General features: G+C 38.1%; 3 protein-coding genes and 1 pseudogene across 3 annotated transcripts; 3 read left to right on the forward strand and 1 right to left on the reverse strand.

The window, feature by feature from the left end:
• The first annotated feature begins 13,016 nt into the window (after positions 1-13,016).
• Positions 13,017-21,450, forward strand: LOC121244180 (cucumisin-like). Its single transcript, XM_041142207.1, has 12 exons — positions 13,017-13,418; positions 13,693-14,092; positions 16,896-16,954; positions 17,039-17,127; positions 17,921-18,018; positions 18,141-18,281; positions 18,441-18,540; positions 18,770-19,283; positions 19,399-19,721; positions 19,811-19,922; positions 20,038-20,251; positions 20,713-21,450. Exons 1-12 carry the CDS (start codon positions 13,017-13,019, stop codon positions 21,294-21,296), a joined length of 3,036 nt encoding a protein of 1,011 aa, XP_040998141.1. The 3' UTR covers positions 21,297-21,450.
• Positions 21,451-22,122: 672 nt separating this feature from the next.
• LOC121244326 lies at positions 22,123-23,161 on the forward strand (annotated as a pseudogene).
• Positions 23,162-23,668: 507 nt separating this feature from the next.
• LOC121244181 lies at positions 23,669-35,044 on the reverse strand. Its single transcript, XM_041142208.1, has 9 exons — positions 34,036-35,044; positions 33,421-33,486; positions 33,254-33,322; positions 32,985-33,071; positions 32,817-32,884; positions 32,447-32,565; positions 26,208-26,413; positions 25,812-26,123; positions 23,669-24,574 (listed from the first exon to the last, which is right to left on the reverse strand). Exons 1-9 carry the CDS (start codon positions 34,717-34,719, stop codon positions 23,834-23,836), a joined length of 2,352 nt encoding a protein of 783 aa, XP_040998142.1. The 5' UTR covers positions 34,720-35,044; the 3' UTR covers positions 23,669-23,833.
• Positions 35,045-48,913: 13,869 nt separating this feature from the next.
• Positions 48,914-55,435, forward strand: LOC121244553 (lysine histidine transporter-like 8). Its single transcript, XM_041142677.1, has 5 exons — positions 48,914-49,781; positions 51,614-51,747; positions 52,352-52,779; positions 52,904-53,035; positions 54,652-55,435. The coding sequence occupies exons 1-5, from the start codon at positions 49,408-49,410 to the stop codon at positions 55,135-55,137; spliced, it is 1,554 nt and encodes a 517-aa protein (XP_040998611.1). The 5' UTR covers positions 48,914-49,407; the 3' UTR covers positions 55,138-55,435.
• The last annotated feature ends 16,654 nt before the right edge of the window (positions 55,436-72,089 follow it).

Here is a 72,089-nt window from a genome sequence, read left to right on the forward strand (position 1 = left end):
AACATAATCATGTAATTTAATTAAAAATAAATTTAATTTTATAAAAATTGACATTCAAAGTTTAAAGAGAGTCAATTTTTATAAATTTTTAATTAAATTATATGAATACATTAGTTGTTTGAATTTATTTTCTTTTAAATTATACAATAAGGTCATGTTATAAGATTTTAATCCAAATTCAAATAGCAAAAAGAAACAAAAAAAAAAGAAATAATATTTGCAGTCGTGGAGTGCGCAAACGTCGCGTAATTCTTTTGAAAAAGTGAGTAAATGCGAGACTCACACGAAAAAAAAAATTAATTTTTTAATAATAGACATAACTCCTTTTAAAAAGAATTGTACTGTAATTATGCATTTTATGACTATATGTAACATTATTAAAAAAAATAGTTGGATAGTAAATAAAGAAGTCATTTTGAGAAATATTACAATCACAAAATAATTTTATAAAAATATACCTACAAACTGACATGATTTTATATTATAAATTAATTTTTACAAAACATTTTTGTAATTAAAATATTTCTCTTTTTTTTTTAAATTTATTATTCATCATTTTACACACTACATTTTTGTATTTTCTTAATTTAATTTAATTTTACTTCCATTAAATTAATTGAATTATTATCTAATATCTATATATTATATATTTAACAAGGAAAAAAAAAAAAAGTAACAATCTGTATGATGTAGGGATGATTATTAGATATTTTTTTAATAGGATTTGTCAACGTGTCCAAAGGCACGCTAACGGGGCCAATTATTACTGGAAAAGATGGTTAGGAAGCTGGTTTTACCAACCTTCTGCCACGTTAATACGCATATTTGTTTTCTTCCTAAACTACTTTTTTTTTACTTTCTTTTCTCTTTTTTTTTTTCATATTTTATTAGTCACCTATAGATAAAAGTGAAATGAACTTGAAAAGAAAAAAAAAAAAAAAAAAAGAGAGAAAAAAACATGAAAAAAGTTATTGGTTTAAGCCTTTGGGAGCTTAGGTCTTGTTTAGAACTCATTTCATTACTATTCATGTTAATGCGTAAATTTGCACTATAGGTCAGAATGGAGGATAGAATTATCTCTGGTCCAAAACGATGATTTGGATTTCGATACAGTATTCTTCACGTTCATCTGTAAATAAATAATAAATAAGCAAATAAGAATAAATAAATAAAGATACGAAGATTTACATGGTTCGATATAATACCTACATCTACGGGTTGTTTGGGGGTGAAATCTATTATAATAAATGATTTTACAATCTCTCGTGACCTCACATATCTCACAATACAATTGAGGAATTTAGAATTTTAGGAAGTTAAAGATAATGTCTCCCTTGAGAGAAGATCCTTTGGAATTATTGTGTGTGGTGGAGTATATATGTAGAGAGCCCCTGTAAATTTGTGGAGATCTCAGCCTTAAATTGAGGTATATTTTCTTGGAGTGATTGAGTCCAACTTGCCTTATGAACCAATTTCCTTTTAAGAGTCCAAGTTTTTTTCCTTTCAGGAGTCTTAGTCAACTTGCCTTATCAATTCTTGGCTTGATTTTTGACTTTATCCTGGGGCTAAATTATAGGATGTTGATTTGATACCTCACATATGCCTGCGATTTTTAAGATCGATTTACTCACAATAAAAAAGCCTTGAGAATCTTTAAGTTAACAATCTGTAGAAAAAATAAACTTCGAAAATTGGTCCTAGATTTTATTTTTGTTTTGTGTTGAGATAGGCAGGAAATGTGCTTGATTGCGTTAGTGGCGAGTGTGAACCTTGACTTGGGCAGGAGATCTACTCGACCGCGTTTGGTGTGAGCGTGGAGCTTAGCTTGGATGGGAGATGTACTCGACCGCGTTAGGTGCGAGTGCGGAGCTTGGCTTATTGGTGTGAAGGCTGAGCTCGGCTTGGGTAACTTGGCTTATTGTTACGAGCGCAGAATATCAACTTTGGCGGGAGATGATAGACTCGATCACATTGAGGTTAGAGTTGAGCTCAATCGCTTTGTTGTGGTGGGAGGGAGACGGAGCATGAGGCTAGAGTTAAGCTCGATCGAGTTGAGTTCAACTGTGCTAATGGTGCAAGTGGAGACATTCGACTTGTGTTTGATGGGGAGATGCCTTGATCGCGCTAAGGGGGACACTTGGCTTATGTTTTGCTGGAAGGATACCTCAACCGCGCTTATGGTGCTAGTGGAGACATTCGGCTTTGAGAGTTAGGCTGGAGATGGACTCGACCGCCCTAGGCATCGGCTTTGAGTTTGTTTGTTTGTGTGAATGTTTGCCTAAGAGACTGTTTATTGTCGACGAAAAATGCATATTTTCATTATTGGTTTTGCTATTTGTTTTCCATGATTAGTTGCATGTGACCGTTTGCTGTCAATAAATAGTGTGCATTTTTGTGATTGGTTTTGCTATTGTTGGTAGTAGTGGTCTTTTTGCCCCTTGGTGTAAATTGTTGTTGGTGTTCTCATTTTGCTGTTGGTGTTTGTTGGTCGTAACCTGCACTAAGTGGTCAGAGAGCTTGTCGACCCCCTGCGTCCAACTTAGGCAATTGTCAAGCTTGTTGATTCATTTCGGAAGGTAATCTGCGCGAGGCGGTTGTGGAGCTTGGAGGCTTGTTCCTGAAGGTAACCCGTTGGCAGCGAGTGTAGCATGAGTGTAAACACTCGACTTTTATTGGAGAAGATGTTACGCTTGTATTACTGTCCAAGTGAGAGATGTCGGGCAGTTCAGAGATTTGCCCACTTGTTGGACGCCTTGGGAGTCGAGCGATCCTTGTCATTTATCACATGTTGACTTCCCGTCTGACTCGTTACGAGGGAGATCAGGTAGTCTGATGACTTGTCCTGCCTCTTGATCCTCACCGAGGTATGGGTAAGGTCTGGCAGTTCTTGATCTTTCCCTTCTATTGGCTTGTCACGAGGGAGGTTAGGCAGTCTAATGACTTGTCCGCCTCTTGATCCTCGACGAGAGATAAATAAGGTCGGGCGGTCCTTAACCTTACCCACTTGTTGACTCGTCATGAGGGAGGTCGGGCAGTCTGATGGCTTGTCTCGCCTCTCGTTCCTTGGCGATATATAAGTAAGGTTGGGCGGTCTTTGACTTTTCCCGCCTATTGACTCGTCATGTGGGAGGTCGGATAGTTTGATGACTTGTCCTGCCTCTTGATCCTCGGTGAGGAATGAGTAAAGTCGAGCGATCCTTGACTTTTCCCGCCTGTTGGCTCGTCACGGGGGAGGTCAAGCAGTTTGATGATTTTTGTCACCTCTTGATCCTCGACGAGGTACAAGTAAGGTCAGGTGGTTCTTGACCTTTCCTGCCTATTGGCTCTCGACGAGGTATGACTTGACTTTTGTTTGAAAGAGATGCTTGACCGTGCTAAAAATGCAAATCCGGTTAGTGTAGATAATTCAAATCACAAATGTGAGATTGGCAAACCTGAATCTATTTGCTAGAACGTCACGAAGGTTTGTGGTGCATAGGATTGTAAGAGGACTAGACCAAAAAAATCGATCGGACTAGACCAATAGTCTTATTGGTTGGTCTCAGGGTGTGGTTTTTTTGGGTTGGATTGGACCGAGACTACGAATGTGTGTATATATATATTTTTTAAATATTATATATAATATATTATTTTATATAGTAGTTCTATAAGTTAATTATGTAATTTTTATCCAAATGGATCACTACTGACCATATATACAATGAAATTATTTAATATTCATTAACCATATATAAAATATTAAAGAGATCACTTAATTTCATTAACCATATATATATATAATGCAAAAAATGTTCATGGACCAAATCAGACCTAATGGATCGACTGGATCAATAGCTAATGGTCCAGTCCTGGCAAAAATGACGTACCAAAATTTTTGGTCCATGACTCCCCTCAGATAGAACTGGATTGGACTAGACCGATTACACTCCTAGTGGCGCATTAGCAAGGCCCGCAAGCAATCATGCGTAAATAATGGAGGTCTGGGGTGCCCATGATACCAAGTAGTCTATTTTGATATAAACAGATTAAGAAGCCTACGCGGCGCTCGGGAAGGGCTTTGTTGCCGGTGTTCCGCATCACGCGTCACGCGGGCGATTTTCCACGAAATATATTCCCGAGTGTGTAGCCACTCAGATTCTTGTGGAACCTCGAGGATTTTTGATGGGGAAAATCTCCAAAATTCAAATTTATTAGTGAAAATAAAATTAAAATAACAAGTTTGAAAGAGATAAACCCGAGCGTTTAGCTGCTACTTTCAATTCTTCCTCAACTGAAATCGTTAGCGACAAAATGATTTTTGCACAGAAAAATTATCTGTCTTTGAGCTCTTTTGTAACGATGACAATTGTTTGTCCATCTCAGCATCTTTTTTTTAATATCAAATCTGAGTGAGCAGCTAAGTGCAGCTAAGTGCAGCTAAGGTTAGGTTTGGATAGTGAGTTGGGATGAGATGAGTTGAGATGAAAGTTGAATAAATATTATTAGAATATTATTTTTTTAATATTATTATTGTTTTGAAATTTGAAAAAGTTGAATTGTTTATTGTATTTTATGTAAAAATTTTGAAAGTTAAAATAATGAGATGAGATGAAATGGGTTGAGAGTGTTTCTCAATTCAAATTAAGCCTAAGTGTGCCGATGAAAATTAACTTTTTAGAATTGATTAATACTCTCAATATGAGTGGACATTCCCTATGTCCCAAAATCTGAAGTAGCATATCTCATTCCAGTTTTTCTCAAGCAAATGGAGAATCAATTTAACACTTGTGTTAAAATAGTTCAAAGTGATTGGAGTGGAGAGTTTGTCAATCAAGCTTTAAATACATGTTTTGAAAAAAATGGATTATCCATCGGTTGTCTTGCCCTGATACTCCTGAGCAAAATGGGTTGGCTGAGAGACGTCATTGGCAAATTGTTGAGATTGGTTTAACCTTATTGGCCCATGCCTCAATCCCATGACCACAACAATCCTTCTCATCAATCGACTTTCGACTCCAGCCCTCCGCAATAACTCCCAATTTGAACTAGTATTTGGATTGCCTCCTACATACAACTAGTTAAAGGTATTTGGTTGTGCTTGCTATCCTTACTTACAACCTTTTGGCCAAACTAAGTTGGAGTACACGTCTACATGATGTATTTTTCTTGGATATTCTGTACGTCATAAAGGTTACCGATATCACGACCCACAAGGTGAATTTACATTTCTAGACATGTTTTATTTGATGAACTAACATTTTTGCTTGCTCACCATCAAGATTTTATCTTCAAAAATTTGAAGTTGTTCAAAGTTCGCTATCTTCCCCGCCTGTTCAGCATGCTGGTCCTCCAAACCGTTCGTCTCACAATAACAATTATGTGCAACCAGAACAGATGGCACTTGCTTTGGACAAATCCTTGAACTCAGACCCTTCATCACATATCCAAACCTTAGTTCAAGTTGCATCTCAGACCATGGAATCTCAGGCACCAGTAAAACCTAAAACACCAATCCACACACATCCAATGATTACACATGCCCAAGATGGCACACGGCATCCCAAAGTGCTTCTCTCCACACATCATCCTCTACCTGCATGCTTCATTGCTGATCTTACAGCTCAGTCGCAAGAATCCAGGTCTTATAAACAAGAATTGCTTAATCCTAACTGGAAACAATACAAGCTGAACTTGATGCACTTCATGCAAATCGCACATGGACCTTGGTTCCTCGGCTTTCTGACATGAATGTAGTTACTAGCAAATGGGTGTTCAAAATTAAAACTAAAGTCGATGGATCAATTAAGCGCTACAAAGTTCCTCTGGCTGCTCGTAATTTCACTCAAATCCTGGCTACGACTATGATGGAACCTTTAGTTTGGTAGTCAAACCTGCCACTATCCATTTAATCTTAACCTTGGCACTATCTCAGGGGTAGTCTCTCAAACAATTGGATGCCAGTAACGCATTTCTTCATGATGACAAACAAGAGTAGTCTACCTCTCTCAACCACCAGGTTTTGAAGATCAATCTCATCCAACTAATGTTTGTCATCTTCACAATGCGTTGGTTATATATAGCGGATGAGTTTCCAATGTTGGCCATATGTGTAACACCCCGTATTTTAGTGTATTTTTATTGAAGTATTATTTTTATTTTATTCAAAAATTATTCTCTTGTTTTAAAATTATTGGATTTTAATTGGATTATTTTTAGGATTTTTTAATTGGTGAAAATTAATTTTTATGTGCTTTCTTAATATTTATTTATTGTTGTGCATTTAAATTATTTTTCATATTTAATTAATTACTGTGGGATTTAATTATTTCAATTTGAATTTACCATTACGTTTAAATTATTTTATTTAACTTGTGGTTTTAAAATCATCTCCGTTGGATCATTTTTGTGACCCAAGTTATGAGGATTGGACCTCATTTCTTTTCCTCCATTTTTCTTCCTCTCCTTTTCTTTTCTTCCTTTTCTTTTTTTTCTTTCTTTCTTCCTTATTTCTCCCCTCCCCGTGCGCGCGACCCAGCCCCCTCTCTCTCCCCGTGTCCATCGCCTTCCACGCCAGCGCCGTCGTGAGCCAGCGGTGGCCTTCATCGCCCACCCCATCGTGTTCCCCTGCCGCCGGCGACCTCACCCCACCAACCTCACCTCCATTCGCGTTGCCGTTAACCACCACCAGCCCTTTAAAGCTGCGGCCACCATTCGTTCCAGCGCCGTCGTCGCACCATCATTGGCCACCATCTTCACACCACTTCATCCTCGACCTCTTAGCAACCCATTGGACCCAACCCCAGCTCCAATCCGCCACCGGTGAAGCTCCACCATCTACATTTTCGATTTGGGCATTTTGGTCTTCTACCGCCCATTTCGCCGCCACCCACGGCAAACCACACCACCACTAGCTTCACCGACCTCCCTAGGCCCTACCCTATCAATCTTGGGTCTTCGTTTGCCTCCGTTTGAAAGTTGGTATTTGTGACCCACGGCCACAGTGTATTTTACAATGTGGTGTTGCTCAAACGTCGCCTTTTTCAACTTCGTGATCCTTCGGAAATTGTTATATTGCACTGTAAGTATTTCTCCAAAAAACTTTCGTAATTTAAATGTATTTTTGCACTAACCCATTTCACTGTATTTTTTGGCATGCCGGACTGAGTCCGAGGAGTTCGGGGGTCGGATGGATTTGTGATTGGAGTTGTTTGGTTGGATTTGATTGGATTGGTAATTGTTGGTTTGGATATTGTGTTGGTTCATGTACATTGCATTTGGCACGCATGATCATGTTTGTAAAAGAAAACTGGATTTTCGTGTATTGCATTCATGTTTATGTGTTTATGAAAACTGGGTTTTCATGTGAGAATGGATTTTTGGTGTGTGTGTATCACGACCCCAAGCCGAGATGGGGTATTAACTCGGTGGAGCTCCTCTGGTTACTCGGGAGCGGAATATACTGAGTAACGTCTCCTGGATTGTCGCTGAGCGACAATGGGATCGGACGAGATGGTCTCGTGCCGACTCCGTGGTCCTTCTGCTGGTGGGGACTAGAGGATGTCTGGCCACGTACGCGCTGGGCGCGGAACTGGGCATCGCTCGTTGCGTAGTGTGGGTGCTTGGCCATGTACGCGCTGGGCGCGGAACTGAGCACCGCTGCGAAGCCAGGACGTGCGGATGGTCCATAGGGGAGGCCATGGTGCATATGGAAATAATGCATGGTGCATTTGGAATTAATGCACTATTTTCTAGGAAAATAGTGCGAGTTGGTTTCTGGGTAAATCATTTTCTGGGAAAATATTTTACGGATATTTTGGACCAAAATGGGATTTTGGCGTGTGTTGGAAAATTATCATTTTCGGGGAAAATGATGTCTTGTGGAAAAATGCATATTTTTCATGTGCATGTATGTTAGTTGCATTTAATGCATTTTATATTACGTTGTTATTTTGGGTCATACTTACCTGCGATATCATTTTGTGGTAACGCAGATTTTGATACAGATGAGGAGGAGGAGGGCGAGCCTGAGGAGACGGCTCCGCCTGAGGAGTGATCTGGGATCACTCGTTTGTTTATCTGAAACTATTGTAATATATTTTATGGATGACTGTATAACTGCTATTTAAATCTTTACTGATGTTTGATTGTAAATAAATTCTGGTACTTAGTTGACTTTCCGCTGCGTTATTTTATTTGTACACTGTTGCATGTACACACACTGGCACTTCGTTGGGATGTGTGACCGTGTTGTCACCATCCTGGCGTCTCGATCCCTGTGTATTTATGTAAGGGGGATTGGGGGCGCCACAATATGATACCTCCTTATTTTGTCGTTGCATTAAGTCTACCATTTTTATACTTCTCATATATGTTGATGATATAATTCTCAAAGAAAGTTCTCCCACTCAAACCATCTTCTACAGCATCTCTCTACTGTCTTTCGCATGAAAGCCTTGGGTGATGTATACTATTTTTAGGACTCCAGGTTGTTCGAAATGAGTCTACCATGACTCAGACTCAAACTTGTTGATTTCGCTTCTCCAACGTTTTGGTTTTAATGGAGCAAAACTTGTTTCTACGCCTTTGGTGCATGGTGCTAAACTTTTGGCCTCAGCTAGAATTTCATTATCTGACCCTACACTCTACCAACAAATGGTTGGCACACTATAATATGTCACATTAACACGGCCGGATATTGCCTACGCTGTCCATTTCATTTTTCAGTTCATGTGGCAGCCAAATGATCTTCATCTTGTTGTTGTCAAGAGAATTTTCCAGTATCTTAAAGGGAGAGTTCATCCTTGTTTACATTTAAGCAAGCAGCTCCTCTCTACCCTATGTGGTTACTGTGATGTTGACTAGGCTAGATCCAGAGATGATTGACGCACTAAGATGGAGTTTGTTGTGTACTTGGGTGATAACATATTGTCATGGAGAGCTAAAAAGTAAACAATCGTCTCTCGCTCCACTGTCAAAGCAGAGTATCGAGCTCTGGCGACCACCACTGCTGAATTAATGTGGTTTATGCATCTTTTTCAGAACCTCGGATACCAATTACCTGTGCCTGCTCTGTATTGTGATAATCTCAACGCTATAAACATAACCAAGAATTCAATTTCGCTCCATTGTACCAAGCACATTAAGATAGATGTGCATTTTGTCATAGAACAAGTTGCTTATGGTATTATCTCTCTAGCTCATATTTCTGGTCATACTCAGGTCACTGATACCTTCACACAAAAGCTTTATTCTGTCCTCAGTTTGAACCTCACCTAAACATACTCTGTGATGGTCTTGTATTGCCTTGAGCTTGAGGGGGAATGAAGAGACAACAGCTCCATAACAACACTATCATTGTCGAGATCTCCTACACTAATTTAGCTTCGGTTGTAATATTTATGTATAACATATTTGCTTTCCATATAGAAATTATTTTCCATTTATAGCTTTGTTTTATTTGACATTCTAGCTTTAACTTGTAATTTGTGATCTCTATATAAGTAAATACAAAAGACCTTGCCTAAGATTAGGCCATTTCTTTACACACACACAATATATATATATATTTATTGTTTTCTTTTGTCACCTTCGTTTATGTTTTTTTTTTCAAAGTTTTGCACTTACCAAGGTGTTCAAAATTGTAAACATGATGTTCATACATCACAAGTGATGGCTATTAAACTGGAGAAGCTAATTTTCATCCTACATCTTGTTGTGATTCTCAATCACACATATTGATGTGGCATGTTTGAAGTGGTTGTTTTATCAGTCATTTAAATAGTAATCACTTGAAATGTATCATGCATTAAATGTAACTGAAGATGACAAAATTTAGGAAGAAGAATAGTATTACTCAATATAATTGAAGTACTATCCTCTTTCGAAAGAAGAAAATGTAAGAAAATAAAAGCAGCTACCCTTATGAAAGAAGTTAAGGGAATGATATTTTCACATTCTCTGTCTATTTATCTTCTAATTAAAGCAAGATTTTTTTTTTGTCACTATCGATCTTCATCACAACTCTCATGACTATATTAATATAATGATTAAACATGGTATAATAATAATGAGTTTTATATAAATTAGTTAAACACATTAGCATAGAGGGGTAAGCATTACTAAAGGGGGTTATTTCTAAAAGAATAATTATACGTGACCTCGTTTGGATAGTGAGATGAGATGAGATGGTTTTAGATAAAAGTTGAATAAAATATTGTTAGAATATTATTGTTTAATGTTATTATTGTTTTAAGATTTGAAAAAGTTAAATTTTTTATTATATTTTGTGTGGAAATTTGAGAATGTTGTAATGATGAGATGATATGAAACCGTTTTTGTATTTAAACAGGGTGAATCTCAATTGAGACAAAGTACAATGGCTTATTATTTTTTTTTTTTTTGAAAGAAGTACAGGGGTTATTAGTTATTAGCAAATTATCCATTATTATTAATCATAGATATAATGATACTTACATACCATGCTAACTAATAAGTTTACCCTTCTTTCATACAATATGGTACCATAAATTTTTCACGTGACAGTTTATAAGACTGTAATTTATTTTTTGTCAAATAGGGTGGACAAAATTTGTAACGAATTTAAATATTGTGATAGCATAAGGGATGATTGTTCCTATAAAAAGTTGCACATGGGCCGAATCTCAATCAAGGTAAAGCAAATGGGCTTATTATCCCATTATCCCTAATAATAATATTTTGGGTTGTTAAATCGTATGAAAAATATTATTTTCCTATCATATTATATATATAAAACAATCCATAAAACTATGATTTTCCTTATAAATTGGCATGTGAGTTTACCTTTATTTATTAATGTAAGGACCAACCAACTTATCAATTAGTGATCAAACATAATAAAGAAAAATAAAAGAAAAGAAAATGAAGTATGCAAAGTGGATAACAATTAATCAAGGAAGAAGTACAAAACTTACCATGCAACTAGATTAATATTTACCTAGCGTATCACGCACGTCAATTGAGAAAGCATAAATATTGCATATATCGATCACAAAAGAATGATTATATAACAACCCGATGAAGTGAAATCATTGATCATGACGACATAACAAAATTGTTTGTGCTTACAAGTCATACAATAAGAAAAATGATTATTTATGACGAGTGATTTGCTATCAGAATAGACTCATTTTGATAGGAACTGATAAGTTTCATCGCAAATAATTGGCTGATAAGAAATCCACAAAGTAGAATTAATTACTTGGGAAGAAATAGATGCTTTTAACTTTTTTTGTGATATGCAAAAGGTATTGTTGGCTAAGAACAAAATGTTCAACTTCTCTTAACATATTTTCTCTTTCTAATAAAAGTGTGAATAAAGAAAATTGTAATAAATGCTTTTAAAAAAAAAAGTAATGAATCCTTCGATCTCTAGCCAACACTAGTTAACTAGATCCTTATATATAAAAAAATACCACACTAATGTTATACTAATTCTGAAAATAAAAAATACCACACTAATGTTATACTAATTCTGAAAATATGCTTCTTAATTTGATATTGCCTTTTACTATTTTTAGTCAAGCAAGGTTGTACCTTACAAGCAAGGGACTTCACCATTAGTACTAGAGAGCTTTAAAAGAAAGTTTAACTACTATTCCCTCAGCTCGTACTTTTAAAATATTGCCCATTTATGATCTGTATAGACCATGCATTATACAGACACCATAAATGAGTAGTGTTAGATGTATTTACATTTTTATTTACAAGATTTATTTTATTAGTTTTCTTTTGAAATTCAAATTTCATGATAATTTTTAGTATATCAATGACTGACATATAGCGAAACAAGTTTTTTATAAGTTTTTCTTAAGTACATTTAGTATTTTTCAATTTAAATATATGATGCGTCAAAAATATTATATATATCTTGAAGTGTTTTTCAATACAAATATGTTTGGACCACAATCCACCTACGACTATTTTACAACTGCTTTACAATTCAATTTACAATTAGCTAATCCAATGCAATTAATTGTAAAATGAATTGTAAAACAGTTATAAAAAAAGTTGTAGGTGCATCATTATCCACTTAAAAGGAGCTGAGAAGGATACAAAATGTGAATTCAAAGTAGGGTTGAGTTGAGCTTGCATCAGCAATAACAGATGGGAAAGGATGACTAAGTTTAAAATTCTTGAATTATGATCCATTGGCTGAACATAGAGGATTTAAAACAATACACATGATTTGTATAAAGTAGTATCAATGTTGTTCTTAAATAACTTAAGTTGTTACTTGAGAAAAGTCCAACACATATATAATACCTAATTGTATAAAGAAATCTAGGAGGTAGAGTTATCTGAACTTGTCCATGTTAGTATTATTTAAATTAATGGACCTACATAGATTAATAATTTCACATTGTATAATTGTCTAATATAAAGTTTGAATAATATTTGTAAGGCCCAATAAATATGATCAATAAAGTAACATAATTGGGCCAACAAATCTCTTGAAGCCCATGATTTTGGTCAGGTCATGAGCATAAAGTGGTACAGGCCCAATTCATGTGTAGAGACTTATTAAGAACCTACGTAATTTCATTGTTTTATGATGGGCAAAACTGTAATTCTAGGTGTTATATAAGGTCATGGTCCCCACTCTAGATTCACTTTCTACTTTACACATCTCATCATTGTGAGTTTTTACTATAGAGTGAATATTGGACGCGAAGATCATACCGCTATGCTCTTCTATCCAATGATTACAAGTTTGCACTCTTTATTATATTTCTACATGAGTTTGACAAGAGATTTTTGGTATTTTTAGGATTTTATTTAAACTTCCAACAGAATCACTATGGGGAGAGGTCTTAAAGACCACAATTTACATTCTCAATCGAGTACCTAGTAAAGCAGTAGCTAAAATCCCTTATGAGTTATTGACTGGAAAGAGGCCTAGTATTAGGCATTTACATGTTTGAGGTCGTCCAGTTGAAGCCAGGCCCTATAAGCCAAATGAAAATAAACAAGACTCCAGAATAGTTAGCTGCTTCTTTATGGGATATTTTGAGAGATCGAGGGGTTTCAAGTTTTATTGCCCTTCAAGTAATACCATTATTGAGATAGATAATGCCAAATTCATTGAGGATATTCAGGATAGTGGGAGTTCACAACCCAAAAATATTGTATTTGAAGATGAACATATTGAAATACCTCTGAAAAATACTGATGGCGATGAGATGGTCACACCTGTCTTAGTACAGGATGCAGATGCGGATCATCAAATCATTTCTGAGTTGCCTTTAACTAATATGGAAGAACCTGAGCAGCCTCAACAAGAAGTGTCATTAAGGAGATCAAATAGGGAGAAAAGATCAGCAATTGTAAATGATTACAGTGTTTATCTCCAAGAGCATGAGTTTGATATAGGATTAGAAGATGTAGGCATCTCGCCAATGGTATCTAAAGTTTGATCGAGTAGTTTCCTCTTTTGGTTTTAAGGAAAATATTGTGGATCAATGTATTTATCATAAAATTAGTGAGAGCAAATTTATAATTTTGGTGCTATATGTCGATGACATTTTACTGGCAAGTAGTGATATAGGCCTGTTACAGTAAACCAAGAAATTTCTTTCGAAACACTTTGTAATGAAAGATCTTGGTGATGCATCTTTCGTGTTAGGCATTCAGATTCATCGTGATAGATGACGCGGTACAATTGGCCTATCCCAGAGGGCGTATGTCGAGAAAACACTTAGTAGGTTTGACATGCAAAATTGTGCATTTGAGGATGCACCCATTGCAAAAGGTGACAGGTTAAGTTTGCTCCATTGCTTAAAGAACAATATTGAAAAGAAACAAATGGAGGATATCCCTTATGCATCAGCTATAGGGAGCCTCATGTATGCTCAAGTTTGCACACACCCAGATATTGTATATACAGTTGGAATACTTGACAAATATTTGAGTAATCCAGGCATAGATCATTGGAAAGTTGCTAAAAGGGTAATGTGGTACTTGCAAAGAACAAAAGATTATATGCTCACATATGAGAGGTTAGAACATCTTGAGATCGTTGGATTCTCAGACTCCGATTTTGTTGGTTGCCTCGATAGTAGAGATCCACTTCAGGGTATGTTTTTATGTTGGCTGGAGGAGCTGTGTCATGGAAAAGTGTCAAACAGACGCTTATAACTTCTTCGACCATGGAAGTAGAATTTATTGCTTGTTATGAGGCATCCAATCAAGCAATATGGTTGCGAAATTTTATCACTGGTCTTCAATTCGTGGATTGTATTGAGAATCCACTAAAAAACTATTGTGATAATAATGCCGTTGAGTTATATTCTAAGAACAACAAGAGTTCATCAAATTCTAAACACATTGACATAAAGTTTTTTGTCGTGAAAGAAAGAGTTCAAAATCACGTGTCAATTGAGTACATTAGTACAAATCTCATGGTTGCGGATTCGCTCACTAAGGGCTTACCATCTAAAGTGTTTAAGGAGCATGTAGCTCGCATGAGAGTAGCTCTAGTGACATATTTTATTAAGTGGTAGTTTGTCTGTTATGTACTTGATTTATTTGATATTTATTATGACCGTGTTTTGGTTTATTGATGATTCTAAGATTGCATTTCTTTCAAATTGTGGCAATATGTAAGACTTGAAAGAATGATGCAGGGATCAGTTGGAAATAGGCATGATAAAGGATTACAATACATGAAATTTTCATGCTACACATTCGTACTTGATCTATGTTATTGATGATGTTGGTATTTGTGACCATGGATGGGTCCTGTCACGATAAATGTGACAATGACTGCCATGATCCTATACTAATATTATTCAATGAACCAGATTGTTTTGAGATGATATCCATAAAGTCTGGCAATTATAATTTGAGCTCATAAAGTTTACAATGTTTGATTTTTCAGAAATCTATATGGTCAAGTGGGAGATTGTTAGCATTATTTAAATTAATGGACCTACATAGATTAGGAATTTCACATTGTATAATTGCCTAATATAAAGTTTGGATAATGTTTGTAAGACTCAATAAATGTGATCAATAAAGTGATATAATTGGACCAACACATCTCTTGAAGCTTATGATTTTGGTTAGGTTATGAGTATGAAGTGGTACGAGCCAATTCATGTGTAGAGACTAATTAAGAACCTTGTAATTCTATTGTTTTATGATGGACAAAATTGGAATTCTGTGTTATATAAGGTCATGGTCCCCACTCGAGATGCACTTTCTACTTTACACATCCCATCATTGTTAATTTTTACTAGAAAGTGAATATTAGATGTGGAAGATCATACCGCTGCGCTCTTCTATCCAATGATTACAAGTATATACTCTTTATTATATTTCTACATGGGTTTGACAAGAGATTTTGATGTTTTTTGGATTTTATTTAAATTCCAACAGTCCAAGTATAATACTTACATAAAACCTCCTTGAAATCAAACTGGGTTTAACAATATTAGCAATTGAGAATTTCATCTAGTATGAAGCAAAATTGCCAGTGAACTACAGCTTGTAGTTTTTTTTAGGGGTGCTGTTATTTTAGTCTCCTCATATAGTCCCTCAAGGTAACCACTAATTCAAATTGTTTTTTGTGTTTTTTTATTTTTTAAATGTTTAAAAAATACAGAAATGCACTAGTTGTAAGATTCTTAATCATTTTAAAAAAATTGAAATGTACTAGCGATGAGTTAGAAGGGGCTAACTAGCATTATTCCTTTTTTTAATGGGCAAAAAGGGTAGGAAAGGACAATCGGAGGGTGTTTTTTTTTTTTTTTTTTACAGCTTATACTATTAGGTACGTGATTATAGTAAAATGCTGGACTCCTCAAGTTGGGATTTGAAACTCCATGCAATCGGATAAACTCGCAGTTTGCAATCTGGAAATTTGTTACATAGATGGTTTATCTGAGTATGGGATCATATATGTATATATATGGAGTGATCTTATGATTAAAAAAAAAAAAACAAACAGAAAAGAATTGCCATATAATGATGATTCCCTTGTTGATCCAGTACTATAAGGACGTCGATTGCTCTGTCATTGTCTGATTTTTTGTTGTATGATAAAATATGCATATTAATTAGAAGATTAGTCTCTATAAATAGCACCGAGCGCGGGAGGTTTTCATTCTGGAAAAACAACCATTAATGAGTGAGAAGCAAAGTCCTAATTCACCCATTATATTGGGTCAATGATGGAAGATCAATAAAGCTTATTCAAACATGATTAATGGTCTATATATAATCGTAATGAATCACGGTACAGATTCTGGATCCTTGAAGTTAATTGCATGCATGCATGCATTTGGTATTAATCAATTCATTTTGATCTTATTATTTTGAAATTTGAACATGATCGATGCTTGTTAATTCAGTACTGCATGCATGCATGAGCGCGCGCAATGTATCATGCCTACTTATTCCATCATAATTAAGTACTACGTACGTAGGTACTGCAATAAATTAGCTGCATGCATGCATGCTTAATCAACCTTCTATTTTCTCTTCGCCATGCATTATATGATTGATTCCCTAATTAATCCACTACAACTGTAGATCGTATGTATGTTAGAATATTTCTCTCTATAACCAGAGAGAATTAGCAATTAATTAAGTTCTTCGATCGTTTTGGGTCAAGCAAATTGGTTCTTTCCAAATTTGAGCAGTGCATGATGATCATATATATGCTTAATTCGTGAAGCCAGGCATCGATCTATGCGCAGGCTCCCTCGCCCTGTATATTTTTAACGTTTCTTAATTATATGAACACCTCGGAAAATTGTTTTCGCAAGTTATTAGCTTAACATTCTACAGTTGAGCAAGTTCAACACCATTGGTTATGGCGGCCAAGGTAGGTTTTCATGTTCTTCTCATGCACCCATTGTTGCTGCTGCTTACAGCTCTTCTGCAAAGCTGCCATGGCGGCCAGGAAAGAAAGGTAGATATCGTTCTTTGCCTAGTAATTGACATTTAAGTATATTTCTCAATACTCAACATGCATATATGGGATCTTTTTTAATTAAGGAATTTGTGTTATGTACAGGTCTACATTGTATACATGGGAGAGCGGCCTCAAGGAGACTTTTCTGTTGCATCAACGCACCATTCCATGCTCGAAGGAGTACTCGGAAGGTCTCCGGCCACTAAATTACGTTCTATTCTATTTTTGCGGAACCCTTTAGTCAACATGACCGTATATAAATAGTACATGCTAGGAGTTTATTTCTAATAGTTAGACCCATGGTCAGATCAGCCGCAGGTCATAAAACTCACATATCCACAGCGGCGACTGTGATCCTAGTCGCAGATGCCCACAGCCAAGTCGTGGTCATACTGTCATAGATTGTGGCTTAGCTGTGATGAGAGAGAAGAAAAAGAAGAAAGAAAGAAGAGGAAGGATGAATAAATCTAAAAATATTTTTCACATATATATCTTGTTTAGTATAATGGAGCTTATGCCTTGAAACCAGTAATGTTACTTTGAGGCTTATGTACAGGAACCATACGAGTGAATATCGAGACACAAGTGACATGAAAACAGCCATGTCGGATGATACGGAGAATTATTTGGAATTATTTCTAGAATGTGCTGCTAATTATAAGTGTTGGGAATACGAAATTTTTTTTTTAAAATACTTTAGCTACAAAGAAATTGTATAAAATTAAACTTACAAATTAATATGGTTTGATATAGTATGATAGATTGTAAAGTTATTTTTATAAAGTAGATCTAATGGATTCTATGAAACTGCATAATCAATTTGTAGGTTTACTTGTGTAATCTTTTTGTTTCTGTAACAATTTTTTTTTTTTTTTTTTTTTTTTAATGTTTTTTTTATTTTTTTAAACTTATATATATATATATATATATATATATATATATATATATATATATATATATATATATACCTCTTTCCAATTGCAGTACTTCATTGGCCAAAGAGTCGCTAATTTACAGTTATGGGAGGAGTTTCAACGGATTTGCTGCCAAGTTGACCGACGAAGAAGTTGGCAAGTTGTCAGGTGAGATTGTTGTCAAACAGGTGGCAAAGAATTATATATATATATATATATTGAAGCTTTGTTATAAGTACTCGTGTTTTGTACTAAAATTAAAGCTTTTTAACTGATGAAATGTGTTGCAGAAATGCAAGGTGTTGTTTCAGTACTTCCAAACCATAAATTAAAGCTTCACACTACAAGGTCATGGGATTTTGTGGGTCTCCCAATTAGAAGCAAAGTTGCAGGCCATCAAGGGGATATCATTATAGGGCTTCTTGATACAGGTTCATGTTATACGTCTATGTTACACAATTCTCTTTAAGCGAGACCCGGAAAATGATCAACTTACAATCAAGTGTCATGCTTGCGCACGCGCGCGCATTGGTTGATTGTAAAATAATTTTTAGGTGTATATGTTTCTCACGTGGTTGATCTGGGTGCAGGAATCTGGCCAGAGTCTGAAAGCTTTAATGATGAAGGGCTTAGCTCACCACCCAGAAAATGGAAGGGTATATGCCATGGTGCAAACTTCACCTGCAACAAGTGAGCTCTGATCTAATTCTCCCCAGTACTTTAGCATTTCCTTGGGTCCAAAAACCATTAGATCAAGAAACGAACTAATCAGCCACTATCTCATAGAACTCACTCGATCTGATGCTAATGTCTAGATTATCAGAACTTAAGACAACATAAAATGACATCATGTGCATTGTGTTTTTTAACCGTCAAGTACTTAGCGAGCAACTCAAAGATTTCTGTTTTTTAATCACAGAAAGATCATTGGAGGCCGTTTCTACAACATCGACCAGTCATTCGAGAGCACTGACTTCATATCTCCAAGAGATTCTGAGGGTCATGGAACCCATACTTCCTCCACAGCTGCAGGAAGGAAGATAGCAAGCGCAAGCTACTATGGGCTAGCAAATGGAACTGCGAGAGGTGGAGTTCCAAGTGCAAGGATCGCCATGTATAAAGTTTGCTGGTCAACCGGATGTTCCTCAGCAGATATCATGGCAGCATATGACGATGCAATAGCAGATGGAGTTGACATTATTTCAGTGTCCATTGGTTTTGACGAGGTCGTCCAATATTTTGAAGACCCAATTGCTATTGGGGCTTTCCACGCCATGAGAAAAGGGATTTTGACCTCTGCTTCTGCTGGAAACAAAGGGCCAACCCCATCAACCATCTCCAATTATGCACCTTGGATTCTCACTGTTGCAGCCAACACCATTGACAGAAAATTTGTTTCCCAAGTTGTGCTTGGCAACGGACAAGTATACACCGTGAGTTTCCCAAAATGAAGTTTTCCTTAATTAATTCAAAAGATAGCATTTCAAAAGATCAGTAATCATCAGTACTGATACCATTATTCTAATTCTTTGAACGATATAAATGAAGGGACTCTCCATCAATAGCTTTGATCTATATGGAAAATCATTTCCCTTGATTTGGGGTGGAGATGCTGCAAACTACTCTGCAGGTTTTGACCCGGAGATTTCAAAATCCTGCTCCCCAGGTTCTCTTAATTCATACAAAGTTGAAGGAAAGATTGTCTTGTGTCGAAACCCCCAGGGTGACACTGGCGTTCTGAGCGCTAATGGTGTGGGAATCATTATGACCGACTCATTCACCAACGATTTTGCCTTCAGTTACTCGTTACCAGCAACACGGATAAGCACAGACGATGGCCTCAAAATTCTGGACTACATTAGATCAACAGAGTAAATAAGTTTCTACCTATTTAAATCAATCACTTAAGAAATTTTCTGTTTTTACACAATACTAATGAAATGATGCAAATCATTGATAGAAACCCAATCGCAACTATTTTAGTTGGTGAGACTTGGAAGGACGTTGTGGCACCTTATATTGCATCCTTTTCTTCTAGAGGACCAAGCCTTATCACCCCAGACATTCTCAAGGTGATCTAAAGATCGAGTCTCCCTACTATATCTTATGCACCTTACCATGATTTAGTTTTAGACCACATGCATGCATGATATTATATGCCAACACTCTTGTTTGGATGGTATGCAGCCGGATCTCACCGCCCCCGGAGTGGACATTCTTGCTGCTTGGTCTCCTGTGGCACCACCTTCCAATGACTTTGAGGACACAAGGAGTGTTAAGTTCAATATAATTTCTGGCACATCTATGGCTTGCCCTCATGCTAGTGGTGCAGCTGCATATGTTAAGGCTGCCCATCCCAACTGGTCGCCTGCTGCCATTAAATCTGCACTCATGACCACAGGTGAAGTAACAAGTACTTGACTTCTTGAAACATGACACGGATTATTTCTTGGCCCGGACAGAACATCAAGGAAAACATATCTGCATACTGAGTTTCGAGTTTATGATAGACAGATTCAATAGACCTTTCTTTCCGGTACTCGTTTCTGGAACTACAGAAGTTTTATAACCTAATAACAAGATAAGCTGCATTGGTATGAGTGAGTTTAATGAGGCAGAGTTTATTATTGTGAAATCACCGTTTGTCTTGAAAATTTAAGCTCATCGGCATAGGTAAATTTAAATATTTACATTTTATATTAATACTATATTTTATTTGAACTCTCCCATAATAAATGGGCTCGACACGTGTAACATTTTAATTAAATAGGATGAAGTATAAAATTAGGTTCAAATTCGAAACTTCTATCAAGATATTATGCAAAAGAAATAGACTTAATTATTTATATTATATCTTAACAGTTCACAAGATGGACCCAGAGAAGCATGAAGACCTTGAATTTGCGTATGGATCAGGTCACATCAACCCATCAAAAGCCATAGACCCCGGGCTCGTCTATGATTCATCTGAGGCAGACTACATCGACTTCCTTTGCAAGCAGGGCTATAATAGCACCACAATAAGACTCATCACTGGAGACAACAGTAGTTTCTGCACCACCACTGTGCCTGAAAGAGGTTGGGGGCTTAACTATCCCTCATTCTCCCTACCTGTGGAAGATGGCTCACCAATTAAAGCTGTGTTCACTAGAACAGTCACCAACGTTGGCCCTCCAACCTCGACCTACACTCTCAGTTTTCACATGCCTCCATCTATTGCTGTTGTAGTGAAGCCATCTGTCCTGTCATTCTCTGCCATTGGAGAGAAGAAGAAGTTCAGAGTGAAGGTACATGGCCCAAAGATTGCACAACAGCCGGTCACATCAGGAGAGATCGTATGGACTGATGGAGTTCATGTGGTGAGAAGCCCACTTGTGGTTTACACAGTTCTCCCTGGTTCAACATTCTCCACCTTCCCATCTCAGAAAGAGCCAAATTTCAATTAAGATCCTTCCATGTATCATAAGAATATATATGGGATCCTTGTGCAAAAAATAAATCAACCCATATTTTCTTTCATATTAATTGTTTTTTATTTATTTATTTGAGACGGCTTCAGCTTCAGCTTTAATTGTATTGCCTTTACAAGGCTGAAATAAAGATGGATATGTTTTTAATTATCTTTAGTTTTTTTCCAAAAGTAATTTTTTAATGATTTTCAATACACGATGTTTTCAAGAATAATTTTTCAGTAGTGCTAAAAATTAAACCAGTATCCCATCATCAAGCCATTCTACTGCCGTTACAGTTAAAAGAAGGAAAATGCTAGTGGAGCCTCCAAAGTTATCGCTCAATTATTTTTATTTTTTTACTTAATGATTAAAAACATGATTATTAGTAAAATTATGTATTTTTTTTTAATGATTAAGGATATTAAAAAACAATTAAATTCAAAGGTTATTGTTAAAAGTTAATGCATTTTCTTAAATATTCGAGAACTAGTTTGTGAAGGCTGGTTCTAGAACGTGTCTACTTCTCCTATATATACCCAACATAGGGTGCTAATTTGTATGACAATCCAAAAAATAAAATAAACCAAATAAATATCGGTCCAGCTTTGGAAGAAATCAAACATAGAAGTCTTCCTAATTCCTCTAGCCTTTTCTCACAACTTATCCATTCAACTAAATTTCAAATTTTCATATCCAACAGTAGTAGTGTCAGAGCTCAAGTTCAATCAATTTTGATTGATTAGATGTTATTAATTTGTACACTTCCTAGGCACATCCCTCAAGCACACAGCCTCACATGTATTGGCAATTTTAAATTATTTCTGTTCTTAAAATTCAGGTATTTGTGGCTGCCATCCGAAACCGAAAACTTTCAATTCCAGAAAATGCAGAGGGCTTGCTGGAGCCTCGTGACAAAGAAAGGACAGATGATGAAATCCTAGAGAGAACAGAACAATTTAGGTATATAATAAAAAATCATCAAGGTTACTAGCAATATCTTTTGTAATTCCTTCAAACTGGAACTACTGAGAGAATGGAATGCACTGCAATATTATACAGATTTTTGGACCGGGCAGCAATCATTCAGAGGAACATGAATGATGCATGGACAGCAACCAGTTGGTGCCTGTGCACAGTGACATAAGTTGAAGAAACAAAGATCTTAATCCGCATGCTACCAATCATATTTAGCACAGTATTCATGAACACATGTTTGGCTCCACTTCAAAGTGCCTCCCCCCTAATCCCAGCCATCCCCCTCCTGTTCATGTTCGGTCTTATTCCATTATACGACCGGACTTTTGTCCCACTGGCTAGAAAAATCACAGGAGTACCCACCGGAATTCAACACCTCCAGAGAATCGGAATTGGGCAGGTGCTGTCCACTATTTCCATGGCGGTTGCCGGAGTCATAGAGACCCGCCGCAAGTCAATGGCTCTTGAACATAACATGGTGGATAGTGTTGAGCCTTTACCAATGAGTGTGTTTTGGTTGGGGTTCCAATATGCTATATTTGGAGCAGCAGATATGTTTTCCTTAGTAGGGCTCCTAGAGTTTTTCTATGCAAGAGAGCTCAGCTGGCATGAAGTCACTCGGCACAGCCATTTCATGGGGTTCAGTGTCATTTGGGTATTTCATGAGTACTGTGGTGGTGGAGGTTCTGAACAAGGTGAGTGGAGGGTGGTTGGCTAGCAATAATCTTAATAGAGACAAGCTAAACTACTTCTATTGGTTATTGTCAGTGATAAGCATGGTGAACTTTGTGGTTTATTTGGTGTGCGCATCTTGGTATAGATACAAAAAGGTGGAGAATAAGGAGGGTGATGCTGAGGGAAAGCTTGGAATGGCAAGAGCTTAGGGATGTTGGTGTTTAAATTTTCTTCCAAGGTTTTCTTAGCATGTTTTAGTAGCATCCATCATATTCCCTAGAATTCGTGCTCGAACTTTAAGCCTAGATTCTAGATAAACTTTACAGTATTTATTAAATATTTCTCAAAAAATCCATATATTATAGAGTTCACATACTTAATAATATATTTCTCTTTTCAAATCTAGACCTTAAAATTCAAATAAAACTCACCGTTAAAAATTTTTGGGTAAGTCCCTCTACTTTGACCAAATCCAAAAAAATTTAAGTCCACTACTTTTAAATTTTTAATAAATATCATAAAACTCAATTTTTTTTTAAATTTCTCAAAAGTTTTCGATGCAGGCTCCAAGTCTTGTTCATGTGGTGCTAGCTGCTGGTGATTATGACATTTACTAACAATGGACAACATGAATATATGCGTACGAGGAAATCCAAGTTTGACTAACAAAATATAAATAAATAAATAAATAACCATGCTACCAGAGCCATAACACATGGATAGAATCTAGTTTGCAAATTGAATTCATTTCCTCGTTTTCTTGGAAATTTATGTACATGAGAACCAATTAAAAGTGCGCTTGATACAGGTAGCTTGCACAATTCATCATCAAACAAGGCAGAAAATGACACAAATCACAACTATAATACAACAATTTCATCCTACCACTTCACATCCAGAGTTAGAGCCTCAGGAGGAACAAGGATGGACCCTAACTGTGTAAAGGACACATTCGCCATTAAATTGCTCCATGAAACTGTGTCTACTCCAATGAAAGGATTCACCTTCTCGATTGAAAGGGGCTTCAGCCTCTCTGCTTCAACTCTTGCCATTACCTCAAACCATATTCTTTGGATATTTGGCTTTGTTCTCCACTCTGCCAACTTAGCGTGGAGAGTGTCGTTGCTCCTGACATGTCTTTCCAGTTCTAGCTGAAAGCGGATGATAGCAGATGCCTTGATCTTAGTTTTGAGGAATCTCAAATGTTTTTGAAGAATTCTATCACCAAGAAAGCTCCGCAAAACTCTTTCCACCATGGCAATCCCCGAACTCAAGGAATCAATGGGGCAATCACGCTCCTTGAAGACTCTGTAACACTTCTCAGGCAACAATTCAATGGTGCCCTTAGAAACAAATTTAGTTTCAATGTATGCATCCCTATTTCGAGTCTTATATGCAACTAATGATGCAGCCCCTAGAACTTGTATAGGAAGTAATGGGATGCACATAGAATGCTGAAAGGCCCAGAATTCATTTTTCACCTTGTTATTCACAATACTTCTATTTACCAAAAAACCAAGATTGGATGAATGAAAGAGAGAGACTTCTTGCGCTCTTCTCACTTCCACCGTGATGCCTTCACCAACAAGAACTCGATTCAAGCCCTTAATAGAAGTGGTCATCTGGCAATAGATGTCAACATGTCCAGGCAGTTAGTGGTAGAATTAAAGAAACTCCCCTATGCAGCCAAAATAATCATAGCCATTTATGGGACTATAACAGATGCATCAATAATTAAACGTCAATCCTTGAGTATAACCAGACATTGTCAAACAAGCTGGTCAGCAAAGTATAAAAAGAAAGAAATGCTAGAAAAGCCTTTGTTGATTGAGGTTATCCATTCCAATATGTTGCCATCAAGGTGAACTCAACTGTCCAATACAAGATTGTTTCTGAAATTTTTAGTCTTGCTTTATCTACTTTTTCTAAGCAAAATTGTATCACAACAACTCATAAGCTTAACAGAAAATGAAGATATCCTCTGGAGATGTTTATGAGAGAAAACTATAGTCAACTGTCTCAGGAATGATTTTTAAAGTCTAAAACAGATCCAAAAAGCTCTAGCAACATTGATTACTGATCTATTCAACTCCCCATCCCTTCACAACCAAAAAGAAGTTCCCCCTTTTCTTCGGACCATCAAAATTTTATTGCTTGAGCAAAGATTATAGCCACTAAGAAAAAACAGCTTTAGAAACCAGAAACCAAAATCCAAAGGGACCATGAAAGGCTAATCTTGAATATTTTCAGTCTCTAGAACAATAGATATGAAAAAATCGTTTCCCTCTTTTAAGATTTCAAGTAATTACCTAAAGCATTTCAAAACCTGTTGGTGCCCCAACAGAATAATACTAAACATATATGCATCAGAGAATTATCCTAATGAATCGCAAAGAGAGGGAAAGAGAGAGGCAGAGCGCTAAAATACTAGAAGAAATTATCAACGAATTCACATATGATACAGAGAAGCAGAGATTTACTGAGAAATGCACTACGGACTGATAAGTGAAAAGTGACCAATAAGATGCAATTTTGAAGATAAGGATTCCCAAAGAGAGGTTAGAGTCCTACGCTTCCAGTTCCTAATCCATATAAAAATATAGCAATTATGCATGCAAAAACCACCATCTGCATAACGAAGAATCTGGTTCAGCCTTCCAACCAATACATTCTCAGATTCCCATTACCATTAAGTAAGAGCTAAAACCCAAAAAATAGCAACTTTTTAAGCTCAGCTTCAATAAGATATATATTATATCAGTCTCAATTCTATCCTAAAAATATATAAAGCCACCTGGGATGGAAATGGAATGAGATTTACAGTATATAACCTAACTCGTACAAAAATATAAAGCATACCGGCAACTGTAGCGAAACCTCGTCGCTACCACCGACCAGCAACTCAAACGGACCCTCCACTTTAAACGTATCAAGCACGCCCATAGAACCAACCTCGCCGACCAAAGACCCAAAATCGCTTTTTTCAGTCCCGAGCTTTTTCCATGAATCCACTCCATCCACATATTTCAACACCAGTCGATTCCTGCCAAACGCGACCCGATATTCGTACCGTTGAGCACTCCCAAACCGGACCTTCTTCAGATCCAACTTCGAAACCCTAACGTCATTCAAATCCCAACTCTGCCTCGCCGATATTTCCTTCAAAACATCCTAAATTTTCCACAAATTAGGATCCGGTGAGAGCGTTATTAATGGTTAAAGAAGATGAATCAAGATGAGATCCGAGGAACGTACCTGTATGTAGTTGTGGCTTGAGTTCGAGGTGTTTGAGGAAGGAATAAATGCTAGAATTAAGGTTGGGAATTGAACGTAGACGAGGAAGTGGAGGAGGAGAAGGGACATGGACACAGGGAAACGACTCGTTGTCATCAGTTGTTTCGTCAACAGTCGGACTCTGTTACTGTCCGTTTTCGGTCGTCGGCGATCGTAACTCGTACGGGCTTAGCCGCTTAGGGGCAGGTTTCAACCCAATTTAGGATCGTGAACTAGTAAAATGACGATAATGCCCAGAGAAGATGATAGGTGTAAAACGTTTACTGTGATTGTCGATGAGATAAGATAATTTTAGATGAAATTTAAAAAATTATTATTAAATTTGTTTTTTTAATATTATTATTATTTTAAAATTTAAAAAAAATAAATTAAGATTTGAAAAAATTAAATTATTTATTATATTTTATATAAATTTTTAAAAAAATTTTAATAATAAAATGATATGAGATGAAATAATTTTCGGATAAATATTAACAAAACTTCTTACAAAATAAGTTGATATTTTTATACGATAGATTAAATTTTTTTTATAATAAAAATATATTTATAATTTAATATATTAAATTAAATTACGTTAATTTATAAATTTATTTTTATAAAAAAATTTTATAATTAAAGATTTTTCATAAAAAAAAATATTTAATAAATAAAGAGAATTATTAATTCTACACCGATATCTCATATAAGCTTACGTAGCTCACGTAATTATTGGATCGACTCTACAAAAATATAGACCATATAATCTAACGTTTCATATTGCAACCCTACAAAATTGTAATAGAAAAATAAGAAAATGATTATGCGTGATACATTAAATTGTAATATTATTTTTATTGTAAAATAAATCTTTAAAATTGTATCAAGTCCTAAAAGTTTATAGGTTTTCTAAGATTGCATTTGGATGTTGAGATAATTTTATATGATTTGAATTTATCTGTGAATAGTAGTAATTTGTAGATCTCATTGAGATGTATTTAATATAAATAAATTAATATATGTGTTTAAATGTATAAAATAAGCTGAAATGTATTTAATTTTTTTTATGAAAAATTGAGTTGAAAAATTAGTGAGTTTCGTCAATGATTAATTTAAGATGATTGAGATTATTTCAACAACCTTGTTATTTTGAGATGAATCTAGTAACTCGATCAAATGTCAAGAGGTACATTTTAGGAGTTAAACTTCCGTTTGGGCAGATTCTCATTAGGATAAATACTATGGTTTGCATTTCTAACCGCATGAATAAGGTGAGAAAGTAAGTTTTGTTTGAACCCAACCTAGGCTGCTTCTTACAAGCATTCACTTTATTAACTATTCCTGCGCCTAGCGTCAAGAGTAAGTTTAACAACTCACTTTTTGACGCACCCAGCCTTCGCTTGAGATTGGACAGAAACTAAAATGTTGGGACATGCAATTCAATACTATATATTTCGTACATGACAGTTGAGGTGCAATGCACCTATTGTAATTCTAGTAGTATGCAATAAATTGTATTAGAAATTCATGTAAATCTAAGTATGATTTAGAGTAATTTTACAAAATATTATGGTACCATAAAAACCAAAAAGATTTTATTGTTTGAACATCCCAAAATACAAGAGGGTTCAAAGGATAACAACTCAAACCATTCCCTCTTATAACTACAAATTTTAGGATTCACCTCAAAATCCTACAAGGTCTTATCTACTTCGCATTATCCTTGTTGATTATATTCCTCAACTCCTCAAAGAGTTCTAGAGCTTCAATTATGAGTTGATCAACTGCTTCTAGCCTTTCCACTAAGGATGGCTCTGCCGAGTGCTCAGGGCTCTTCAAGGCCTCATTGACTATCAGGGGTGCTGGCCTCTTGCGTTTCCCCATATCCAGTCTCTTGTCTTGTAACAATTTTTATCATTCCAGATTGGGAATAGTAGTGGAAACTATAACGGTGAGATTTTGATAAATCTCATTAAGTAAACAAACAACATACCACGAATAATATAGGCATATAAAGGCAGACCATGAGATGAATGCATTGACATGTACTTGACACAAAACTTAGTTCATGTAGTTTAATTTTTCAAAAACATGTAACTTTGATCTTTTGACCTTTCAATAAAACATATTTTTCCTTAGCACATTTACAGTTATATATAACACATTTTTAACTCATTGCCTTGTACACTTTTTGTAACATGTAATTTGGATACCTCACGGCTCCTCTATGCACCGTTAGTTTCCCGCTAGATACCACATCACCTAACGGCCCACTTGACCGTGGCGACTAAGTCATAGTCCTTACTATGCGATAATTCGTTATTTCGCCTTCACTGCATATAACACATGTGACACCCACTAGTTTTAGGTGGTACCCCACTCCAATATCCTTTCCACAAGGATCCATTCGAGGCCTGCCGACGATCTAAAGTGGACAGAAGAATTCCACCAAGACATTCCCTTGTCTTAGCATTTGCGGTCGTGATAAAATATGTACAGACTATTTTCTTTAAAAACAGTACACAACCCAAATGCATGTGACATGAAACTTGTGACACTTCTCTTTTAATGCATCATGGGGACATGTAAATACCGAGAATCATATAACCATGTGATACAACATTGAACATTTCATGTTATGGCTTGAAAATATTAGAACATTCGAATACTCAGTTCACAAACATGGGCAATAGAATTCGAGACATACTAAAGTAAAAGAGCAATATCTTAAACCCGAATACATATGCATGGTCGAATCATTTGATGCTTACATAAACATGTTATAACAAGCAACTCGAGCTAATATCTCTAATCATACTTGAAACATCATGAACAAGTAGACATAGCAAGGCATCACATAGGAAGAGATTATAATCAATCAATTAGTTCATATAATAGCACATAAGAATGCAAAATTTACACAACATATACAAATATTATCCAAATTAGGTTGCGAGTCTACTTACAAAAGTCCAAAGCAATGAAATATGATCAAGCAAGCTGTAAAAAATGTTTGTTCAAAATATTAGAAACAATAAGACATAACCTAAATCCAACGTGGGTGGTCATGCTAGGGCTCTTTTTTTGCTCATGGTGACACTCCAAGCATTCGGCCTAGAGATCCTTGGTTAAGGGTGGTCGTGTTTTTCCCTTGACCTCGGCAAGGTCTTGGGCGTGTGTAGCATGGTGAGGTGCATGTTGTGCAAGGTAGTCGAGATTCCTAAGAAACGAGGTGTGAACCTCTTCTCCTAGTTTTGGCTTCACCTCTTGGAAAAATTCTAGTTTTCCCTCAAGAAATTCTCTCAAATAAAGGTTGAACACTTGGGCATGATGGTGGTGGTCTTCCTTGGATCCGAAACCCTAGTGACCTCATCACCCTTGTGTGTGTGTGTGTGTGTGTCTGTGACTTGTGAGTAGTGAGGGTTAGAGTGGTACTGTGCGACATATTCCTTGAGAATGTGGTTGTTACCTTTTTCCTTGCTCGTGCCTAAGAAGACAGAGTGAGAAATAGTGTTTGTTTGGAGAGAAAATAGAGAGAAAGTGGATTTAGGCATGTGAGAGGTGAAAAGATTGCATAGCATGAACAAATGGCATCCAAAAGGCCTTCTAACTGCCAGCCTCTATCCTTTTATATGCTCCCTTCGATTTCCTCTCACACTTCACTTTGGAAATGGATGAAATTCAAGCATGGGTGCCAAGTGGCATGCCCTCATCATTTGGTCGAATCTCCTGTTCATCTTCCCATATCTTTGTTTTCCTTGGGAACTCAAAGGTCTCTTGACATATGGTGTGTTGGGCTCCAAAAACCAAAACCCTAATGCCTTTTCGAGTCCTTCCTCTATGTCCAGGTTCAATAAACATTTGGGGCTCAAAAGTCTTTTCACTAAACCCTAATCATCCTTGGGAGAGTGGGCGTATGCATGCTTGCCACTTGGCAAAGGCGTGTGTGTGTGTGTTGGTTGGCTGCCCATCTTAATTTTCCATAAGACCTTTCCTCTTCTCTAGATACTTGGAGTGGCATGTGGTGAACATTTCTTAAGCATCATTCCCTCTTCGCCATGAACATCTTTTTAGAAATCTTGAGTGACATGTGGCGTGTATGAGGGAGAGTGGTGTAGTGGCTGAAACCTAGGGACTAGGGTTTTGTTTTATCCCATGAACCTCTTCCAATTCTAACCATATTCATCTTCTAGAAAGTCCCTTGCATGAACGATATTTGGCAAAAAAAGTTGTTGGAACCTCTTAGGTAGGCATGAACCCCTCTTTGGCTGAAATCCTAATCTCTAGGTGGAATGTGCTTGTCCCTTGAGCTCCCTCATGCACTTTCCCATGCAAATCTTCTTGGAACTCACTCACATGGCTTTGACAAGTGGCATGAAAAATCTGAGTTGTTGGTGAGTGAATGCATTGGCCGAGTGGCCCTTGTCTTCCCTAGACGCCTGATGATTGCTTTCTTGTAGAAAATCCTCCTACCCTTCTTCGTGTATGACAAGTGTCAAAATCTGGTGCTCATGTGTCATGGTTAGCGTGTTAGGGGTTTTAGGTTACCGAAACCCTAAGAGCTGGTTTAGATAGTGAGGTGAGATGAGATGAGATGATTTTAGATGAAAGTTAAAAATTGAATAAAATATTATTAGAATATTATTTTTTAATATTATTATTGTTTTGGAATTTGAAAAATTGAATTGTTTATTTTATTTTGTATGGAAATTTGAAAAAATTATAATGATGAAATGAGATGAGATGAGATAGTTTTTGTATCCAAACGGGGCCTACGTCTCACCCCTTCTTCCCACAATCTTGCCTAAATTTATTGGGCCTTGAATGTATGACAAGTGGCCTAAGGGTTTGGTGTGTTGGGCGTGTGCCGGTGCCCCTTGTTTCCCTAGGATTTTGAGCTTTAGCACAACAGGACTTGCCGAAATCCAAAGGCCTACTGGGCCTCTCTTATAGGCTTAGATGCTTAATGCACCAAACAAATAAATAATTAACTAAAGCCCAAGGTTTCTGAGTATTCTATGCTTTTTTTTGTTTTCACATATGAAATGAGTTGAGATTAAAGTTAAAAGTTAAATAAAATATTGTTAAAATATATATTTTTAATATATTTTTATTTAAAAATTTAAAAAAATTAAATTATTTATTTTATTTTACATAAAAATTTGATAAAATTATAATGATTAGATGAGATGAAATGAATTGAGAAGAGTTATGAAACAAAACGAGGCCTCCTCTTGCATGGCCCAAAATTAAATATAACAACGTGACAAAAGACAAGCAAGGACTTGGCTAAGTCCAGGTTGTCACACACTTAAATGGTAAAAACATGATACAATAAAACAAAACAAAAAAAGCGTTAAAGAGCAGCAAACAATGTGGAAGTTGATGAAATACATGAGCAAAAGTCGATACAAACAACCACCCAGAAATAGGTGTAATGGTCTGTTTTGGTATGCAGTTACCAACAGATGGTTTCCAAACAGAAATATAGACATTTATTACACACTTCTAACAATAATCACTCCGACTATTTGATCCACAACATGCATATAACAATGGGGAATTGAAGCTAGCTCTGAGAACCACCCACTTGCCATGAACATTTTTAAGATGAGATGGTTAGCTCGTCGACCAGAGATGCGATGCCGTATGATGGTATGGATAAATTCATGAGCAATCCAGCATGATAGTAGGGTACCCGCCAGACTTCATCACTTCACCCATTCATCATCATCAGGGAAACTTCAAAGACAACTTCTAAGAGAATCAGAACTTTTGCACCAAAGTCTAGTCGATGGCAGCACCGGACTTCATCGTAAACCATCACACCGCAGATATTTGAGCCATCCAAAGCCTGACTCCTTGACTACTGCAAGCTCATTTTAAGTCCTTGACTAGCAAAGTGCATTTTAACTCCCCCATGGATAATAACCATATAAATATAGGTATGAGATAAAGGAATGCTAAATATGTTTCCTACATTCCTCTCTTCCCACTTTTCATGCAGCACTGGCAGACAGCTTGGCCATCCGAAAAGAGACTGATAGACAAGGTATCCATCAAGAACCAATTGAAGTCAGCCAGGCACGTGATGGGAAAAGGGTTGAATGTTCACAACTGCTTAGTGATGAGGCAAAAGAGAGGATAAACAAGTTCTAGAATCATCATCCAGATGAATAGTCGTCACCAAAGATCATTATCATGCAAGCAGAGGGCAATATTTCAAGAAACTGCCACCGCTTTCCTCCCCACTTGTGGTTCATATATGGTGTCTGATACTTTGGATGGAGGCCAATAACGAAACACCGATCTCCCTATAATGTTTTCTATAGGAAGCGGACCCCTGATGACAAGGTAAACAAATCAACATGTCAGGAAATACATTAAAAAAAATTGGAAGTGTGTTTATTGGACCAGCATCAATTGATATTGACATTCTTCATACATTTTGTATATAAATTTCTGATGGGCTAGATTTTAACATAATCATATTTGAAATATCTGTAGAAGCCACCTGCTGAAAATGATTCTTTCCCACCTAATTCAACAGTCTCAAACCAAAAAGTCATCAGCAATAATAGATTCCAGAATTACCAGTTATGAGAATCAAAACTGTTGTTGCGATTGTCTCCCATCACAAAGACGGAACCTTCAGGAACAAGCTGCAAAATCAACAAGAAGAGTGGACAAGGTTCAAACATGCAAGGCATAGTGACAGATCAGTAATAGGAAAAGAAAGAAATGATGAACATGAGGCATTACCACAGGATCCATCTCATAAGCAAGTGGCTCTAAAATGAAATTTTCATCTCGAACAACACCATTCACATATAATTTTCCATCATGAACCTATCGCATGAAAAGGCAGGCAATATCTAAGGTGTTAGAGATAAACGTAAGGAAAAAACTTCCTTACATAAAAAAGATGAAAGGAAGAAGTGTATATAAAATTATCTTTTAGATACAAAAAAAAAAAAAAAAAAAATCAGACTGCAAGAAATAGATGGAATTAATTATATATGGATTCTAACTTCAACATAGTCTCCAGCCCCTGCCACAACTCTTTTGATGAACACATCGCCTGAACAAAAGCCATCTTCCTACAAGATGCAAACAATTCACAAAATCAGCAATTCCCACTTAAACCAAGAGATTTCTCCACGTAAGGCACTTCAAATTAGTTTCCATATCATAATACCTCTAATATTGGTGCCTTAAAAATTACTATATCTGAAACATCGGGCTTCCTGAAAAAGTATGAAACCTGTGGTACAAGAACAGAAGCAGAAATATCAGCTTACTGTCCAGAAAGAAAAAAGAAAACATTGACCAACTGTCTTATCTCTATAATTCTGAACCGTTCAATCAAATTTATCGACTAGCCTGTGAATCCACCATAAAATCAGACAACTTCCTACACAAATTATGATCCTAGATACCATTTAACAACGTAAGAAACATGCAAAATCTTCGGGAATCCATTGAGTGCACAAAAGGAATAAATCAAACTTTTACCGCGCTTATGGCAACTACAATATACGATAAAAACCATAACGAAAATTCGGGAAAAATGTTCACTCCTTTTAAGAATTGAGATTGTTGAATTAACAAAATAATCTGGAAGTAAGCACATCCCAAGCAACTGGGAAAAAGTCTATAAATTTAACACGAATTTTAATTACAAAAACTCGCTAATTGGTTAGATGTAAATCGCATCAAGTTCGATATGGAATCTATCCAGCCAGGCACATGCCCTTTCTCGGATTAGAATACAAAAAAATGGTTGTAAAATTAGAGAGTTCAGCTAATGTACCTTCTCGGCCAATACGCGGTCGCCGACATCCAGTGTAGGGTACATCGAAGACGACGGAATCGATCTCGGCTCCGCCAAAAACGACTGGGACATCAAGCTCACAGTCAGAGCAGTGAACACAGCCTTGGCATCCTCCGAACAGAAACTCAATATCTTCGATAACCACCCGCTATTCTCAAACGTCTTGTGTTTGAACTCTGAGCTCTCCTCACAACACTGTGTTCCCCCTTTATCCACAACCCCACTAGCCGACTCGTTACTAGAAGGAAGCCAGTTCGATCCCTGTAAGAAGGGAAAAATCAAAGAGGCCTTAATGGGCGAAACCCCGAAAACGCCGAGCGCCGTGGCCGACGTACCCGACGCGCAGGCCGTTGACTTCATAATCGAAATCAAGCCCAGCACAATCGGGCTTTTGCACTTATCCCCCAGAACCTCTCCGGCGAGAGTGGAGTACAAAGAAGCCGAATTTTTGCCCCAGTTATTCGGTTTAGGACGGTTCACATCGGATCGGTAATTGCGCACCGTGCCCGACGTATCGAGCTCGGGTTTCTCGTTCGGACCGAAGGTCCGAGGACGGAACCAGCACTCGTGAGCGGTGCGGCAATGGCCGGCCCGAAGGCCGGCCGAGGATGCTAGGTTTTTGGCGACAAAGCCAGAGAAGCTGAAGGTGACCCGGATAGCCATGTTTAGGATTTTGATAAGCAAGATGAAGAACTGGTACAGTGTGACTTCGGTAGCTAGCAAATTCGATTCGGGAAACCCTAGAATCCGAAAAACGCCATTTCCACAGAAGACGACAGAAACTCGGAGACGGGTGGGTGGAATCGGAACTGGAAGCTACCGCCGGGAAAAGAAATCGAACACGATTGGGAAATTAGGGAATCGAAATCCTTTTGGTTTGGCGTTCGAGACGGGGATTGCTTGGAACTCCAGAGCAGCGAGGGAGCGAGCTGGACTCTGGGGCCGGAAGGAATTGAGACGTGAAAGTATATCAGCAATGGCTAGATTAGACAGATTTCGGATTTATTACACGGCGGCTATGTCTTGATAATGAAACTGGACTCGTTCTTCGTTATTATTACGATTCTACCCCTTACCATGTTTTATTTAGGAAATAAACTTGGGAAAAATCAATGTTTATAGCGGTCACTTTGTACATCTTATGTGGCATCATTCCAACCATCTATCTAGAGAAAAGAAATTAATAGATTATAGTGTGTGCATTGTATGCACCACTACAATGAAAGCTATATAGTACTACTCTTTATTTAGTAGGTAGCAACCGGAGAAAAAAATGTCATAGCTTTGCGTTTTATTTATGGCCTTTATTTTAAGAAGAATTTTGCTACACAACCTCCATCACACTCCATATTTTTTAAAATTTTTTAATTTGTTTTTAAAATTTTTTTGAGTTTATTTTTTTTAAATTATTTCAAATTTTCTATTCATTATTCATATAATAAATATTTGATAAAAGAAAAAATTATAAAAGTTAAAAAAAAAAAAGTGGAGTGTGAAGTGTGAGGAGGTTGTAAAGATTTATTCTTTTAAGAAAAACTATACTTATCATTTATTGTACCAATACCAACATATGATTTCTCATTATTTAACACCATGAAAAAAAATTCCACTATTGCCTTAGAGAGAGAACATTCACCTTCTCTCTAAAAAACTTTTCCAAGCCACAACTCGCTTGAGGGGGTGGGAGTTTGGCTCCTGACCCTCACTTCCTTTCTTATTTTCCAATTTGTTTTTGTGCGTTATTTTTCATTTTTTTTGTTTTATTAGGTCTAATAAAGGAGGTGATTCCAATCCTTTGTTTATCGTATTTCCTCTATTTTGTCCCTCACAAATCCACAAATCCTCTGTAGTTGTGCGGTGTGCGATGGTGCTCGTGCAATGGTGCGATGGTCATCGATGGTGATAGTGCGATGGTCGTGCGGTGGTGCTCGTGCGGTTTGCGATGGTCGAGATGGTCGTGCTTTGTACGATGGGTGCCAGTGCTCGTGATGGATGTGCAGCCTGGTGGAGTCGCTTGGGTGGCTGTTATGGTCATCGATGAGTGGCTGTGTGATGGCCATCATGTGGCCATGCGAAGGTCGAGCTCGTGAGTGCCACCTGGTGCGATGGTCATCGAGGGGCTGGCAGGTGTTCATGAGGTCGAAGGAAAACGTAAGGGAAGGGGTCACGGGCATAACAGGAGGTAGAAGGGTAAAAACAAGAATGAAAAAAAAAAAGAATGAAAAGAAAAAATATAAGAGAGAAGATAGAGGAGGGGTGGCGGTGCAGAAGAAATTCTGAAGCCCTAGGGTTTCTAGTCATCTACTCGAGCTCTTCAAGTCTAATAAATGAGTTTTTTCTTTTTTTTCCTGAGATCTGTGTTCTTAACTTTCCGGATAATCCTTTATTTTTCATCTTTTCTTTTTATCTCGAGTGAGGTGTCGAGCCGTGTGGAATGGACGCAACATGGGGCAAGAGATGGTCGAGAGTGGTGAGAGATGTTATGGCCGGTGGTCGCTGCAGCGGTGCCCGAGCATAGGAGGGTCTTCTGCACAGTGGAGTCAGGTGTCCGTGTGAGCTGGGTGCTCGTGTCGTCTGGGCTTTGGAAGCTGATGCTTGCGGTGGGCACACCGTCTGGGTTCATGCTAGTGCTCATGGTGGGCGGCGATAGCAGAGAGAGGGTCGGGCTAAGGAGAGAGCGACAGAGGGGGGCAACGGATCAAAGAAGCGTAGGAAAGAGAAGAAGTAGAAAGTAAAAGGAAAAGAAAAAGCAAATAGAATAAAGAAAGTAGAAGGGGGCAGCGGGCAGCGGGCTAAGAAGAAATGAAATCCTAAGCCCCCACTTGCAATTTTTTATGTGTTTAGTATTTTTATTGTGTTTTCTTTTTGCAGTTTTTTGTTTTTAGTAATTAATAAAAAAGAAATAGGCTATTGAACTTAGTGTTCATAGCAGCAGAGTCCCGTACTCCTTCCCTTGAGAGGACGGAGGGGGCCAGTGCTTCTCTTCTTTGGAAGATGGGTCGTTTAATTCTGTTTTTACAGAGCATTCTCTCTGTTAAGAGAGAGTTTTATAGTCCAAATTTTTCCTGTATTGATAAGTCACGGTTGTAACTTCGATTCATTGAATGAAATAAAGTTTGTTTCCATAAAAAGAAAAAAATATATGATTTGTCATTTTTATCTTTTTATCTAAATGCACATATTGATATGTAAATATATATATGTAAATAAAATGACAAAAATGACAAATCACGTATTGGTGTATAGTGTGAAGATGATAAATAACATTTCTCTATCTTGTATTTAGTTTATATTTCTTATTTTAAATCTCGCAATTCTCATCACAGGTGATGATATATCATATTTCAAGTAATTTATTTTATTATTTACTTAAGCATTATCCACTTATATGATACATGAACATGTGTACTCATTGTAAGGAGATTTTTCCCTTCTATTGGTTCGTATATGGAGCCCATGAGGGGTCTCAAGGGGAGGGGGAGAGAGCCCAATCAAACCCAATGATCCTCCTCTAAAAGGAATCAATGGGCTTCTACAAAGTATTCGGTCCATAAGCAAAACCCACCCAAGAAGCAACTCTCGCGTGGGAAAATTGGACAATAGGGACAAATAGGACTCACTTCCCTGACACCCTTTGATGGCACACAACCCTCAGAAACCTACGCAAGTAGGTGGACGAGAGATACAGAAAACCCTCAATCTCCTGATAGTAGGAATGAAGAGGCTGGATGGTTTGAATTCAGAGATGAGTTGAGATAGTTTGTGAATAGTAAAATAAAATATTGTTATAATATTATTTTTTAATATTATTATTGTTTTAAAATTTGAAAAAGTTGAATTATTTATTATATTTTATGTGAAAATTTGATAAAATTGTAATAATGAGATAAGATGAGTTGAGGTAAGTTTTGAATCCAAACCACCCCTTTAGGGAGTCAAGGAGTAAAGTAACATGAACTCCCTGACTTAAAATGAGTTGAGGTGTGTGTTAACAATGAACATTCGCGGAATAAAGTAAGTTAATGAGTCATGCCACATTAATGAAGCCGCTTCCCAGACTTAACGCCGCATTAAAGGATTCTGACTAGATGAAGAGTTAAAGTGACATGAACTCCTTGAGACAAGGTACTAAGAACTCTCTGATTCCTCTAAGCCGACCCCCAGGTACGAAGACCTAGTACCTAGCATGTCCCCACCCAAAAACCTAATAAAGAAGCCAACTCCAGGTACGAAGAACTCTATCTGATTCGTCTAAGCTCTCTTGCACAAACTATTAAGGAGATCTACTGACTTAAATATCGGAGACTTCTCGGTTTCCACCAAGGCCCCCTAATCTCTGTGTTTTTTTTGAGTGTGCAGATGAAAGTTTCAATACCCGAGTTACTAGAACACGGTCGAAAGGTATACGAAACACGACGTTAACACTGATGATTGCAGAAATTAAAACCAAGAAAAGTATTATTATTTAAATTATTTTTTACATACAATCATACTATCAAAATTATCTATTTTTTTACATACTATCAAACTATTAAAATTACCAGTTTTTTACATAATATCAAAATTATCATTTTGACACCTAAATTAACACCATTTTCTGTAATTGTCCATTATTTAAATTTTACTCATTAAAATTGCTGTCACACTCCGTATTTTTCATACATCTTAAAATTTAATCACAATAAGAGGTTAAAGTGCAACGGACATTTCAAGGCATTAGCTTGACAAGAACAAAGTTCAAGCAGCTAAAAATTGCCAGCTATCAATTTTAGTGCACTAGTATTGGGTGCTTTTAAACATTTAATAAGAATATATATAAAAAGTGGGTAAAATTAGGCTGAATTGAAATAGTTAAAAATATAGTTAAAGATAAGTGATATTTATAGTTTTAGACTGTGCAAGCATTATGCATTCATTTTTAAAAAAAATAAATAAATCTCAAACACACATGAAAAATTATTTATTTTAATTGTAAACACCACTTTTTTTTTTCGAATGGAGCACGCCAGACACACACCCTAATTGTAATACCTCACTCCTCATGGTTAATAATAGTCATTTTTTTAAAAATTTCCTGAAATATGGAGTGCTACTACTGGACTTGAGTTAAACATATTTTCTTGTATTCTAAAGGAAACGTCAGGTGTAAAACTTTTATAAATAAAATTATTTTTTATTAAAATATTGAGATCATAAATGAGAAAGTATACGGAAAAATTTATTAAAATTTCTCAAAGTTCGTACTATAAAAATCATAATTTAAAATTTTTGTACATGATCTAGGCCACTATCACGCTTCTCTGGACTAAGTCTCGTCCTACAATTCTACATTCATAAATATTCTGACCTCGGGTGATTTAAAAACAAAAAAATAAACTAAAATGAATAATTTAGTAAAAAACTCATCATAACGTAAACATACTTAATATAAGGTTTTCATAAAATATTTTACGCTAAGCTTTAAATCATGACTGATCATACTGATACTTATGTTATACATGATTGATTTATTTGAATTAATTGACTGATCTGATTTATCTGACTGACCAACACACTTAATCCTATATGCGAGGTTGTGCCCCGACCCTACATCTCACGGTCGTAAGGGGAGCCGCTAATAGTATTCTAGCATACTATGGTGGACCACGCTTGAGTCTGTGACTTGCACATCCACCTTGAAACTACATTGGTAACTATTCTGAGTTTACTTTACACTTGATCTTATGAAAGTTTACGTATTTTTATGTAACATGAGATGCAAGAGATACATAATACATACATAACTATAATATGCAAAATAAAGCATGATAAATGATGTGTTCGCAAATATCATGATATGCGTAGTACATTAACAGTGACTTCGAAAGAACTGGCTTTAATAATAATATATATAAATAGCTAATGTATGTTATTTCTAATTATGATCAAGATACTTACCTCGCAACGTTAATCTAATATTTTCGGCATAAAATCAATCACGTGAACTAGAAGAAGAGAGAGAATGTGAGCGATGTTGTGAGAGGAACAACGCAATCGGCTATTTGCATGGTGAACGTGGGATACGCACGGTGCTGGATTAGGTATCTTGGGTTTAGCCGCTACACTTACCGAAGTTTATGATTTTTTTCAAATAACACACAAAATGAAGATATTTATAGAGAGATTTGGGAGAGGGTGCCAATGAGTTCGAGTTGGACTCTGTTGCGATCATTCAAGAAGAGAGTTTGTTACGTTTGGGTAGTGAAATGATCTTAGATATTCTGTGAATAGTAATGAAAAAATAATGATAAAATATTAAATAGTTGTAAATAGTAGTAAAAAGTAGTGAAAAGTTAATGAATAGTAATGATAAAATAATGAATAGTAGTGGAGTATTCTCATAACACTCCACTACCCAAAGAGAATCTAAAAATATAATCTAGTAGTTCATTCAATGTAAGATTGGCAGTGACTGAGACTGCGTAGGAAATTTCAATCAATGATGATTTTAAATTGAAATAAATTTCTAATGGCCAATCTTTAAATTCTAAAAGAGTCTAACTCGTTCGATAAATAATAAATAAGATTTAATCTAGTTATTGAGCCTAATTAAAATTCATAATCAACATCAATAATTTATCGCTCATAGGCTTATTTAATATGACCCATTAAATATAATTTAGGCTTAATAAAAATTATCAATATTCCGACCTTAAAATTACTGAACTGGGTCTTTATACTAATACTGTATTTAGCGTTACTAATAGTTAAATTAGCTGGAGTCACTGTACACCAATAAATTTATTGGATATGGTAACCTATCTATCACATAAACTAATGTTATTGATGATCCAAATTTGTAGATAATTTGGATACATAGGAACTAAATTATGAAAACTATTTAAGATGCCTTTTCTATCTAAATTTTAACCAGAAAATTATAAAATCGGATGCCAATGCTCTTAGGAGCCAAATTATCAATTCTATTTATGTGGTAGTTGTATTACAAAATGAATGATAATTTAGAGGTAAAATATTATTTTCTATCACTTTCTTCTATTGAATGAATACAATAAATAAGACCTTTGGTAAACAAATTTAGATATTGATTTTTTCTGTTATTATTAAAATGTCTCATTTTTCAATAAGAGATCTTTGAAATAAGAAAAGAAAACATTAACATTACACAAGTTGAATTATAATAATAATTTATCTCAATTGAAAGATAAAGAACAAATGATAAACCAACATTTGAAGAAAAATTATAATTAAGAACTCCCCGAGAATGCATGATGTAGTAGTATTCATATCCTATTATAGTATATCATGTAATTAAAGGTGCTTATATAAGCATCAATTTTAATTAATATAACATCTTATGATAAGGTGAAAGTATCGATCACATGTCCATATTCCGAAAGTGCCTAATTGTTACTCACATTTTATGGTTCGACACTTCCGAAAGTGCCTAATTTTACTCACATTTTATAATTAATATAACATTTTATGGTTCGACACAGGGCCTATATCCACAGGTCGTTTGGAGGGCAAGTCTACTATGATCTCTCATTTCTCTCTGTATAATGGAAGTCAGAGACCTTTTTATGTGAAGAATATGATATTCCGGAGCTCTTATTCTGAGGTTGAAGATGACCTCTATGTTCCTGTCCTCTTCCCTTAGTCGTTCGGAAGAAGTTCTTTTTATTTTGGCACCTATCAGTAGTAGGTGAGGAAGTAAGTTTTATCCTACTTCTCTTTGTGTGTCTGATTTACTTTCTTTTTTTTCTTCTTATTCTCTCTTTTCCGCCACCATCTTCTTTTCTCTCCAACACTTACTTTTATTTATTCCCCTCCTTTATCTTTTTCCTCTTATTTCTTTATGGTGGCCCTTTGGGTTGGCCTAGGATTCATTTTGGGTCATGAGAATTTTATCCCCTAATAAATGGTATAATTTAATTTATAAGATTCAGATTTTAAAATTTATTTTTTAAATCAAATTATATGGTATTATTTAAATAATATGTTGTATAAAAACTTTTAATTATTCTTTAACAAGATTCCTTCTTTTTTTTTTTTTTAAACAAGATTCCCTCTTAGCTAAACTACAAGGATAACAATTTGGTCATTCGACAGAGACGTTGGTCATTGGGCTAGTTTGGATATTTGGTGGAAAGTCGAGGGTACTTGTTAGCTCTGCACTGCTATTCTTTACTTTGTTTGACTTTGACAGGAATGGTTTTTCGCATCACGTTCCTGCGACTTTCCTACTCCCTCGAAAATCCCGACCACGCGTGGAAAATTCGTGCCACCAAAAAGACTATATTAGCCCCCGTTCATATTTATACAACGCTCCACTCAGCATAGTTTTTTAGTAATTCTATTTATAGTTATTCATACAATAATATATTTGAGTTCGGCTATGTATGTATATGTCTGGATGTCCAGTGCCCAGGGCATATTGCTGACGTGGCAGGTCAAATAAATTCAACAACTTTATAAACTAGATAATGGTTCGTCAACACTAAACTAGTAAGGAAGAAACTCGCCATTTTCAGACATCATTTTCGTTGACAGCCATTTCCAATGTTAGGTACATCGTAGAATTTACAAGTGTAGCATAATTATTTTAAAAAATAGTAAAATTTATTATTAAAAAATTATTATTTTTTATTATGAATTTTATATTTATTAATTTTTTAAAGAGATTGCGTGACGTTTATGTACTCCACGACTGTAAATATAATTTCTCTTTAAGATCAAACCTACTATTTTCCACCATTGACTCTAACAAATTCATTTTTTTATTTTATTTAATTTGAAATTCTCTTTCGATTAATCTTCAAATTCTAGTTCTTACCAAACTCTCAAATTTTAGAAGAAAAGACCCCTAAAGCTCCGAAACCCACCACCATTTTGAGGTGCTCTTTGCAAGTGCTAAAGAAAATGAGAGATAAGTCAAATGGGTTTAAATAATTTTTGGCAAAATAGAAAAGGAGAGAAGGGAGAGAAGCAACCAAGTGGACAAGGAAGATATGGATAATTTCGTAGTGGCATTTTGGGAGAGGGTTTGACATAGGGACAAGATAGATGTGCAAATATTTTTTTTTTTTTTTTTCGGGATGGGGGTTTCAAACTTCAGACCCTCATTTTAGAGGCTGGAAATTATGCTGACTATGCCACATGCCTTTGGTAATATATGTGCAAATTTTGTATAACCAACAAGGCATTGAAATTGAAGTTAGACAGGAGAGGACGGGATGGGATCATCGCCCCATTATATTATTTGTAGTAGTAAGAGGAGGAAAAAATAAATTACAAATAAAGGGGCAATGAACAATAGGTTTTGGATCCATGTTTATCGGCTCTTTCAAAGAAGGGATCTTTGATCCAACGAGTGGATCAATCGGTTATGACTTAAAAGGCCCAATTGAGAAAGAGACCTTAGAATCGTCTGGTTTGGTGCATTCCTAGGAGACCTATTCTTCTACGTCCTTTATCTTATAATTTGAGAAAAACATAAATATGAGAGAGAAGAGGTTTTAGAGAGAAGATATGTGCAAACTTTGAAAGCAACCAGGTGGGCAAGGAAGACATGGATTTAAGAGAGGGTTATGGCATGGGACTGGGATTGGAAAAATGATCAAAGCTGTAATTTGATGGTGGGTTTTGCACATGAGAGTTTTGTAGGTGCGGGATAAGCTTGGAACATAAATGAGATGGACTTTCTAATAAATGACGTAATGTTATATACTACACTTTTATTATATTTTTATTCTATTATGTAAGATGTATCACATTTATCACATAAAATTATCTAATAAAAATAAATATACCACATCTTATATAGTGAGATGGAAGTAATATGATAGTGTAGTGTTGTATAGAAATTTTCAATTGAATAATACGTAGAGTTAGAAGGATGAATGGTTAATATTATATAGTTGGATAAATGAAATGAGAAATGATATTTACGATTTTAGTGTGTGTAAGACCCAGTGCACTCTATTTGAAAAAAAATATGCAAATTTGAAATTCAAATGAAAAAATTACTGTAGTTGGTTTTTCTTTTTCCTAAGCATACAAGTAGGTTCATATTCGTATATTTATATCTTTTTAATATTATGCTTACTGTGTAGTTTTTCAATTTTTAGAAGATAACTGTATAAATATTACGTGTGTGTTATATACAGATTGACTATAAGATGACAACTATATATGAGACCAACAGTTTCTATCACCAAACAAATGAAATTACGATAGAAATACCTATCAGAAACAAGAAATCTCCGAGTTTCATAAGCACATGCCTAAAAAGGGCCCACAACATCCATTTTGAGCAACTCTGACAACTAAACCTGGATTAGGTGCTTTTAAAGCTGCGTTTGGAGGGATGCCTTTCGTACATTTTAGAAAGAGAAACTCTCTTCTTTTTAGAAAATTCAAATCTCTTCGAATGTTTTTGTTGGTGAGGATGTAGAGAAAACTCACCCTCCTCTTTGTTCCTTTTTCGATACCGTTTTGTATATATACTTTGACTTTCATGGTAGTGTTTTTATTCTCTACCCTCCATCAGTTTGGTTTTGGTCAAATCTACTACACTCCGATAATCAACAGTCGACACGCACCCCACCACGCAACCCTATAGCCGTCGATCTATTGGGACGACGCGGAATTGCAGCAAAAATCCTTGCAAGTGACCCTCATGCGTGGCTTGCTTTGGCATGTGACATTCACGCGCTGCTGCACCTCGACAAGCCCACTAGCTACAAGCACTGCACCAACAGATCCCCCACCTTAAGATCTTTCACATCTGCTCCACCTCACTGCCCAACCATCGGCGCATGGTCTCCACGCACCATCACAGGTACGCAGGAAAACAGATGCTCTGCCACAGATCAGTTCATTCGATACCGTGTTTTCTACTATGTTATCGCTTTCTCTAACCGATGACCTTGAAAAAGAGAATACGGATCTTTCCAAAAAATATCTCAAGACAATAAACTGCAGTGCACTCACAATTTTCACCGCTTTCAATAGTGGTTCCACAGTTTGCATGGCTATGCAAACTATTAAAAACTGTCTTTTAAGACAACACCCTCTTTGTAGGGCATGGGTGGGGACCAAGAAATTGGTCTCAAAACTCATTTTTTCTTTTCTTTTTTTCCTCTACATTTGCACTGTGATTATTGTACTGGAACATTTGTTGGGGAACCTCACCCCCTCCACATGTATTATTTTTTCCTTATCTAAATGAAAATTTATTTGTTTAGAAAAGAAGTTGCGTTTGGATGCTAAGATTATTTTAGATGATTTGAATTGATTTGTGATTAATAGTATTTTATGAATCTTATTAAGATGTATTTGAATGTAAATAAATTTAGATATGTAGAGGGGTGGCAATATGTGATACGACCCGTTAATCCAATACGAACACAACACGATAAAAGCGGGTTAGGGTTTAACCTTAACGGGTTCAGGTCAAAAGGGTTGACCCGTTAAGACACGATTGCTTAACGGGTCACTAATGAGTCAACCCGTTATGACCCGTTAAGAAAATAAAAATTACCGTTTTACCCTTAGACCTAAACTCAAAATACCCTAACTACACTTAATCCACGCCGCACGGGCACCCCCTCCTTCTCCCCAGTTCTCTTCTCCCATTCCCTCTCTGAGTCTCCATTCTCCAGTTCTCTTCTCCCACTCCGAGTCTCCGGTTCTCTTCTCCCCCTCCCTCTCCGAGTCTCCAAGTACTGCTAAGTTGTTAACCCACGCCGGCCCCCCTCCAGCAGTTAGCTTCACTGTGACTCGCAGCCTCGCCACCCCTCTTGGCCTCGACTTCGACCCACGCCGCCCTGAGTCCTGAGTCTCCAAGTGCTAACCCACGCTGATCCCCCCTCCAGCAATTCTCTTCACAGTGAATCGCGGCCTCGCTGCCCCTCTTGGCCTCGACTTCAACCCAGTAGACAGTAACTGAAATTCACGCTGCCCGTCACCCACTGTAAGTCAATCCAACCAAGATTTTTATGTATTGTTTGTGTATTTTTTTCCTTAGCATTTAGATCTCGTTGGTCTATATTGTTTGGTTGCCGAAAAAAAAAAAAGATGGGAATTTCCTTGGATTAAAAATAGATGGAAAACCATTGGTATGTGAGTGTGACTTTGTGACTCTGTATTGTTTGGTTGCCTAGAGTATATATTGATTAAATGGCCGTATGTCTGAGTCTATCTAGTTAGAATCTACTTCATCGGCCATGGCTTTAATCACTGAGATGGATCCCGACTACAAATCACAAAATTATAAATTAACCTGGTTAATTAGTACATGATCATCAGCTGTTATAAATTGTTTAATACTCAATACATAGCTTGGTTCTAAACAACTAGCAAAACTTGAAGGTTAAACAACTAACAACTATATTGGACAATATCTTGACAAATTAAGAATGAAGTTAATCGATATTTAGTATGGATTATAAATTTATAAGCAGTTTCATGATGTTGTAAAATATATATATTTATATATATATATATATTGCTGTGTGGTTATCATCCTTGTTAATTAAAAAAAGAAAAAATAATTAAAAAAAAAAAAAAAAAAAAAAACAGTTGGGGGAAATTAACATTCTAGTTTCTCCACTACACACACATACAGATATATATATATATATATATATATATATATATATATATATATATAATCTAAACTATACAACTCATGTTAAAAGAAAAGCCAAGTAGATACCTTAAAACTAGTATAATTAAATCTCACTATCTAATATATAAAATTAATAAAGAAATTCCACGTAATATCAAATAATATTTTTAATTGAATGATTTGTATTATATTATTGTTTCATATCACATATTGGTTTGAAAATTTTTTATTTATTTTTTGTGTACAAGAGTTTGATTCATTTAGACCTGATGATTTTTCTATCCATATGAAAAAAAGTCAATTGGATCTTTATTTGGAGAACAACAAAGGCAAGGACTCAGAGGACGCTCCACCTCCTTCTTCAAGCTCTAAATTTGCTTAGATTTATGTTTTTGTTATATTTGGGATTATAACATTAATATATTTACCATGTGTGTTTTGTTTATTATATTTGAGATGTAATTTTAATATATTATTACAATGTATGTGGATCATATATATTTGGATTGTAATTTTAGACTTGTAGTTAATTTTTAATTTTTTATAGATATTATTTATATTTAAATATTTATATAAATCAATCAGGTCAAACAGGTCGGGTTGTGTCGTGTCTGTTCAATCCATTATCGTAAACGGGTTAAAACGGAACGGGTCGGGTCTTGTCGTGTCAACCCATTATCGTACCATGTCGTGTTCGTGTTTGAAATTTTGATACGAAACCCTTAATGAGTCGTATTCGTGTTGACCCATTAACTATAATGTACATACTTCGACACGACACGAACACGACCCGTTAACACGATTTGACACCCTTAAATATGTGTTTAAATATATGAAATAGATTTATATGTATTTAACTTTTTTATAAAAAATTAAAAAAATAATAAGTCTTATCAATAATTGATTCGAGATAGATTGAAGTGAGCTTGTATACCAAACATAGCCATCTCGCTTCTAGACAGGAAATTATTCTATTTCTCAAATCCTTCGTCCTAATTCCATTTCAGGGACTAGTTAGAAACTTTTTAAATTACAAGTAACAGTATATAAAAAGGTCCAAATCTCATGAACTTTTTTTTTAGAATCAAATGATACTTCATTCATTATGAAGAAACAAAGTGTATCACAATACATGAATACAAACACACTTAATAAATACATTAAGCCCATAGGCAACTTTCAACTTCTACTTCCAAGTTAGCTTGAATAAAGTCAGAAGGATGAAACTATCATTGAAGAGTATCTCCACAACCCTTGCATGCCTAGCTAGTTTATGTGCCGTCTCATTTCCCTGCAGTCCAACATGTAAAACGTCAAAACATTGTAAATAAGATAACAAAAACTGAATCTCCCTAATAATAGGGCTGAAACTAAACTCTTAAACAGTTGTTGATTGAATAGCTTCAATTATAATAAGTGAATCTCCTTCCGAGATCAAGTGAGGAATTCACAAATCTCATGAACTTAGAGTAACTTACTCGAATGTTTTTATGACATTGTGATAGGATGTGTTAAACTTATAAACAAATTTATAAAATGACTTTTATTAGTCCCCCATCACTTTTATCAACTCATCGACGATATTAATAGATATAAAGACTACACTCAAATTTCAGATTCAAGATTTTAAAATTCTCCATCTTAAATTCAATAGAATGTTAAAGATAATATCAAATTCAATTCAATTTTCATAATTATCAATTCAAGAGACTTGATTTTCATAATGGTAAAGAGATTTACGCTTATTTTATCCGTCGTAAATCTCCTACAAATAAGAATATATACTTTGTATTTAATCACAATAATAAAGGAAATCTTCAAATTCTTCATTTCTTTCTCCTCTCCTCCCCTCCTTTTTTTTTTTTTTTTATATATATTTTATATTTTCTATCTCATAGAACAAGCTTGCAATAGCAAAATTTATTGAAGGAGTAGATATAATACTTCAAAATTTATAATTTAAGGTTATGTTTGGTCAGTAAAATGATCTGAAATTACTTCAAATTATTTTATTATTATTTATTATTTTCTTACTATTATTTATTATCTTTTTATTATTATTATTATTAATAAATCGATTTCAACATGCAAATGCGAACGTAACCTTTTATAACTTATTATATCAACTCAAGTTGATTTTGTAAAATAATTTTTTTTTATAATTCTAAACACTAATATCTTCTACAGTGAAGAGACCGATGAACTACAGGCACGCTCCAATCAGTCTGCCCACAAATCGAAATGATACTCCAACGAAAAAGCCGAACTACAAAATCCATCAAAAATCAAAGCAATCAACTTCACGTTGAATCTCGAGGGTTCTGTCTTCATCGCCGTCCAAAACAATGGATCCCACTCGCCAACGGTTAAGATCAAAAACGTTGCAAACTTTCATGCTGCTCTTGTACGAAGACCCCACGCTCGGATTTCAAACTGACACTTCTTCCGACACTGAAAAAGCATTGAAATAATTGAAGTGAGGTTGGAAAACGAAGGAAGGAAAGAAAGAAAGAAAGAAAGAAAGAAAGAGACGGGAGAAATCTCCATTATTGCTTCTCTTGATCACGTGTAGATAATAGATATACACCTGTAACTAGGAGTGGAGTTGCAGAGTTGGAGCTAGAGGTAAAGCTAGATATAGACCGGCATTGGTTTCAGCGGCAAAGCTGCAGAAGGACGGAGAGTTTTGGGTTTTGGGTGCTGGGAGGTTAGGGAGAATGGAGGAAAGGCCAGAGACGGAGCTAATATCCATACCGGCTACGCCGAGGGCGGCTACGCCGGAGATACAGACCCCATCGGGGCAGAGGTCTCCGAGGCTGCAGGGGAAGTCGTCGACGGCGTGGACACCGACGTCTTTTATATCGCCTCGGTTTCTGAGCCCGATCGGGACGCCGATGAAGAGGGTGCTGATCAACATGAAGGGCTACTTGGAGGAAGTCGGCCACCTTACGAAGCTCAACCCTCAGGACGCTTGGCTACCCATCACCGAGTCCCGCAATGGGAATGCTCACTATGCTGCGTTTCACAACCTCAATGCCGGAATCGGTTTCCAGGCTCTGGTTTTGCCCGTTGCCTTCTCTTTTCTCGGCTGGTATATATATTTTTATAGCTGTTTAATTTCATTTACATGTTTTCATCGTTCTGAGTTAGACAGTGTGTGGATTTAGAGGTTTAGGTATCTTTGTAGCACTGATTTCATGCAAATTTATGAACTCTGAACTGCCTGCCTGCCCGGACATGTTTGACTGAAGAGAGAGAGACAACTTTTACTTCAATTCTAATGTTATTTCTTTATCCTAAGCTTCATGCAATTAATTTCAAAAGAGGGAATCTTTCAATTAATTTTCACTATTTGTACCATATGTATAAGTTCTTCTCGAATGAACCGTCTCTTTCCTCTAACTTGAGTCTCTTTCTCTTCTCTCTCTCTCTCTCTCTCTCTGTGCATCCCACATGCTAGTCACTGACTCACTAGAATTTTGACTAAAAGGTACAGGGAAAGCCTTTTTTTTTTTCTTTTTTTAAAGTTATGGATAGACTTTCTTTGATAAAAGAAGAATTAAACATCCTTAATGCAAGCTATTTGGGTCCTTTATCTTTTGCTTTTCAAGCAAACTTATTCTAGAGAGAAAAAGCCACCTCTCGTACTGGGGCCACTCATAATTCTGTCAACAGTTCTTGCGATTATGCCAGATGGCCCTTTATACTTTGTTTTTGCTTGTTTGGCCTTACCCTTGATTCCTTATCTTAATATTCATGTCATATCACTGAAAATACTTAACCTATAACACTTTGCTAAAGCATATTGTGCAGCCATTATTAGTATGCTCTTTTTCCTTGTGTTTCTTCAAATTGAATTGATCTGTTTGGTAAGTTACTCTATCACTGTACAACACTATATAATATGAAAATAAGAACAGCAAATTCAGGTCAATTTTCCATCTACATTCTCTTTGATTTCCTTGGTGTGGTGAAAAAGTGAGGTTGCTCTTTCTACACATATTTGCGGCTTAGGTATTGTTTTAAGTTGCAGACTAGTGATTCTGGAGAATGTAAGAAATTTCAAAAATATATTTTTACCCTACTGGTTAATATGCAATATCAGACTATCCTCATGTTGATAACTCTTGAAATAAGGTTGCTGCCATGTTTGGCACCCAAAGTATGCTCGTATTTGATTTGCAAACTTGGCATATGAATTTCTCATGGATATCCACATGAGCATCACAAATAAGAAGACCTAAACGGCATGAGTGATCCATATTTGATCCATCCAGGATAATTAAATAGAAAAACTAACCTCGTGTTAGTGTTAAGGACCTTATGAAATGGGACAGGTGGGTGTAGATTTTCCAGGGAAGCAGAGTGCAAGTTGCTCACAACCGTCATTTTTGGTGTGAGAAGCCATGGCTCTAATGAATTGCATCATTTACCTCATGTATTCATTATTCTGTGGCTTTGGTTTTATGCGTCTCGATCTCCCAATCCTTTACAAATTAACAAGTCACACCCAATTTCACATTATTATTGCTGTTGTCCGTTCATATTAGTAAAAGATAAAAATGGATTTCTTATATTTTCATATGGTTGTGGACCCCGTGTACATTGGTGAGGCTAAAAGTAGTGAAAAACTTTACTGTCCACAGCATTGCTTCTTTTCAGCCAAATCCTGGCAAGCTCCCCCAGTTTGATTACTATTCTTGATTTGACCTATTATTATAAAAACTGCTTGCTATCAAAATGAAAGACAGGAATATAGAGAAGAAAGGGACTACAAAGTGAGAATATGAATTGGGGAGAAAATGCTTGCTGTTGCCTATCTTATACATTGTTTGAAAATCTGTCAATAATCATTTATCTTGGTGCTTAAAGGAATAAACATATATTGATCGACGTGGTTTCCCTTCTTTACTTTTTCTATAGGAGCTGGGGAATACTTTCTTTAACCATAGCCTACTGTTGGCAACTCTATACTTTGTGGATTCTAGTTCAGCTACATGAGGCAGTTCCGGGAAAGCGGTACAACAGATATGTGGAGCTTGCAGAAGCAGCCTTTGGTGAGAATGCATTTCAACATAAACTTTTGTTAGATGACATTTTAAATGTTCCCTCTTTCTTGAAGATGATTACCATAAACAACTTATAAATTAAAAAGCACACAAGACAGATTGTGAATGCTCATTAAACAGGGCTGATTATTTACATTTATTCCTGACCTGCTCATATAACATTGACCATTCCATTTATCACAATAGTCAGATGATTGCATACATACTAATTTAATATTTTGACAAATGGTCAAGTAAAATACTGTCATATGAAAACTTGTTCATCCCATCTTTTGTTCTTTGCTTCCTAAAATTTAGCATTTGCAACAATTATAGTAGGACTATTGTAGATGTCTAATTCTGAAGTACTTATTGATTACTTCTATATTGGACCCCTTCGAGTGCACAAGAAACTAAACCTTAACGGGGAGCTGGCGAAGCATGATTCCTTCACTGATTTCATTGTAAATTAGAATTACATGAAAGCACAATCTTACTATATTTCCTAAAGCATTTAATATTAGTAGTGAATATGAGAACCATGGTTGATATTCAAGTGGTTTACTAGTTATTTTCGTATATGTATCTGCTGATGATATTCTTTGTTTTGCAGGGGAAAGATTGGGTCTCTGGCTTGCTCTCTTCCCAACTATTTATTTATCAGCGGGAACTGCAACGGCTTTGATTCTTATAGGAGGGGAGACCATGAAACTCTTTTTCCAGATAGTTTGTGGGCCCCACTGTTCATCTAATCCCCTTACAACAATAGAGTGGTATCTGGTGTTTACTTCTCTATGCATTGTTCTATCTCAGCTCCCGAACCTCAATTCAATTGCTGGACTTTCACTAATAGGGGCTGTGACAGCAATCACTTATTGCACCATGGTGTGGGTCCTCTCTGTAAGCCAACAAAGGCCACCAGCAATATCATATGAACCCCTTTCATTGCCATCCTTTGCCTCTTCTGCCTTTTCAGTCATGAATGCACTTGGAATTATTGCTTTTGCTTTCAGAGGACACAATTTAGCGTTGGAGATCCAGGTATGCACTCTGTGAGGGATGGAGAGATAAAATTTACTAATACCCTTGCAGCAACATCCAAAGTCATCATTAGTTGAATTTGTGCATCTTGATCATCTAATGAAGCTCATTTGGCTTCTGTCAGGCAACTATGCCATCAACATTTAAGCACCCAGCTCATGTGCCTATGTGGAAAGGAGCCAAAGTTGCTTATTTATTCATTGCCATGTGCTTGTTCCCTGTTGCCATTGGAGGCTTTTGGGCTTATGGAAACCTCGTAAGTATCTAATTAAACTACTCTTGAAATTTATTAATCAATAATCTCATGGTAGTTTACTAGTATCAGAAGCAAAATTTCTTCAAAACTATGCATACGATAGAGGTGAATGCTTTTCAGTCTGTCCATAGAAGATTCCAGCATGTCAACAGATTTTGTACAAAAGAATTAGATAGTTTGTAACTTATCAAATCAGAATTAGATATAATCTTAGAATTATATTTAAATTATGTATTAAAATAACCGTTGTGTGTTAATTTGGCTTTCAGTACAAGTGATGGTTTTTCATTGTATCAAACTAGGTGGTTTGAGTTTAAACCTTGTCTCTACTCTATATCTTCAATTTAAATTGGAAATTTCACATGTGATCCCAACTAGTTGGTGGAGAAGAAGAGTTTGAACTTACATGTGAAAATGAGATCTGCAATGATTAAATGATGAATTCACCTTGGGCTTTGCCTATTCTATTAATACAATCGTTTACTTAAAAATAAAGATGATGAATTCACCATTTTCCCATCAAGTTGTAGGCTTTTTGGACCCATGGTCATTTAGCTTCAGTGACGACTTTGAATGGAACAATTGTGGGTGACATGCTAAATGAAATAGCTTTTAAGCAGTTTGTGTAAATTCAAGATTGATGTTCTAACATCCTTCTTTCATAGAACAACCTGATTTAGGAAGGTGAGTTAACTTGTATTTAATTACTCCCATATGGTTAGTGGTAGGGATGCAGCCCATGTGGCCAATGCTTGCATGCACTTTTTTGTCTTCTGTAAGTGTACTTGTTTAAATATAATGTAAATAATTAAATTTTTCGCGTCCTATCAACATAAACTTTTAGAACAAGTGATGATTTAATAACATGATATCAAAGCATAGGTCTTGAGTTCAAACCTTGACTTTACATTTCACCAGATCTAATTAAAATATTCCACATGCTTGGCCCACTTGTAAAAGGAGAGTATGACCCACACATGAGAGAGAGTGTTAAGATATAATTTAAATTCCCATTAGCTTATGCTTTTTGGACAAGTGGTGATTTAACAGTACTTTATTGTGGAGTGTATCATTGGCATTATATAAACTTTGTCAAATTACTTCAGACTTGACTTGCGTCTCCTGTTTTATCAAAATACTCTAGTTTTCAGAATGTCGATGATAAAGTTCTTGGTGACTTCATGAAATATTCCCCAATCAGGATGAAACTGTCAATGTCCAGTGCCCTGTTCATTTTCCTTCACTTGCTTGGCCTCCATATTGGATTTTTGGTCTTCACTCTTTTGTTTACTTGGTTCATGGAAGCTTTTTATTTTGGTCCCTCTTTGCCCCCAGTATTTGACAACTCGTGAAGGCAATACTGTGGTGTTCATGCTTACATACTTCAAAATCAATCATAAAATAATGACATTTCAGTAAGAATGAAAGTGCTATTTATTTTTTTTTTTTTATGATAATGATGAAAATGCTAATTCACCAGAACACTAATAGATGATTTTATCCAAGATGGTCTTCCTTCCCCAATACTTATAGTTCTACGGTTATTAATATATGCAACCAAATTATGGATTAGTCTTTTATAAGATTCTCAAATATATGCCATGTTCTTCTTGCAGATGCCTTCAGGAGGAATTCTTAATGCCTTGTTTGCCTTTCATAGTCATGACATCCCGAGAGGACTTCTTGCAATAACTTTTCTGCTAGTTGTGTTCAACTGTTTGAGCAGTTTCCAGATATACTCCATGCCTGTTTTTGACAGTTTTGAAGCCAGCTACACCAGCCGAACCAACCGCCCTTGCTCAATCTGGGTCAGATCTGGTTTTCGTGTGTTCTATGGATTTATAAACTTCTTCCTAGGGATTGCACTCCCTTTTCTCTCCAGTATTGCTGGTCTGTTAGGAGGACTCACTCTTCCTGTCACATTTGCTTACCCTTGCTTTATGTGGGTTCTTATAAAAAAGCCTACAAAATACAGCTTCAGTTGGTACTTCAATTGGATCCTTGGTTGGCTAGGGATTGCTTTTAGCTTGGCCTTTTCCATCGGAGGTGTTTGGAGCATGGTGAACAGTGGACTCAAATTGAAATTCTTCAAGCCCATTTGAGATTTGGACAAAGAAAGCTAAAAATGCCATCTGAGTTCTGCAGAACTGATACTGAAACTATAATATGTTGTTATGTATACCCCAGGTGTCATGTAAGAACCTCTTCCCCCTGGACTTATAGCAGCAAACTGGTGTTGTGTTCAAATTCGTTTTCTAGTTCAACTTTCCATGTAATGTTAGTCTTGAGATTGTAATTTGGCTCCTCCCTCAGCTCCATGCTATCCTCTTGTATTGAAATAATGAAGAATTGGATCACCATATGTTGGGTTGTTATGAAGAGATGCAGAGAGATTGTGTAGATTTTAGATTTTCTTCTCTTTTTTTCTGTAATCACTGCATAAATATGGGACGTGCTACGTAGAAGTCCCACACTCCAGCATACCATTTAAAAATATGTGATTTTACTTTTTTATCCTCATACTTCATATTTTATATTTCACATGTAAAGAAATATGAGGGTAAAAAAAATAAAATCATATATTTTTAAGTGGTGCAGGAGTGAGGTTTATGTCTAGAATTTTTTCATAAGAAAAACGCTACTCTGTTGCCCCAAACGTACTGCTCGGTGATTTTTTTTTTTTTGTACCGAATGATGATAGAAGTGATTTAAGTGTATTGGTATATTTTTTTTTTATTTTTTTAAATATTTAAATACATTAAAAAAATATGAATAGAAAAATAAAAAAAAAATTATTTTTTCAATTAGAGGTAACACTGAGCGGTGCTACTCGGATAGTAGAGTTGAACCGCTCCTTTCCATAAATATATTCATACTAAATAATCGAGGAGGTTCAAATATATGGTCAGCAGATTGGATCTAATTAGGAGGTAACTAGGCTATAGGTATTCCACCTACAATGTTAGAAACAGCGGCCCATTTTGCCTAGTTATGCGCCAGAAAATACTACCAAGGCCATGCCTACTGTCATTTACTAGTGGAGAAATCAACCAATTTGTTGAAAGATTTTGGTTGTAAAGTGAAAGTATCAGATGTAGAGAATCTCCTTTCGACAATGACATGGTGAAATCCCTGAGCTTTGGCTTCAATCACTACTAATGATGCATCATAAGCTTCAGCCATTGTAGGATTGATGGTATTTTAGACTTTCAGTGTGCAAAAGAAGAGCATATATCACATTGAGTTCTACTGAGCCATAGATAGGCTTGGAAATTTGGAATGCCTTAAGTTTTGTCGTCTCAAGCCAGGCTTTCTCTTGGTAAGTACTCAACTGACACTCCCATGATAGCAATTACAATACATACAAAGAAAATAAAATGAAAAATAGAACTAACAAGTTGGTCGGATCTCATGTTTTCTTCATCAGTGTGAAGACAATTTTTGAAGCAGTCAAATTGATGGATTGTAGTTGCAATGGTTTGAGTTCACATAAAAAGGTGTATTGAGATCTACTGGTGAGGCAGCCGATGACCAATTCCACATTTTGTTTCCCGGGTAAATGTGGTATGATCTTTTTTTTTTTTTTTTTGGATACATGGGGGAGGGGGGATTCGATCACTAGTTCTTTTAGTCAGAAATTAAGGTATTGCCAATTAATCCAAAAGATCTTGACAAATGTGGTATGATCTACTTCTCATGAAATGGATTGAAAGAGCCAGATGGCCATTGGATGAATCATGTGCGCTTGTGATGACATTGTTAGGGACTCCGGTCTTGTCCCTAACACTAAGGTCCACGAGCTTGCCTTGGTGAAAATGATGACTGAGTGATCTTGCTATCTTGCTTAGCTTTCACCAAAGGAATGGTGTTTGAGTAATGGAATGATGAAGATGATGCACTTGGGTAGGCTAAGGTAAATCAATGTGGGTGGCTAGACTTGTTCTTGAGTGAGGTGCCAAGATGATGGAGGCGAGGGTTGAATGGAAGAGATGAGGTTAGGGTTTGTTATTGGAGAGTGGCGCCAAGTTGATGGAGTGGGAGTGTTCTAAGAGTTGATTAGGGTTGTTTGATGCAATGGGGATGACTTGGGGGTTGCCCTGGATGTTTGGGTCACTTGGATGGTGATTAGGGTTGGTAAGGTGAAGTGTAGCTAGGGTTTTGTCAGGTGGCTAGGGTGGATTTCGAGATTTGGAAGAGTTGGCTTAAGGTTGGAGTTTAGGATGATGCTAGGGTTTGGGAATGAGATGGAAGAGTGAGGCTAGAGTTTGGTGGCTAAGGTGGACAGATTGAGATTGACTTGGTCTTAGGAAGATTGGCTAGATTTGGTTGGTTTATGAGTAGATATGGGAAGTTTGTAAGATGGAAGGAATCTTTGAGTGAGAAGGGAAATTTGAATTTGAATTAAGATGACAAGTCAATAGTTGACTTAGAGAGATTGTAGGAGGAGTGATTTAAGGAATTGAAGAGGATTTGCAATTCCTTAAATTAAGGGATTTGGGTTGGGATTTGAATTTGAATTTGAATATGGTAAGAGGATGGAGAGATTTTAGGGATGTGATTGGAATGAATCAACTTTCCTAAAATTAAGGAAGTTGACTCAAGAGGGACTCTTAAGGGATGGATGACGATGACTTTAGGATGGCCGAATTTGGTAAGTGGATGGTAGGGCTAGGGTCTTATGATGAGCGACTTTGGTATGGTTGAATATGGTAAGTGGGCATTATGGAAGTTGGTAGGAAATATGGGATTGGCTAGGTCAATGGATATGAGGGATGAATGGCAATTATGAGAATGTGAACTATTATGAAAAGTAGGGCAACACTAGGGTTGGTCGAGTAAGGTAAGTGGGGAATATGGTTAGGGTTTGATGGAAGATGGTGGCTAGGTATTTCGACTAGGACAAGTTGGATGGTGGGAAGGCTTTATATAAAGTGTGTCAATTTATGGAAAGGATGACAAACAAAGTGGTGGTCGAGTATGTGGTATGGAGTGGATCAAATGGATGAATGCGTGAATGAAAGCAATGAAGAGTGGATGAACACTATGAATTCTCAAGAACAACTCAAGAACAATTCAAGAACAATCCACATAAAATAATAAGATCAAAGGATAGAAAATGGAAGACAAGAGATGGAATGGAAAATACTCATAAGATTAATGGATCCTTAGGGATTCACGAATTGCACCCTAAAGATAAAAAGAACAAGATCGATAGATTGAACCACACCTATTCACAAATTGCAAGGTGTGATCCTCTCTTAGGGGATTCACGTATTGCACCCCAAAGAACCCAAGTGCCTTAGCACCGAATGGTGATCTCAAGAACAAAATAGTCTACCTACTAGGAAATTTGCCAAAAGATGTAAATGCAAAGCCTAAGGGTCCTATTTATAAAGATTACAACTTGAAAACCCCCAATAGGTCCCTTGGAAAATAAATAATTAAATAAAAATAAAAAATAACATAGCTGGCATGGGCCAAGTTGACCCATGGTATGCATGAGTCCATGGGTGGGCTAGGCTGGCCCATGGCATGGGCCATGGGCATGGCTGACATGGTTGGCATGGTTGTAGGCATGTGGTTGACAGGGCCCTGGCATGGTCTGGGCGCTGGCATGGCTGGCATGGCCCAGGCAGGGGCCTGGGCGCTGAGGCTGCATGCTGAGGTTGCTGCCAGGGCGAGCTGGCATAGCCCAGGCAGGGGTGCTGGCTTGTGCGCGCGCTGGGCGTGCGCTTGGGCGCTGGGCTGCGCGTAGGACGTGCGTGCACGTTGCGTGCGCGCGGCATGCACGCTGGGTTGCGCGCGCGCGCTAGGCATTCTGGGCATGCTGCACGGGTTGGTCTGGTCACCAGCCTTGCTGGGCATCCTGGGCATGTCTTGGCAGGCCCCATGGCATGCCCATGAGGTTGCTGTGAGGCTGTCCAGCCTTGTCTTGACATGACTATTGGCTTGGCTATGGGCCACAAAATATGGGATCCTACCAGGCATGTAGTCCTCACGCCAATGGTGATGATGATTGGTGGGCGGAGCTTGGTTGATCAAAGAGGGCATGTGTGGTTGTGGTGGATGGATGATTATAAATCTAGATTTCCACATCCAAAAAAACTTGAGGTTATAAAGAAAATTTTGAGGAAAAAAAGAGGGGAGGAAGAGGTAGAGAAGAGGTGGGAAGGACAGGAACTCTACAATGAGATTTCATACCAAAAGTGTAAAATTTTTTTGTTATCTACCTAAATAAGCAGTATAGGGTAAATTAACATATGTGGAAATGAGATTCTGGCTTGTTCTGTTTTTACTTTGTCTCCATAATTTTGAAAGCAAAATAAAAAGGTTGGGAATAACTGGAGCCTGAAGTGATACCATTTTAATTGTGCATGCAACTGCACATAGACCAAGGTCTAGTGGGGCAAGTGCAACCCCTAGTAAATTTCAAGGATGGCTCAGAAATAGTTTCACTGCTCTATGTAAACTTGAATTAATTTGGATCTTCTAGAGTTCATGGGTTTACTTCTTATGTTTCTCTCTCTTATGCACTAGACTTTAGGCCCAGTTTAGATTGCAAGATAGTCTCATCTAATCTCAACATCTTAACATCACAAACACAATAGTTTTCAATTTTAAATTTCAACTAATCAGTATCTAATTATTATAATTTTTGCAAATTTCTATTTAAAACACAAAAAATAATTTAACTTTTTCAAATCATAAAATAAAAATTATATTAAAAAATTATATTCTAACAATATTTTAACTTTATAATATTTTTATTCAACTTTTTCTCTTTTCTTTTCTAAAATCTCATAAAATATCTTAACTCAAACATTTTTATTACTATTAACAAATTATTTCATTATTATTCATAAATTTTTTATCTAATCTCATCTCGTCATCTAAACAATACCTAAGAGTTCATGGGTCAACAAGGTGGGGGCAGCATTGATAATGGGATGCTTGGTGGAAGGCCGGGAGAGGTATTAATTAGCAGCATGCGCTGGGGGGATCTATTGATTCAGTGAACAGAGTATGAGTGCGTGTTTTGTGGTGAGGGCCCTCCATAAATGATGCCTTCACGTTTGTATGGAACATAAATATGATGAGCTTTTGGCAACATGAGTATGGCGGCTAGACTGTGTTTCTTCTGTAGGTCAACGTTCTTTCATGGGAGTCAGCAGCTCTCTATCTGTAGCACATCAATGTTCATCACCAACTTATAAGGATGCAATCTTGTGCAGATATGGTTATGAGACCATCAAAATGAACCTGCATGCAGACGTGAGAGCTAAAAACAAGAAAATGAATTAATTACAGCAATCAACAATACTACACAAAATGGAAACAGCAAAGAACAATGAGGATGGAACTCCAGTATCAATTTAGTCACAACTGAGCAACAAGCTGACTTTAGGAGTGAGAATGATTCAGTAGTGATCGAGTAGCCATTAATAATGCTGCAACAGATAGCTAGCACAAACTTGGAGTAGCAATGGCTGAGTCCTTGATGAAAGGTTGCCTTTGGCTAGACAAACTCCTTGCATATTTGCTTCTTTTATGTCTTCTTTTCTTTTTTTAATCTAATTTTTTTTTAATATGAAAGTTAATAAAATTAGAAGTACGTCTCTTTCCCAAAAAAAGATGCTTTTTGAAAGAGTAGATAAGTCTTACTTTTTATTTTCCTCAGCGTTTTCTTCCATTATCCTTTTTTTTCCTTCCCTTTTCTATATTCTTCATACAAGAAAGGAAGTAATGGTTGATTTCAAAAAATCTCAAGGATCGGTAATTTTGTTAAGCCTGTGTTATTTATTGGGTTTTGTAAAAATAGATAGTAAAACTTGATTACTTTTTTTTTAAAAAAAATATGTTTTATATATTTGTAAAAGTAAATAGAGTTAAAAAGTAGTTTCGTTTTTATGTTTGCGTTCTTTTACTTTCCATAACAATCTAAGCAAATATTGGACGAAAAGTTGGAATACAATTTTTTTTAATTGAAAGATGTTTGACTTAACTTGATTTATTTATTTATTTTAAGAAGAAAATTTAACAAAACATGGATAGACTTTTTCTTCAAAAATATAGCATATGAGGATTATTTATAATTTTATGTTTTAAATATTTTCTAAAACTAGAAAAAAAAAAAGCAAATTATATACATTTCTTAATATTTAACCGTGAGTGAAAAATCACCACTTGTACAATAATGGGTTAGACTCTCCTTCAATGAGTGAGTTTAACACGTAGAATATTTAATTAAATGGGATAAAGTATAAAATTATGATTCGAACTCAAAACTTATGTTTAAATACCATGTAAAATCATCACCTATCTAAAAAACTAAAACTAATGAAAACTGTGAGGGGATTTTCCCCACTTCACAAGCCATTGGCCTTAGCCCGATACCCGACCCCAGGGTCTAAGCTTACCCATAAAGCAAGCCGCCTACATAGAAAATAATCAGGTGGCTGATGGACGAACATGCCTGACATCGCCGGCCACGCTCTGATCATGGAGACTTGTACAAGGCAGAACGGGAAAGATGGAGAACTCTCGATCCTCTGACATGGGAACATCAACGGACCTGCCACATTATTGACGTCATCACAAAGCCACGCTGCATTAAAGGGCCCTGACAAAATGAACAGTACGAAGAATATAGTTTCCATAAGGGCAGACATGATTTGTCCCCCTCCCAGGCTCCCTGTATAAATAGCAACTCCCAGGTACGAGTAACGCTCTCTGATCCCTAGGCTATCTCACTTTATTTACAAACTTCCAAAAGACGATACTGACTTCGGCATCGAAGACTCTCGACCCCAAGACTGCCCACTTCTAGCTACTTTCTTCTCTATTTCCGCAGGCCCAGTTTCGAAGACCGGAGTTGCTAGAATCTAATCCAAAGGCCTATGAAACATTATGTTAACAGTGACGTCATCTATAGGATCTTAGTAGATCTTACGTGTACTTCATTTGCCCATGACAACCCGTTCCAAACAACTCGGAAACTCACCAATGGTGCCAATGAACGTGCAAGCTGACCAACGAGAAAGCCAAACTCCTAGGATTGGAAGAGACACCATGGAAGAGAGGTGGGAACGTACCCAGGAAAGGATGTCTCCAAATGGCGGGGTGGGCACGACGTGCCTACGGTGGATGACCACACCCTGCCACCGCCTCCCGTCTGTACTCTAGCTGAAGGTGAAAATCGAGATGAACAGAGGCTCAGAAAGGTGGAACCAAATGAGCCGTTAGAGTTCATTCCCTAAACTCAGACTGATTAGAAGCCATAGCAAGAATCTACAGCGAAATGACACCTGAGGCGCGGAGTGCCATGCAGCAACTCCTCACCGAGCACCAGGACGTATTCACTTGGAGCCACGAGGACATGGCTGGGATAGCTCCTGAAATCATACAACACAACCTTCTTGTAGACCCAAAGACCAAATGAGTGAGGCAAAAATGTCGAAGTGTCAGTGCAGAAAAGAATATCGCCATAGCTGAGGAAGTGGACTGCCTGTTAGCCATTGGATTCATGCAAGAAGCCCGCTATACAGAAAGGCTGTCCAACGTGGTGCTCGTAAAAAAGCCGAACGGCAAGTGGAGAATGTGCATCGACTTTACCGACCTCAACAAGGCCTGCCCGAAAGACATTTTCCCGCTTCCTCGCATTGATTTGATCGTTAACTCCACGGTAAACCATCATATGCTTAGCTTCATGGATGCTTACTCTGGGTATAACCAAATTCGGATGAACCTGGAGGACGAGGAGAAGACCTCTTTCATCACCGACCGAGGCCTGTACTGTTACACGGCGATGCCTTTTGGGCTAAAGAGCTCGGGAGCTACCTACCAGCGGCTAGTCAACTATATGTTCAAAAATCAAGTAGGAAGAAACATGGAGGTCTACTAAGGCAGTACCAGGACAACACTTAAACGACCTGAGGGAGGCTTTCGCAATACTGAGGCAATACCAGATGAAGCTGAACCCGGTGAAGTGTGCCTTTGGTGTAGGATCAGGAAAATTCTTGGGATTCATGGTGTTGGAACGTGGAATCAAAGCTAACCCTGAAAAGGTGGAGGCCATCCTCAACATGGCCCCACCCTGAAGCATAAACGAGGTGCAAAGGCTAGTCGGGTGAGTGGCAGCCCTTAATAGGTTCGTGTCAAGATCCATCGACAAGTGTTTGCCTTTATTCAAGGTTCTATGAAAGGCATAGGTATGAGATGCCGAGTGCGACCTGACGTTCGAGTTTCTCAAGAAGTACCTCACGAGCCCACCGTTCCTTAGCCAACCCAGGTGTGGGGAGACGCTAACCCTTTACCTGGCAGTCTCCCCCTATGCAATCTCTTCAGCGTTAGTGCGCGAAGAGGAAGAAGTCCAAAGGCCAGTCTACTACACCAGCCGAGCAAAATCATGGAGGCGAAGCTAGATACCGCCACGTAGAGCAACTAGCCTTCGCGATGGTGGTAACCACGTGCAAGCTGCGCCCTTACTTCCAAGCTCACCCAGTAAGGGTCCTTACAAAAACCCCCTCTGGACCAGTAAGCTCGCAAGAAGACTCCCACTTGCTAGAGCAGATGGTGATCCAAACCGTTAAAGTACCTGCCGTCAATGTTTTGAATACCGTACCGGACGCCGTACCGGTCAAGGCACTGAAACGAAATATTTCGGTACCGGTACCGTTTCAGGATAGCATTTCGGGATAACGTTTCGGGATAGTCGATATATGAATAAATTATATATATAAATCTATATAAAAATTATATTCCAAAATAATAGTCTATATATAAATACACATATATATATAAATTATAAATAGTCTAGTCTGAATTGGGGGCTAAAAAATAAGCTTGTAGTTTGAAAAAATGAAAAAAAAAAAAAACACAGGCCGAAATATAGGCCGGTACAGGCCGAAATTCAGGCCGGTATTTTGGCCGGTACGGAATAGATATAGTACATGTACCAGCCGGACAGCCGAAACGAAATACGGTACAAAATTTAAAACACTGCCTGCCGTAGGGATCAAGGTAATGGAGATATGGCTCGAGGCCTCAGATTGGGCGGGAGACATACTCAAGTACTTGGATGCCAATGAGGTGCCTAAGGACAAGCAAAAGGCCAGAAAGATTAGAAACCGAGCAGCACGCTACACTCTGATCGAGAAAATTTTATATTGGAGGGGCCACTCGACGCATCTCTTGAAGTGCATTTCCCTAGAAGAAGCGCAGTACGTGTTGGCAAAAGTATATGAAGGAATCTGCGGCAGCAACTTGGGAGGAAAGGCGCTAGCCAGAAAGGTGTTGAGGGAAGTGTATTACTGGCCCCGTACCCTGCAAGATGCCAAGGAGTATGCGTGGAAATGCCAAAAATGCTAGGAGTACGCCAAAATGCCCCACTGTCCACTAGAGGAATTAACGTCGATCACCTCACCTTGGCTCTTCGCCCAATGAGAGATTGACCTTTTCGGCCCACTCCCCTTGGTAAGGGAGGAGTAAAGTTTGTGGTAGTAGTTGTGGACTACTTCACCAAGTGGGTTGAGGCCGAAACCCTAGCAACCATCACGGCGAACAACATCATGCGATTCCTATGGAAGATGGTGGTTTGCAAGTTTGGCGTCCCGCGCACTATCATATCGGATAATGAGAGACAATTTGATTCCGAACACTACCGTAATTGGTGTTAGGAGTTGGGGATTGAGTTCAGGTACTCATCCCCGAGCCATCCCTAATCTAACGAGCAAATAGAGACGACTAACAAGACACTGATGGGAATGCTAAAAAAGCGACTCGATGACATAAAGGGCGTGTGTACAGAAGAACTCCACGTCATCCTATGGGCCTACCGGGTCACTGTAAAGACACCGACAAGGAGAACTCCTTTCACCCTCCTACAGAGTTCAGCACTTCGAGCAACAATCCAATGATAGGCGGTTAGAGGAATAACTTGATTCGTTGGAAGAAGTCAGACTGGAGGCAGAAATAAGAACCGAAGCCAACAAAAGAAGGGTCAAGTGATGCTTCAACAAGCGGGTGCGCCTAAGAACATTCAAGGTTGGAGATCTCGTACTCAAAGAGATAGGAACAATGACGCAAGACGAGGGAAAGCTGGGCCCCCAGTGGGAAGGCCTCTATGTGGTCACCACCACTAATTGCCAGGGCTCCTACCGGCTCCGAGACTCCCAAGGAAACGAATTGCCGCACCCTCGGAACGCTGAACATTTATAAAAATTTTATTACTAAGCTAACTCGATTATTGTAAATTCATATTTCCATGCATACACTACAGACCTTAATTTAAAAAAAAAAAAAAAGGTGTTGTATTTCAATGTCAAATTTCAGGGACATAATGAAATCTTCATCAATGTAATCGCCATCAACGAAATCAACGAACTCTCCATCAATGTAATCTCCATCGAAAAACTCTCTATAAGCAACTTATCTCCCCGCAAGGCGAAAGGGATGAGTGTAATGCCTAAAGTTGCTCTACCCCTATCGTGGAGGAGTGCGGATCCGCCCTCGGCCACTTAAAGACAAAAACTTACCTCTCCCATGAGTATCAACAGGTGGGAGTGGGTCCAGTTACAGACTATCCGAACAACGTACCTCTCGTGGAGCCACAAGGGCGGGGTGAGCCAAATGCCACTTTGTCCCTCTTACGACGGAGAGCATGTCCAGCCTCGAGGCTATCCGAAAAACTTACCCCGACCTCCGTCGTGGTGAATCCGGTGTGGGATTAGTGCAGACTGACCCGAACTTACCTTTTCATGAGATGACAACGGGCGGGAACGGGTCCAGTCCCAAACTGCCCGAGTAGGAGGCTTAACCTCCTCGTCCGGGAGAGCGGGACCAACCTCTCTGGCGGCTCGAAAAACTTACCCCAGCCCCTATCGCTGTGAAGGAATGGATTAGCCACATCGCTATTCGAATTACCTCCCCCGCAGGATGCCAGAGGGAAAGGTAGGCCAAAAAGTTGCCTTATCCCTCCTGCGGCAGAGTGCAGGTCAGTCCTCAGCTACCCACCTATCTTCCTCGTAAGCGTCAACAGGCGGGAGTGAGTCCAATAGCAGACCAAGGGGACGAGTCATGCCAAAGGCCGCCTTGTCTCCCCGTGGCGGAGAACGGGATGAGCCCCACGACTACCCAAATAACTTACCTTGACCTCCGTTGCAATGATGGGTAAGATCAGCACCAGCCTGGCTCAAAACTTACCCTTCCTTGCGATGTTAATGGATGAGAGCGGGTCTAGTAACAGACTACCTGAACAATGTACCTCCCGTGGGAAACAAATGGACAGGTTGAGGCAAAAGTCACCTTGTCCCTCCCGTGAAGGAGAGTGAGTTCAGCCCTGAGGCTATCCGAATACTTACCCCGACCTCCATCGTGGTTAAAGAGCGGACCAGCCACATCGTTGTCCGAATTACCTCCTCGGGAGGCAAATGGGCCGTTTGGCTTGAGGCATTCCGATCCCTCTCTGATGGAGTGCTGGTAGTCCTCCGTTACTGGAAGACGAAAACTTACCTTCCTTGTAAGTGTCAACAGGCGAGAGTGGGTCCTGATACAGACTGTTCGAACAACCTACCTCCCCACGGACCAAGGGGATTGGCCGAGTCTGATGCCGCCTTGTCTCCTCGCGGCGGAGAGCATGACTAGCCCCCTGGCTACCCGAATAAATTACCCCAACCTCCGCTACGACGAAGTGTGGGATCAGCGCCAGTTTGACCCAAACTTATCCTTCCATGTGGTGTCAACGGGCGGGAGCAAGTCCAGTAACAGATTGCCCTAACAACCTACCTCCTGAGAGGAACAAAGGGACATATTGAGCCAAAGGCCGCCTTGTCCCTCCAGCGAAGTATAGTGGGTCCAGCCTCGAGGTTGCCCGAATACTTGCCCAGACCCCCACTGTGGCGAAGGAGCGGACCAGCGACATCACTATCCTAATTACCTCCTCAGGGGACAAAGAGACAATTTGGCATGAGGCATTTTGACCTCTCCCCGACAGAGTGCAAGCCAGGTCCATCGACCACCCGAATATTGCAACAAAGGACGCGGGCCTCAGCAACAAGCACATTGCAGCACAGGCTAGAGGGCCCAAGTTTGCGAAGTCTAACTCCTACAAAGTTAAGGATAAAACCACGATGACATTCTTATCTCCCAATTAGGGATTAAATGCACAATCCCAACAAAGGGGAGAAGGTCCTGTTCCAAATGGCTCGAACAACCTACCTCCCCGCAGACTAAGGAGACGGGTCGAGCCAAAGGTCACATTGTCTCCCTGGGGCGGGGAGCGGGACTAGCCCCATGGCTACCCGAATAACCTACACAAGCCATCATTGCAGCAAAAAGAAGCCCAGACTATTTATGTCCAACTCCACGGTCAAGGTGCCACTCGCAGCCGGGAGGGGGGCATAGAGGCGGGTTAGCGAAACGCTACCCGGCCTCTCCCAAGAGGAAGAAGCCGGAATTCCCCTGGTGCGGCTTAACTATTAGGGGAGGATTTCCATTTCCCCAGGCTGGCGACAATGGGCGAAGACCAACAAACACTGACAACAATTCTCTTTTTTTCTTTCAATTACATGCCAAAATAAAACACAGCAACATAAAATGGAAGAACTAAAGGACTAGGTAGGGTGAAGCGCATCTAAGAGACAGACAGCAAGAAGGAGGAAATCGACATAAAGAAGAAGTCAAGAGACATCAGCCTAGTCAAGAGGTATCACTAAAGACCCCGAAAGGATAACTACCTAACAAGGGTGAATAAAGACAACACAAATGAAAGAACAGTCGGCCGGAGGGGTCGACGGGAATAGGTTAGGTGCTGGCGGGGTGGACCGTAAGCCTCGTGTGATGGCCATCCCCCTGCTAACGTCAAGCCCATAATTTCTTGCGACAAAACTCCCTGGGCCAGCAATGAAAAGGAAAGAAGAATAAGTGAAAACACAGAAGGAAACGTCGAAGAAGAGCAAAATGAAAAAAGAGAAATATCGCAAAGCCAAGCAGTCCGGCACTGCAAAAGTATGAAAACAATTTCATTAATGAGCACAAGTTACAACATGAAACTGTAGAGTTACAAAGAATAAGTTACAACATGAAGTCGCAGAGTTACATAGAACAAGTTACAACATGAAGCTGTAGAGTTACAGAGAACAAATTACAATGTAAGGTGGCCAATTACAACGACCTACAGCTAAACAAGACATAAAGTTGTGATGGCGCAGCAAACTAAAGCCTGATCAGATCATATTCCAATAGAAGTGGCAGATAGAGATCTCCATCACTACGACATGCCGATAATGCCTGAGGTTACCTCTGAGAAAATCAACATGGATGTAATAAGGAAATTAATTGACTCGTATGGTGACAACTACCAAAACGTCGCCAGGAACTGCCTGCCTGCAGGGGAGAAACGCGAGGAACTATTGGAGAATGTGAAGATAGGTTGGAAAGCAGGACAGGAATCACCTCGAAGATGAGCTCAGATGCAGGATATAAAGAGAGAGAATGCAATTTTGTATGAGCAAGGCGAGGTTGAGCTTTGGGAGAAGAGGTTCGAAGCTAGAGTCTCGAGCAGTAGAGAAGAGCAAGATCCATCAGAGGAGTCGCATGGTGTGCTACAAGGGAGAGTCAACCATCAGCGGGCAGAATCGTTCGGGGCTACCAATAAGGGCGCTCTGGATTAAATCCTTCTCGAGGAGAGCAGCCCGCTCCACGAACACTTCATGAGGTCGAAGCTCCTGCACACACAAGGCACTCAGGTCGCATTGGGGATTTTGGAGGACGTGAGTCTTCATCCGCTCCAAGTCGTTGTTGTAACCAAGGTACCGGGCACATCACAGATGCCACGGACATAAGACAGCTCCTCCCGCAGACCCCGGATGGTAACATCACGGGCCTCTCAAGCGCACCCTATCTCAGTCCGATCAGCCTCCAGATCCCTCATTTGCTTCATTTCCTCCTCCAAGGCCTTTCTCTTGTCCGCCAGAGACTTGGAAGCCTCCATAAACCGCTCTGTTAGCCACTTGTTTGTCTGACCGTCGAAGTCCTGCAGCTTGCGCAGATATCGATTTTCGTCTTGCAACTGCTTAAGCTACTGCTGACAGTCATCAAGAGACTTTTGCAGCCCCTCCCTAGCCTCGGAGGCAAGTACCATCTCGAGATGCAGAATGCCCACCCCATTATGGGACCTCGACAAGTCAGCGAGGGCCTCCTCGACTTCTTCTTTCTTCTTTTGCTCCTTCACTACACAGCCTAAAGCTAGTTGCACGTAGTGTCCGGTTCTCGCTCGTCACCTCCTCTCGACCATCCACAATAAAAGCCACCAAACGCTCCAAGCCTTGCCATAGAAGTCTGAGTCAAAATCAAAGAAGGAAACAAAAAGAGGTATGGTGAGTTTGCAAGCAAAGATCTTACCCCAGCGAACAGCCTCTTGAGCCTGCCGTCCAACTTACGGATGCGGTTGGCAAGGCTCACTGAAGCCATCGGCCGAAAGTTTACCGGAATCTCATCGATAGCCTCATCGTCCTCACTAGGGGCCGCAGGCGCCTTGGCTACCTAGGCCAAAGGAGCGCCCATCGTCGGCTCCCCGACCCTAGCACAGCCCCTGCCACTTCATCTCTAGTTAAGGCAACCTCGAAAGCAGGAATCATTTCAGCGGTAGACTCGAGGACATGTGGCTCGAGTTGAATGTCTGCAATATGGCACAAGGAAAGTTTGCGATCATCTTCATCTTTTTGGGCGACAACGGCTCGGGTCGGGTAACGAGCACCACCACAGAAGGACCTTCGGGAGGAACGGGGAGGTCGTCAGAATCGGATCTGACAGGAGAAATCCTCTGGGGCCTTTTTCCTTTCCCCTCCACCGACGACTGAGAAAGAGGTAGGGGGCTCAGGATGTGACCTTCCTTATCGGAAAACCTATGTCGGAGCACAAATTGGCCGGGGGAGCCAGGTACCTAAGAAAGCTGTCCTAGCAATCCAAAAAAAGGTCGTCCGGATGAGCCTTCACCCAAGCACGGATGACCTTGAGCCTGAGTAGCTCATCTGGGGTTGCGCTAGGGCGACGACCCTTGTCACCATCCACGTTCCCCCATATAGCGAAAATAGGGAATAAGTGCCGATTGGCTTAGCTGATAGGGAACTCCAATCCCTCACCAGACAAAAAGAAGAACTAACGATTCCACCCCCTCATGGCAATATACTGCGACTCCAGCCGAGTCAACGCATGGACTGGTCTGAAGCCGTAGATGTGACAACCTCGCCTCAAAATATTGTGGGTAAGGAAAAACTTGCGCGCTATAAGATCCTGGTAGTTGGCTCCGACCTCCTCCAACGCGCAACACCAGACAGCGCGGCACGATACAAGGATCCTCCACGCCAGGGGCGACTCAATACAAATTGAGGCCTAAGGCGAAATTTAAGTGACCCATTCATAAAAATATAAATTATTATATGGAATAATTTTCAAAATTCTCAATAAAATAAGATTTTATTTAAAATCTTTAAATAGTTTTTTTTGAATTTATATTTAATATAACAACGTAAAATGAGGCCTCAATGCAAATTTTATACCTCAATTTAGCAAGATCTTAAAAAATTATTTAAAATATAAATAATTCATTGTATTAAATATTAGATTTAGTATTATGAGGCCTTGCACATTAAAAAAATATAAAAATTACTTAAAATTTTATTTAATAAAATGGTTTTTATTTTTATTTTTATTTTTTTTAAACATTTAAAAAAATATCTCATTTTTATTTTTGGAGGCCTTACATAAAGTGGGGGCCTTAGGCAATGGCCTAAATGGCCTTGCCATTGAGCCGGCCCTGCTCCACGCACTAGGAGGGAGCTAAGCAGGCGCCAACTCAAAGAAGCCTAGCACCTCTCGCTCTGGTCGACAGAAGGGCAGGCCGAGGCCATAGGAGAACATGGCGGGGTACACCGTAACCTTGGTGGCGTAACCCTCAGAATCTACCGCCCCTTCAGTAGGAGGAGGCACCACGAATCTCACCGTCTGAGGAACCCTATAGGTCTCCTTCAACGTCTCCTGTTCAGCAGAAGTCACCTGCTCCTCTGGAATGGTGCCTCCTTGACTATCGGAGGCACGGGCAGTGTCGGAAGGTCGCGATCATTTCTTGGGAGCCATTGGTAATCACATTGAAAGAAGAGAAGCTAGGGAACGATGCAAAGAGAGGTGTTTGAAAGTGGAAAAAGAACACAAAATACCAAGTTGAAGAGGGAATAAGCAAAGTAACCCATCGCAGAAAGGAAAAAGGGCTTTATATAGGCAAGATTGACGGTTGATATCCCAAGGCAGTAGGAACTCATGCGCCCCGCTGAGTACGAGAATCCCACGATCGACGCGATTCCAACAGATCGTATCCAATGACGCGGAGTAATGATGAAGGGACTGAAGGAGCATCATTTAATGTGGAACAGATCCGTCAAAATACAGCCATGAAAGCTGAAGACAAACTGTTGGAAGATATAGAGTAAAGACAAAAATCTCACTCGGACATAGCTGGGGAACAGGAATGTAACAGGCGAGCACTAAAAAGTCTGCAAGCCCCGCCCCAGGAAAGAAAAGGTTGCGTAGTCTCAAGTGCAAAAGTTGATTAACTAGGGAGCAAATGGAGAATTCTCCTTGGACCCATCGAGAGAAATTGGTGGGGTAACTATAAGGGAATTTTTTCCACTTCACAAGCCCACTGGGCCTCAGCCCGATACCCAGCCCCAAGGTCCAAGCTTACCCGTGAAGCAAGGCGCCTATAAGGAAAAGTAATCAGGTGGCTGATTAGACGAATAGGCCTGACATCGCTCAGCCACGCTTTGATCATGGGGACTTGTACAGCGCAGAACGGGAAAGACGAAGAACTCTCGATCATCTAACATGGGAACATCAAAGGACCACTCATAATAAAGCAAACCAAGGAACCATATTGCATCAATGGCACCACTACCCAAGCTACACGCCACATTAATGATGTCGTCGCAGAGTCACGCCACATTAAAGGATCCTGACAAAAGGAACAGTGTGAAGGGTATAGACTCCATAGGGGTAGACACGA

The sequence above is a fragment of the Juglans microcarpa x Juglans regia genome, chromosome 8S (assembly GCF_004785595.1).
Source record: "Juglans microcarpa x Juglans regia isolate MS1-56 chromosome 8S, Jm3101_v1.0, whole genome shotgun sequence".
Lineage (NCBI taxonomy): Eukaryota > Viridiplantae > Streptophyta > Magnoliopsida > Fagales > Juglandaceae > Juglans > Juglans microcarpa x Juglans regia.

Coding starts and splice junctions, on each gene's coding strand:
- LOC121244180 (XM_041142207.1), top strand. CDS start 13,017: ATGGGATATTTTGAGAGATCGAGGGGTTTCAAGTTTTATTGCCCTTCA. Junction 19,284..19,398: donor GCAACGGACAAGTATACACC/GTGAGTTTCCCA, acceptor ATATAAATGAAG/GGACTCTCCATCAATAGCTT. Junction 19,923..20,037: donor TCACCCCAGACATTCTCAAG/GTGATCTAAAGA, acceptor GATGGTATGCAG/CCGGATCTCACCGCCCCCGG.
- LOC121244553 (XM_041142677.1), top strand. CDS start 49,408: ATGGAGGAAAGGCCAGAGACGGAGCTAATATCCATACCGGCTACGCCG. Junction 52,780..52,903: donor ATTTAGCGTTGGAGATCCAG/GTATGCACTCTG, acceptor GGCTTCTGTCAG/GCAACTATGCCATCAACATT. Junction 53,036..54,651: donor TTTGGGCTTATGGAAACCTC/GTAAGTATCTAA, acceptor TTCTTCTTGCAG/ATGCCTTCAGGAGGAATTCT.
- LOC121244181 (XM_041142208.1), bottom strand. CDS start 34,719: ATGGCTATCCGGGTCACCTTCAGCTTCTCTGGCTTTGTCGCCAAAAAC. Junction 32,566..32,816: donor AGTTTTGATTCTCATAACTG/GTAATTCTGGAA, acceptor CCTTGTCATCAG/GGGTCCGCTTCCTATAGAAA. Junction 26,124..26,207: donor CAAGCCACAACTACATACAG/GTACGTTCCTCG, acceptor TGGAAAATTTAG/GATGTTTTGAAGGAAATATC.